The sequence below is a fragment of the Rhinopithecus roxellana genome, chromosome 11 (assembly GCF_007565055.1).
Source record: "Rhinopithecus roxellana isolate Shanxi Qingling chromosome 11, ASM756505v1, whole genome shotgun sequence".
Taxonomy (NCBI): Eukaryota; Metazoa; Chordata; class Mammalia; order Primates; family Cercopithecidae; genus Rhinopithecus; species Rhinopithecus roxellana.
In genome coordinates, this window is record NC_044559.1 from 79,897,614 (window position 1) to 79,958,561 (window position 60,948).

Here is a 60,948-nt window from a genome sequence, read left to right on the forward strand (position 1 = left end):
ATCAGTTCTCTGATTGTCATAGACTGTCTTGAGTGTATTTTCAAGGGCCCCTTGTATTGGTCATTTCTCACACTGCTGTAAAGAAAAACCTGACACTGGGTAATTTATAAAGAAAAGAGGTTAAATTAGCTCACAGTTCTGAAGGCTGTAGAGGAAGCATGGCAGCATCTGCTTCATGGGAGTCCTCATGGAGCTTTTACTCATGGCAGAAGGCAAAGCTTTTACTCATGGCAGGAACAGGACCAAGAAAGAGAAGGGGGAGGTGCTACATACTTTTAAACAACCAGATCTCATGATAACTCACGCACTCGCTATCACAAGAACAGGACTGAGGAGATGCTGCTAACTCATTCATGAGAACTCTGCCACTGTGATCCAATCACCTCCCATCAGGCACCACCTCCAACACTGGGGACTACAATACGACATGAGATTTGGTGGGGACACAGATCCAAACCATATCACTCCTATAACACTTTTAGCTTGTTCCTATCGTATAATTATTCCTTATTATGCAATAGGCCAGCCTGGGAGATGCTGCCCTAATGATTTGGAAGACTGTCTACTCCTATGTGCCATTGTAGCTCAGTAGGGCACCCTAGGGTCACCTGCCACTCTGCAGGACACAGAAGTGGTGGCAGTTGGTTCTAGTTCTCTGCACCAAGTCTAAAGTGTGGTAGAAAGGGGAACTTTCAAAGGCATTTTGGTCATGTTCTGAGGAAAGAATGACTGCCACTTTAAATCTTGACCCCTCTGTACACCATTTGGCCCTCAATATAAAATCCGTAAATAACCCTGCCTTTCTACATCTCCCAGCTCCCCGCCCTGCATGGATTCTGTGTCCAGACAAGTGAAGGTTTCTTGTGGCTGACCCTGAGTTTCCTGTTACTCTGTCTTTGGTCACACTGTTTGCTTTCCTAGTGTGCTCATCTCTTCCCCTTCCAAACCTCCTCAAACATTACCACCTTAAACTAAAGCTAAGGGTTTCTAGGTTCTCCATGGGAGAGTGCAGTCAAGAAAAGGGTTCTAGGAAAATTTTAGGGTGTGGACGCTGCATCTGTTGATCCAGCCACCCAGGCACCGTAGATGTCCCTTAGGGACAAAGTGGCTCTGTGTGTGTAAACTGGAAGTTCGGCACCCCACAGGTGCTGTAACATCAGAAGCTCAGACCTGATTAGTGCAGGTGTTCCAAGGGTGGGCACGGTCCCAGAGCAAGAGAGAAAAAGAGAGAGAGAGAGAGGGAGAGACAGAGAGAGACACACACAGAGAGAGACCATTTCTCACCTAAAAATCTCTAAGAATCTTTTAGGACTGTCAATAGTTATCTGTCTTGATACTGTAGTAATGTTAAAGCAAGTAGAGTCTCATTCTAGATAACTGAACTTTATGGTTTTTGCACTGATGTAAAGCAACACAAATAGCAGACAACAGAGCTCTTTGGTGGACTCACCAGACTTTCTGGTTTCTTCTATGAGGTAATATTAACTAATTAACAATGAATAAGTTAATCACTTTGGACTATCTGCTCCTGGTACTTCTACCAGGGTACTTCATGGGACAAGTACCCTGCAGGAGCAGGATGGACTCCCCTGATCAATAAGATGGACTTCAGTCATTATGGTTTGAGCACTGTATTAGTCCATTTTCATGCTGCTGATAAAGACATATCCGAGACTGGGTAATTTATAAAGAAAAGGCGGTTTAATGGGCTCATAGTTCCACATGGCTAGGGAGCCCTCACAATCATGGTGGAAGGCAAAAGGCATGTCTTACATGGTGGCAGGCAAGACACAGAATGAGAGCCAAGTGAAAGGGGTTTCTCCTTACAAAACCATCAGATTTGTGGGACTTATTCACTACCACAAGAACAGTATGGGGGAAATCGCCCCCATGATTTAATTATCTCCCACAGGGTCCCTCTCACAACACCTGGAAATTTTGGGGAGTTACAATTCAAGGTGAGATTTGGGTGGGGACACATCCAAACCATATCAAGCACTAAAACAAATGAGACCTCATGTTGCACCAAAGGTAGATGAAGCAGGACATGCCAATCAAATTGATGACATAAAGCACCTTTAATTTTATGTTTCATTTACTTCCTCATATTTCTGATGTACTGAAATGATTCAGTAAGTGCATATTAAGGGCTTGTCGTGTGCTGGGCACTCTTGCAAGTGCTGGGGTGTGGCAGGGAACTGCCATTCAGGGAACAGAATGGTCCCTAACCTCAAGGAGCTTCTGGTCTGTACCTAGAAGTTCTTGCTCTGTTTGCAGAATCTCTCTTTTGCTGGTATCTGGCTGTGATAGAGGGAATTCAAGAGCAGCTTTAAAATGTTTCCTGCAGAAGAACAGAGCAGTAGTTATCAGTATGAGAAGAGAATTGCTACTTTGACACCTACAAATTGAAGGATGGATGCCTTTGTTTCACATCTGTTTTCTCCCTGTGAGAAGCAGCCAGCTGCACCAATTGTGTACTTGTTGAGGGTGACCAATCCATTTTTCTCTCCTGGAAACATGTAATTTAATGTGAAGCATCTATTGATGAACTGCAAGTATGAAGAATTCTCAGGATAATGTACTTGATTTTCCCCTTGAAATGCAATTCACATTTATTAAGTATCTTTTCTATATGAGGCATGGAACAAGGTGCTCCACGCACATAATCTCATTTAAGCCTCACAGTCGCCTTTGAGGTAGGTGCATCATTAGCCAGCTTTTATAGACAGGATAAAAGGAAAAAGAGGAAATGGTAGCCCAGAGTTCCAAAAAGTGCAAATTCATTTCCAGTGGATGAATACGCTTATGATCTTTTTTCTCTTAGCTGGGTTATGATAAACATCTTTAATATTAATACCTGCCTTACATTTGCATAATTCTTTCAACTTTTCAAAGCACTTCCGTTATATCTCATTTGATGCTCTTGCTAAGCCCTATGTTGATAACAGTCTAGAACTCCTTGATGGTGTCTCTTTGAGAGCCTAAATCTCTGCAGAGGAACTGGCTTTTGTTGCATAGCTAAGGTTCAGGACTAAGCTAATAAAAATCTTGCTTCCAGAAATCTAATCTACATCTTCATTTGCAAGGTCTCCTTGGGATGGCATAACCTGCTGTTTAGTAAGAACATCAGTGCTCTCGTACCAGTGATTACTGTGGTTACATCTGCCTCAACATTCTCTAAAGCCTTAGATTTTAGAAATATTGGTGTCTTTACTACCTTGTCCTTGTCTGGATCTTCCTGTCATGGCTGAGTTAATGATAGCCAAAGGGAAAGGAATGAAATAAAAAGAAGGAAAAAGACAGCTCTGTGAGCTTGTACAATGAGGTGCATTCATTCTCAAAAAAAAAAAAAAAAAAAACAGAAACCAGCCTGAATGAAGAGGGAGGGGATGGTGGCAGATGAAGCATAAAGCAGGTGCTTACTTAATTGCTGCAGCTGGTGCCAAGTGTTTGGCATAATTTTTCTCCTTATTTTCAATTATTGGCACTGTTACTCATTTTACTTTTTAGCTGAAGCATCTGAGAACAGTCTAGGAAGCTTCTCTGCTCCTCTCACTTTTACAGGAAAAGCAAGCAGGCATTTTTTTCCCTGAAAATACTGTAAATAAACACAATCCTTGAAATTTTTTCTTGTGCCCCAAAACAGCTCATCGACTACAGAAGGAAGAGAAATTGGCTTAAATGCAACTTGACGTTTTCCCTCTGCCAAAATTACTATGGGTTGAATTTTTAATTTGTTTCAAAAGACGATTCAACGTTCAACCTCATCTATGTGATTTTGGTTTCAGAATAGCACGTGTGAGCCCAGAGCTTCCTAAGCTGTTTTCTTTTAAAACAGAGATTGTTCCATTCTCTAATTGACGTGCCATATTCATTTTGCTATTTGACTTTTTTCTTTTAAGTAGTGAAGGTAAAAGTTGTAAAAAATATTGGATGAAAGTCATTTCATGCCCTGTTATTCCACCAGTTTTTAAGAAGAGTAAGCACAGTGCCAAAACGTTGTACAGAACAATGTGCCGAGAACAATACAAGGACCCATGAGGAATGCAAAGACAAATGAGATGTGGTGTTTTTCTTTCAGCAGGTTTAGTCCTGAAAGGAGAATACAACGAGTACAAGGAATAACCTAACAGTTTTGAGGGAAGTAACAATGATATGCTAAAAGAAAAAAAAACAAAACACATGTGTTATCAATTACTTTTGATGGCAGCTCTAACATAAAGAAAATAAAAATGTTTCATCTTCCTCCCTTTTAAAGTGATTCTGCTTAGAGAATGCTATTTAGTCACCGTATTTAAGGTAACATTTGAATTCTGAAGCTTTCATCTCCTACTGACTCTATGAGAGAGAGAGAGAATGCACATGTGCACAGTTTTGAGCAGAACAAAAATATTTTTATTTTAGAATTTTGTTTCAGATTGCATTTCAGGAAGAGGAAAGGAGAAAAAGTGTGCTCCCAGAGGTCATTGGGAGATGCGTTCTCACCTTCAGCCATTTGTGTTTCTGGGTTCCCGAGTGCTTAGCCTGGGTAACCCCAAGGTTCCTTGCAGTCTTCATAGTCTGAGTGTGATGCCGCACACCTTGTCCTGAATCAATCCAGTGGCTTTCCCATAGGGAGAAAAGGAAACTGAAGGCTTGAGGGAGTATCCAAGGTGCCAGGAGGAGTAGGGAAGAAAGAATGGTACTGGGTGAGACACTCTTGGGCCTCTCGGTTTTCTTAACTTGCTATATAAATGCTTCATCATTTGTAGAAAGCCTTAAGTTCAGAGTCATTCACAATTTATACTGGGTCTGATTCCTTTTCATTCCCAGTGTAGCATTGGCTTTTAAGAATGTAGAAGCATGGCCTAGCCAAATATATATATATATATGAGATTTACAGGCTAGTTAGAGTTTGTGCTGAGCTGTGTTTGCAAATAAGCCTTTAAGGTAAATGAAGTAAGTACTAAGGAACCTCAAAAGGAAATTGGGGAGAGTGTGATGTGAGAGTGAGGAATGTCATTTCTCTCTGCGGTTCTCTCCTGTCTAATTTCACAGCCAGCAGCCTGGTTCAGGCCCTAATTAACCACATTTCCTAGGCTGCAGCTGATGCTCTAACTATCTCCAGTCTTCAGACTGTTCCTGTCCAGTTTACATATCATTGTTCTTCCTCAAACACTCCCTTCACCATGGTGCTTTCCTAGGCAGTGATTTATTATGAATCCTTGTTACCTGGTACAACTCATCTCTTTTGTTTATTTACTTATTTATTTATTATGATTACATGTATTTAAAGTATACAACATGGTGTTTTGATATCCATAGAGCTAGTGAAATGATTACTGCAGTCAAGCAAATTTACACATCCACCACGTCTTGCATGGTTACCTTTTTGTGTGTGTTTGTGGCAGAAGCTTCTAAAATCTACATTAACAAATTTTTAGCATACAAAACAATATTATTAAACTCTAGTCCTCATGCAGTCCATTAGATCTCTAGACTTATTCCTCCTACCTAACCACACGTTTGTACCCTTTGACCTACATCTCTCCATTTTCTCCCAATCTCTGCCCCTGGTAACCACCATTCTACTCTCTATTTCTATGTATTGGACTTTTTAAATATCCTACATACAAGTGAGATCATGCCATATTTTTCTTTCTGTGTCTGGCTTATTCCACCTAGCATAGTGTCTGTAGGTTTACACATGTCACAAATGGAGATATCTCCTTGTTTTTTAAGGTTGAATAATACTTCATTGTATTCACAAGAATTGCACCACACTTTCTTTATCCATTCATCCATTGATGGTCACTTAGATTGTTTCCATATCTTGGCTATTTTGTGAATAATGCTGCAGTGAACATGGGAGTGCAGATTTAGCACTATAAGGTGCTAATTTCATTTCCTTTGGGTATATACCCAAAAGAGGAATTGGTGGATCATATGGTAGTTCTATTTTTAAGTTTTTGAGGAATCTCCATACTGCTTTCCATAATGGTTATACAAATTTACATTCCCATCAGCAGTGTGTGAAGGTTCCCTTTTCTCTACACTTTGCTAACACTTGTTATCTCTTGTCTTTTTTATAATAACCATTTTAATATGTGTGAGGTGGTAACTTACTATGGTTTTGATTTGCTCGTCTCAAATCTTTAGCTCATGGTTCAAGGTCCTTCATCCAGGAAGCATGGTATTAAAAAATAGGAGACTGAGCTTTAGTTTTGGCCTTTGCAGCTTTAAAGCTGTATGATTTGGGGCAAGTTGTTGAACTTAAACTTCCCTTGCCTTCATTTTCCTCTTCTGTAAAATGACTTGGGATTGAGGTCTCCAGCTCTAAGTGATCTCCTGGAACTGCTGGTCAAACACGGCCATTTTGGTATCACGTTTCCCAGGAGTGCCCAGATTCAAATAGGCTAGTCTGTGGTCCTATTAGCACCTATGAGAAACTTGGCAGACCTTGGGTCCCAAGTTTTGGTTTTAAAAATGTAGTCCCCATAGCTTTCCAAGGCTACCTCCTGTTCTTCTCCAAGGCTCCTAGACAAGTCAATGGCCTCAAGGGCTCTGAACAAACCTAAGTGCTTCCATCCTATCTGTTCTGGCTGAGTTATTGCCCAGAAACCCCTGGTCCCTTACATTTATTTACCCCATGGCTATCAACTCCCATGGTGGTAACTTCAAAAGCCATATTGTTGGCCCCAGTGGCCTTTGCCAATGTATTGATTTATTTTAAAGCTCCAATTGTTCCCCCAAGAGTATTTTTTTTAATTTTATTTATTTATTTATTTTTATTTTTTGAGACAGGGTCTCACTCTGTCACCCAGGCTGGAGTTCATGGCTCACTGCAGCCTCAACCTCCTGGGCTCAGGTGATTCTGCCACCTCAGCATCCTGAGTTGCTGGGACTATAGGTGCTCACCACCATACCTAGCTAATTTTTGTATTTTTTCTAGAGATGAGGTTTCACCATGTTGCCCAGGCTGGTCTCAAACTCCTGGGCTTGGCTGAGCATGGTGGCTCACTCCTGTAATCCCAGCACTTTGAGAGGCTGAGGCAGGTGGATCACCTGTGGTCAGGAGTTCAAGGCCAGCCTGTCCAACATGGTGAAAGCCCATCTCTACTAAAAATACAAAAAAAAAAAAAAAAAAAAAAAAAAAAATTAGCTGGGTGTGGTGGTGGACGCCTGTAATCCCAGTTACTTGGGAGGCTGAGGCAGCACAATTGCTTGAACCTGGGTGGTGGAGGTTGCAGTGAGCCGAGACCGTGCCATTGCTTTCCAGCCTGGGCAACAAGAATGAAACTCTGTCTCAAAAACAAACAAACAAATGAAACAACTCCTGGGCTCAAGTGATCTGCCTTCTTTGGCCTCCCAAAGTGCTAGGATTACAGGTATGAGCCACTGTGCCTAGCTCCAAGAGTACTTTTTTTTTTTACAACATAATTTTCATCATATACATGCACTCTATTATAGGCTATTTTTTTCATTCAACATTATATCACGGATACTTTCTCTCATTGTCCCATGTCTGGACACTCTTGGGAAATGTGATATCAAGATGGCCATGTTTGACCAGCAGTTCTGGGAGATTACTTGGAGTTGAATTCTTGGTATTGTATTAACTTTTCACCTAATGTTGGACATTAAAGTGTTCAGTCTTTCGTTACTATAAATATCCCAATACATATAGCCTTTTGAATTATTTTTCTAGTTAAGACTCAGATGTGTTGTTATCGTGAGATATAACTTTCTTACTTTTTATGTCATGCTGTAGTTTGGCGATCCTCCTCATGTCCCTAGCTGATTCTTAGGCACTCCTCTACAGTCGGTGTCCCCGGCCTCAGGGTCCCCTGCTACCCTCACATTCAGCAGATGGCCTTGCCTAGGGCACTACATAACTTTGTCTCAAAGATCCTGCCTCTACAACTATTCCCTAATTTAGTAGTTCTCAAAGTTTAGGTGCATCAGAAACACCTGAAGGGCTTGTTAAAACACCGATTGCTGGGCCCTCCTCCAGAGTTTCTGACACAGTCCCAGGCAGGGACCAAACTTGGTGAACAACTGCTCTAATTCTTCCATCTGATCTTAGACGAAATGGTTTAGATTCTCTGACTCCAACCCATGACCGGTCCTCTGAACCTCTTTCCCATCTTCACTGGGACCAAGCTACCACTCCTAACCTGTTTCCTTTCAGTGGCTTCAATACCTGCACCTTGAAACCCTCCCTTACTCCATCCTTCAAGGACTCTCTTATTACTGCTATCTCAATTAACCTTTCCCTTTCCAACATTACCCAACTCTAACCACTAACCCAAAAATCTTTCCTCCTGCTGCAGGTTTTTCTTAACTTGAACTTGTGCTCTTTGCCTGCTGCTTCAGCGTCTTATCCACGTATTTCCTTTTTCATTTCCAGAAACTTCCCAAGGATGCTCTATTGAAATTATCTGGAAAGTTAAAAATGACTCCCTTCTTTCCAAAATCAATGGCCTTTCCTTATTATGTAATAATAGCAACCAATATTAATTGACTTCCAATTGTGTTCCAGGCATTGTGCTAAACATTATATAGACAGAAACAGAAGTAGCTCATGTGAAGATTATTCTTATATCAATCTTATGAGGTAGATATTATTTTAGAGATGGAAAAAACTAGGTTCAGAGAAGTGAAATAATTTGCCCAGCAGACCAAGTGAAGGAGCCGGGATTGGACTCAGCTCTGCTTCCACATCCCATGTGTTTAAACACTTTCAGAATAAGCACAGACTCCCTGAGCACCTATTAAACCGCCAATTCCAAGCTCCAGTGCCAGAGGCGCTGACCCAGGTGCACCCAGCACCTGGGAATCTGAGTTATTAATAGTCCCCCTAATGATTCTGATATGTGTGATTCCAGAACCACACACATTTTGAGCAATGGTCCCTCTGTATTCACATAAAATAATTGGCCACTTCCTCTCCTTAAAGACTTCGCTCGGTTGCTATGATACAGTTTTTTTTTTTGTTTTTTTTTTTTTTTTTGTCCCTTGGGCTCTCTGATTCTGTTGTTCTCCATCTCATTCTCTCTCTCCTGCCCATATCACTGCCCCCCAGAGTCTGTGCTCTGCCTGCTCCTCCCTCTGCTGTCTGTCCCCTGAAGCCCATCCTCTTGCTGTGCTCCAACTCAGGCAGATGGTCCCCAACCTAGTGCCAACCTCCTGGCAAACGCCATGGAGCAGCATGAAATAATTTTGGAACGGCAAAGAGCTACAGTCCAGGCCCTGGACAAAACTGTGAGACAGGTGACATTGATCCTGGTGCCCCATCACCCCACTGTGCCCTTGGTCTTTCCTCTTGCTCATAAGATCTCTGTGCCTTGCAGTTTTCTAATCAAATCAGTTCAGCCAAAGAGCTGATCATTTTACACTCTCATTCTAATGTGTTAACTCTCCAAGTCATTTGCATTTTGAAAGCCTTTTATCTCTCTTTGGGGGTTCAACTGTTGTTCATGTATTGACGACTTTTTAGGCTTCACTTAGCAGATAGTGGGAATTTAGAGGGAAACCGGGACTGAAGAGGAAGGAGGAAGGTGAGCAGGTTTGGAAGCAGACCCTTTCTTCCCCTTGAAATGTTTTGAAGTTTAGAGCCAAAAGCAGAGAATAACACTGCTGGGAGGGCAGAACTTGGCCTCTCTTGCCTCTTGCATATTCCAACGCCCTGAGCATGAGCAAGCCATAACTGGGTTGCTGCAGACCTGTCCCTAGAGGTGCAAAAGGTGAGGACAGACTGGAGAGCTGGCGGCTCTGCTGGCTTCCTGCCACCCTACACTCGGAGTGGCTGACCTCTTCCTCTTTCAAGTCTCAGCTTAAATGTTCTCTCTTCCAAGCAGTCAGTTCTGATCACGCTTATGGGGGCCCTTCTTGGTGATTCTCTGCGTTTGGTAGTTTTCCTTCATTTCATTGATCATTGTAATTATTTTATTTACTAGTTCTTCCTGTCTCCATTTGTAGAGTAAGGCTAAAGAGAGCAAAGACCATGTCTGTGTGTTCCCTCTGTGCTCATAGCACAATGCTAGTTCATAGTATAAACTGAGTATTTGTAGTAGGAATGGATGGGTAGTTACACCTCCACCACCAGGCACTCAAGAAATAGTTCTTGAGCTTAACTGAACCCTCCCCCAGTAGCTATCCTGGTGCTGAAAGACTTGAGGCAATCAGAGAGCATGGTGCTCACCCCACTGCTGTGATGAGGTGGGGAGTGCAGGGAGGTGGCATCAAGAAAAGTTAGGGAAGACTTTGAAGTAGGCAAAAAGATTACTGGGTGTCCTGTCTGGAACTCTGTTGAGTTTACATTTTTATGTCTTTGAGCTATTTTACAACTTTGTAAATTGTAGAAAACTGACAGTAATACAAATGATTCTTTTATTTATTTAGTTAGTTAGTTATTTTTATTACACTTTAAGTTCTAGGGTACATGTGCACAACGTGTAGGTTTGTTACATATGTATACATGTGCCACGTTGGTGTGCTGCACCCATTAATTCGTCTTGCCCATAGAGATGCAAATGAATTTTTTCTAGTGGAGGTGCAATTGAGAATTGCCCTGTGGATATTGACCAGCTTTGCATCTATTTGTAAATCCATTTTCACTTTCCCGATTGCCCATATACGTGTGTGCTTGAATTTTCCTTTGAACTGGTTGTAACATCATACTGGTTCCCTCATTAATTAGTAAGATAAAATTTCTGACCCAGGTTAATTTTATATTATACACCAGTCACAGTTTTAGCTTTTAAAAAATTATCTGTTTTTGGTTGGGTGTGGTGACTCACACCTGTAATTCCAGCACCCTGGGAGGCTAAAGTAGAAGGACTGCTTGAGCCCAGAAGTTCAAGGCCAGCCTGGACAAACTAGGAAGACCCCATCTCTACAGAAAATAAAAAATTAGCCATGTGCAGTGGCTCACGCCTGTAATCCCAGCTACTCAGGAGGTTGAGGTGGGAGGATCACTTGAGCCCAGGAGCTGGAGGCTCAATGAGCCATGATCATGCCACTGTACTATAGGCTGGGTGACAGAGTGAGACCTAGTCTCAGAAAAAATAAATTATCTTTTAAAATTGGACTTTATCAAAATCAAGAAGTTTTGTGCATCAAAGGATATTACCAAGAAAGTAAAAAAAAAAAACCTACAGAATGGGAGGAAATATCTGCAAATTACATCTAGAATATATATATCTACAATATATAAATGTTATGATTTAAATGTATGTGGCCCTCCAAAATTCATACATTGAATCCTAATCACCAAGGTAATGGTATCAGAAGATGGGTCTCTAACTGAGTACCCTCATTTTTCTAAGAGATAGTTTAATTATTGTTTTCTCTCTCTTCTTTTCTCTCTCTCCTTTTCCCCACTTCCTTCCCTCTGTCACCCAGGCTGGAGGGCAGTGGCACAATCTCAGTTCACTGGAACCTCTGCTTCCCTGGTTCAAGTGATTCTCCTGTTAACTCCTTTCTTCTTTCTTCTTTTTCTCTTTTGGAATGGGAATGTCCGTCCTATGCCTGTCCCACCATAATATTTTGAAAACAAATAACTTGTTTGCTGGAGGGGGATTTGCCTCAGGATGAATTGTACCTTGAGTCTCACCCATATCTGATTTAGATGATTTTTAGGTGAGACTTCTGACTTTTGAGGTGATGCTAGAATGAGTTAAGACTTTTGGGGCTATTGGGATGAAATGAATGTATTTTGTATGTGAAAAGGACATGCATTTTGGTGGGTTAGTGGTGGAATGCTGTAGTTTGAGTGTATGTGGGTCTTTCCAAAATTCCTGTGTTGAAACTTAGTGACCAAAGTTACGTCATTAAAAGGTGGGGCCTCTGGCAGATAACTACCTAAAGTTATGACATTAAAAGGTGGGGCCTCTGGCAGATCACTAGCTCCTGAGAGCCCTGCCCTCATGAACGGGATAACGCTCTATAAAGGAAGCTTCAGAGAGCTGCCAGCTGCTTCTGCTCTTCTGTCACTTGAGGATGCAGCAAGGTGTCACTTTGGAAGCAAAGAGCAAGTCCTTATCAGACACTGACTCTGCTGGCCCCTTGATCTTGAACTTCACAACCTTCAGAATTGTGAGAAATAAATGTCTATTACTTATAAATTACCTAGTCTGTGGTATCTTGTTATAGAAGGAAAGACTAAGACAATAAAGATCTAAAACTCAACAACAAAGCAAAGAACCCAATCCAAATATGGGCAAAGGACTTGAATACTCATTTCTCTGAAGAAGATATACAAATGGCCAATGAGCACATGAAAAGATTCTCATTAGTTGTTAGGGAAATGCAAATCAAAACTACAGTGAGACACCACTTCGCAACTACTGGGATAACTATGACAATAATTTTTAAAAGGAAAAAAATAGGTGTTAGTAAGGATGTAGAGAATGTGAGAATGTAAAATGGTGCAGCTGCTGTGAAAGGAGTCTGGTGGTTTCTCAAAAGGTTAAACTTAAAACTCCCACATGACCCAGCAATTCTACTCCTAGGTATCTATGCAAAAGAAAGCAGAGACTTGAAGAGATAAGTTGTACACCAATGTTTATAGCAGCATTATTCACAATAGCCAAAAGGTAGAAACAACCCAAGTGATATGGTTTGGATCTGTTTCCCGATCCAAATCTCATGTTGGAAATGTAACCCCCATTGCTGGAGGTGGGGCCTGGCGCGAAGTGATTGGCTCATGGGGGCAGTTTCTAATGGTTTAGTACCATCCCCCAGTGCTGTTGTCATGATATCTAATTGTTTAAAAATGTGTAGTGCCCCTCTACTTCCTCCTCCTCCCACCACGTGAGACACTTTGCTCCTACTTGCCTTTCACCACGATTGTAAGTTTCCTGAGGCCTCCCTAGAAGCCAAGCAGATGGTCGGCATCATGCTTCCTGTACAGCCTGTGAAACTGTGAGCCAATTAAACTTTTTTTCTTTATAAATTACTCAGTCTCAGGTATTTCTTTATAGCAATATGAGAACAGACTAATACACCAAGTGTTAGTCAATAGATAAATTGGATAAACAAAATGTGGTATATACAGGCCAGGCACTGTGGCTCATGCTGGTAATCCCAGCACTTTGGGAGGCTGAGGTGAGAGGATCGCTTGAGGCCAGGAGTTCAAGACCAGCCTGGGCAACACAGGGAGACCGTGTCTCCACGGAAAGAAAAAACCATTTTTTTTTTTTTTTAATTAACCAGGTGCAGTGGTATGTGTCTGTAGTCCCAGCTATTGGGAAGACTGAGGTGGGAGGATCGCTTGAGCCCAGGAGCTCAAGGCTGCAGTGAGCCGCGATCATGCCACTGCACTCCAGCCTGGGCAAAAGAGTGAGATTTTGTCTCAAAAAAAGAAATGTAGTATATACAGATAGTGGAATATATTCAGCCATTATAAGGAAGAAAGCATTGATATATATAGTGCAACATGGATGGACTTTGAAAACATATGCTTAGTGAAATAAGTTAGGCACTGAAGGACAAATATTGTATGATTCCACTTATGTGAAGTACCTAAAATAGGCAAATTCATTGAGACAGGAAGTAGAATAGAGGTTGCCAGGATTGGTTGAAGGTAGAATGAAGAGTTATAGTTTAATGGTTCCAAAGATTTTTGGGGGGATGATGAAAAAGCTTTGGATATAGATAGTGGTGATAGTAACACAGCATTGTGAAAATAATTAATGCCCCGAAATGTCCATTTACAAATTATTTAAATGATAAATTTTATGTTACATATATATTTTTTACCACAATTTTACAAATAATCTTTTAATGTGGAGAGAAACCATGGCCAGAATATGCTGTCGATGGCACCATGATTGAGGATCTGAAAGTCTTGTGGCCTAGTTCACATTTCAGCTCAATTACAAGCTGTGTGACGTGAATAAGGTAGAGTTGACTGAGTTGGGGCATCAGTGTCTGAAAGGGAGGAGACAAAGGGAATTCTAGGTTTCTGCCTTGAGCACCAGGATGGACTGTGATGAGGAGAGACTGGCAGAGGAAAGTGTTACCAAACCAAACTTGGGTCCACTTGGCCAGTGCAGCAAAGCAAAACACTGACACTGAGATTTGCAGCAAGAAACAGAAAGATATTTGTTGCAGTGTACCAAGCAAGGAGAATTGGACAGCTAATGGTTAAGACCTGAACTCCCAGATGACTTACAAGCAAGGGTTTTTACAGGCAAGGGAACATTTCAGGAAAGTAGAAGTCGTAGGCAAAATCATAAATACCTGGAGGTTATACATTCATTTGGACCAAAAAGTGTGATATCTTCAAGCAAGAGCTTACAGGTCATAGGTGGGTTCAGAGATTCCTTGATTTGCAATTGGTAAAGAAGCAAGGCTTTAGCTAAAAAACTTGGGGCCAGCAGAAAGGAATGTTAAGGTTTGGCCTGTAGGTGTGATGCTCTTCAGGCCCCTGAGGAAGAAAATTAGAACAAAGAATGGCAGTCAGAGTGTAGTTCTCAGCTTCCCCTTATCCAACACCTACAGGGGGGAAGTCAGCATTTTCTATCTGATGGGGCTCCAGGTTTCTGAAAAACAATTCAAGGTTCTATCTTTAGTTTCTATAGGGAACGAAACATTTTGTGACTCTGGCTTACTTGGATGGCTTTTTTTTTTTTTTTTTTGAGACAGGGTCTCACTTTGTCGCCAGGCTAGAGTACAGTGGCACAATCTCACGTCACTGCAACCTCCACCTCCCGGGTTCCAGTGATTCTCCTGCCTCAGCCTCCCAAGTAGCTGGGACTACAGGCCCCTGCCACCATGCCCAACTAATTTTTGTATTTTTAGTAGAGATGGGGTTTCACCATGTTGGCCAGGATAGTCTTGATCTCTTGACCTCGTGATCCACCTGCCTCGGCCTCCCAAATGCTGGGATTACAGACGTAAGCCACCATGCCTGGCCTAGATGACTATTGTTTAAGTTTTTATTACCTTCTTGCTTTGTGGATGATTTGTTTACTTCTCTAATTGCTGGTTGAAAGGTGCCTGGAATCTCCCTTGAATGGATTCAAAATTTTTCCTTTATCTCTGGGATTTGGGGCCTAATCTTGCAGCCTAGTTCACATTTCAGCTCAGTTACTAGCTGTGTGACTGTGGAAAAGGTAGAGATGACTGAGTTGAGGCATCAGTTCCAACTGATGACAGGCGCCTAGGAGAGGTCCCTGCTCTGTCTCGGAAGTGGGGTTAGTTTGGAGCAGAAACTCCAAAAACTCAGTTTTTGTCACATTAAGTTGGAGATAGCCATGAGGAGATGTTAAGCGAGGAGGTGACTATGGGAGTCTGGAGCTCAGTAAAGACGTCTGGGCTGGAGGTATTAATATAAACTGGGACATGTCGGCATGCAGATGGTCCTTTGAGCCATGGAAATGGCTGACAGCATAAGATAGAGAAGAACACCCAATCTCAGCCCCACAGAACAGCAGGGGCCTGAGAAGGCAGTCTCTGGAGAAGAGAACTGAGTGTGGGGTCATGGAGGCTGAGAGGGTCTAGTGGCCTTACTCTTGCCCTCTAACCACTCCCTGTCCAGTAACCTGGGGTCAATTCAGCTGCTACTTAATTTTTGTCATGTAAGAGGGCAGCACCCAATACGTAAGCGTTCTGGTCATACACAGAATGTTTTTAACAGCAACAGCATGACAGCATGCTTCTTCTTCTTCTTCTTCTTCTTCTTCTTCTTCTTATTATTATTATTATTATTATTATTATTATTTGAGAGGGAGTATCCATCTGTCACCCTGGCTGGAGTGCAATAGTGCGATCTCAACTCACTGTAACCTTTACCTCCCAGGTTCAAGTGATTCTCCTGCCTCAGCCTCCTGAGTAGCTGGGATTACAGGCGTGCGCCACCATGCCCGGCTACTTTTCGTATTTTTAGTAGAGAGGGGGTTTCACTATGTTGGTCAGGCTGGTCTCAAACTCCTGACCTTATGATCTGCCCACCTTGGCCTCCCAAAGTGCTGGGATTGCAGGTGTAAGCCACTGTGCTTGGCCGACAGCATGCTTATTGTCAGAAATTTTGCTAAATAGGATAGGATGCACAAGAACACTGCCAAGTAAAAAGCAAATATGCACTTAGTGAGGACAACCTTTTATTTAAAAAGATTACTACAGGAGAGAAAGGGACTATTGCAGTAGGGGAAGTGTACTATTGCAATGGGGAAAATACTGAGACTGTAAGAAAGGGACTCTCTCTTAAACAGAGAAAAGTAACCAAGGCTAAAAACAACAGGGTGTGAGGAAAGGGAATGAAAGGGTGGACTGATGGGATAGTAGGCCATACAACGTCTTACTCTGAGGCCAGCCTGTTCTCAGGATTGGCTGTGTGCTGGCTCAGGTTGGGTGGTGAGGGGGTGGGCCAAAGTGCAGGGACTTAGAGGAAAGAGAGAAATTGAACCGAAGTTTGGTTAACAAGCATTTTGTTCAATTGCTCAGTGGGGGCAACCAGTTCAGCTCATCATTTATTAGATAAGGAATGGGAATGTGTTGGTTCTGTATCTAATTTTGCTGTAGGTTAAACACAGGGCATCTGTGCATCTTATCTAAGTCATATGAGAAAGAGTTGTTCTGATGGAGAGCAGATGAGTCCCAAAATTGGGGCTTAGCAGGGGAGGGTTCTTGGCTTCATGCAGGAAAGAACTCAAGGGCAAGGTGGTGGTGTTAGACAGCAACTTTTACTGATGCAGCAGGCAGTGTACAGCAGCAGCAGAGGTACCAATGGCAGTGTGCCCAGAGTAGCAGCTCAAAGGCAAGTCTGCAGTCATATTTATACCCACTTTTAATTACATGCAAATTAAGGGGAAGATTATGCAGACATTTTTAGAAAAAGGGTGGTAGTTTCCAGGTCACTGAGTTGTAACTGAAAGGGGCTCAACTTCAGGGTGCTGCCACGGCAATGGTAAACTGACATGGCACACAGGTGGGCGTGTCTTATGGAGAGGTGCTTCCACTCTGTCCCTGTTTTAGCTAGTCCTCAATGTGGCCCAGTGTCCAAGCACCACCTCCAGAGTTGAGTCCCACCTCCTACCTCAATTCTTTGCAGTAAGCTGTTTTCTAGAACATGCAAAACAAAGTCGGTGTTGGGGGATGGGAGGGGTTTACTTTACCCTTCACTGTCTTCCAGGAGCAAAGGACTTCAGTGAAATTCAATATTGTCAACATGCTCTGGGATGTGAATTCCATCCCTCCAGTCTGGGTGACACCTTCATCTTCTCAACCAGCATTGACATTCCTGCCCAGGAACTTAAGAACTGCCCCTTGCTGTGGTCCAGGTCTCAAGGCTCTTCTCCTGGGAGTTTAAGACTTTTGTCTCTTCCCTTGAAGGCGTCCGCATGCCTCTGTGCCTGGCTTACCTGCAGCCTGTCTAACCCCCAGGAGATGCATCCGAGACAGTGGATAACCTCTGCTTCCAAACCACCAGCAGTAAAGGCACAGTCCTGAGGCAAACGAATCATCGCTTTGGAAATTTGCAACCTATGGACTGAATTCAGCTCACAGAAGTATTTTTTCCACAGGGTGTTTTGCTGTGATTTTTAAACTTGAATTAGATACCTATATAAAAAATCAGGATATTGAATCTAAAAATCCAAATTTTTAACTTCTCCTGAAAAGTAAATTGCTCCAGCAGTTCTGGCCTGTGTTTCTATTGTATGCTGCTACACTGTTTAACAAAAGTTCTGACAATAAAATTTGTTATTTAAAAAGTTCTATTTATGAATACAAGTGTTACTTTGAGTGCTGTTACTTTTATACAGCCTAAGTGAGGAGGAGTACAAATTGCATCTTCTAATCACCACTGTTCCCTGAATCTATTCAGTCATTTATATTTTCTGTGGGCGTTTAAGTATTTCTATTTCCTACCACCAGTTGTCACTTTCAGTACTAGGACAACTAGTCATAGAGATTTTACTTTCAGATAATTTGTTAATCAAGGCATCATTTAGAAAAATTACTTACTGTTTATTTTGAATTGTCTGACTACATAATAATGATGACATGTATCCTTAAACACATGACCTACTTCACTGGACATTTTACTTGATCATCCCAGCACACTCTCTGCATGGTCAACTTGGTGTTCATAAATTGTGAAATCATGTGATATGGTCAACTCCTACTTGGAGCTTGCTTATACCTTATATAGGGAGAGGGGTTGTGGGGCATCACTGGTGAGTGTAGGAGGCCTGAAAGGAAGTCCTATATCTCCCTCTCCTTTGGATGCAAAGGCAGCACAATTTGGAGCCCAGAGTTAAACTGTGTTTTCAGCATTGTGAACACAAGTGTAAAGTCCTCTGTCTCTGAAGCCTTCCCTTGCTCTCTCTTAGGATTAGGGGCTCCTCCCTTGTGCCCCCGTAGCTTTCTGGGCCTATTCCTATTACTGCCCACCCCATTGTATTGTAATTACTTGTTTCTGTGTCTGTGTCCTACCTAGAGGTGAGTCTTGAAGATGAGAATGATGTCTTTCCCATGATTATAGCCCCAGGCCCATTGAGGCCTTGAGGAATGATCCAGAGACACAGCACTCTTCAACCTTGATCATTACAGTAGGTCTCCTCACTTTTCATTTTCCTAAGTGAGGCATGAAACCTTCATACCTGCAGATATTATATGACAGAAAATAAGAGCATCAGTTTCCCAGTGATGTTTAGCGTTCCTGGTTTCTGCCTCTCGTCTCATCTGACCCGGTAAGTGTCTCCCTATCTCTTAATCACAAGCCTCCTTATCCACAACTGTCTCAGAGAGGGGTTTACCAGACATCCTGTCTCTGTTCTCATCTCCTGGGAGCAGGCCAAAAATGACAATCAATTCATTTAGCTAATTGGCATACTGCTGTCTCTCCACTTTTGCTTCCCAATGTCCATTCCAGGCACAGAATTTGTGCAGTGCAACCTCTCTGGCAGCCTGCTCCAGGCATTTCCACAAGCAAGGGCTTGACCTTTGGCCAGCTTGCAGATCACTATTGGGCTGTGTTGTCTCTACTCAAGGACAGAGCTTTACTATGCAGGTGTGGCGCTACCTCTTTCCAGATCTGAGCTTATAATTGTACAGAAAGTGCGGGCTGACCTTGCCAAGTGTTCAAGGCCCGGGCACTTTCAGTTCTTTGGATGCTGACTAGAGTCTTTCTCAGCATTTACAGAGCTCCCACGGGCCTCTGTCTCAATGCCTACAGGAAATTTGTCTTTGAGGATATAAGCACTTATGTGGCATAATGTCCAAGGCCCCAGAAAATTCCACCTATCCACTTCCTTTCATGCCTGAAGTTGCTTAAATCACCAAAACTTCCATTTACCAAAGTTTTGAAAACCTCTAGGAGGAAGTAAGTTAATGTAAACTTTTTATTGACTATCACACTCATACATAAAAGTGCACAAATTATGGTTGTGAATGAACCACTCATGTAACCAACACCAGGACCAGAAACAGAACTTTGCCATGTCCTCAGAAGCCACCCTTCTTCCTTGTATCCTTTGTAGTCCCTTCCCCTCCTCTCATCAGGGAAACCACTATTCTAACTTGGAAAAAGATAGATGTGTTTGTTTGTTTGAATTGACATATACAATTATAAGTATTTACCCCGTACAACATATTGCTTTGAAGTACATATACAATGTGGAATGACTAAATCTAGCTAACTAATATATACATTACCTCACATGGTTGTCATTTTGTTTATTTGGTTTTGTCTTTTATATAAATGGGATCTTGTTGTATGTACTCTTTTGCATATGCAATGCTTCTTTTGCTCAGCTCAATACTCATGAAATTCATCCATGCTGTTGCACGTAGTTGTAGTTTGTTGATTTTCATCACTGCATAGTATTCCACTGTGCAAATAAACCACCATTTACTTAACTATTCTAATGCTGATGGACATTTGGGTTGTTTCTGGATTTTTATATGCAAATAGAGCTCTTACGAACATTCTTGTTCTGGTCTTTCAGTGAATACATATACACTTCTCTGTTGGAAATACATTGAGGAGTGGAACTGTTGAAACCTAGGATAGGCACGATCAGCATTAGTAGGTACAAGGTACTATCAAACATCTTTTGCAAGGTACCAATTTACACTCCCATCACCAGCATATAAGAATCACAGTCATGCCACATCTTCTCCAACACCAGATCTGTATTTTCCATTCAGCCATTCTGATGGATGTGTAGTGGTAGTGGTGTGCTTACTTGATATTTATCTGATAACTAGCAGAGATGAGCACTTTGTTTTATGTGCATTGGCCATTTGACTATCTTTTGTGTGTGTATTTTCCGGTCAAGTCTTTTGAGAATTTTTCTATTAGGTTTCTGTCTTTTATGTAATAATTTTTTTTTTCTTTGAGACCGAGTCTCACTCTGTCACCCAGGCTGGAGTGCAGTGGTGCAATCTTGGTTCACTGCAACCTCCGCCTCCTATGTCAAGTGTTTCTCTGGCCTCAACCTCCTGGGTAGCTGGGATTACAGGTGTGTGCCACCATGCCCGGGTACTTTGTGTATTTTTAGTAGAGACAGGGTTTCACCATGTTGGCCAGGGTGGTCTCAAACTCCTGACCTCAAATGACCCACTCACCTTGGCCTCCCAAAGTGCTGGAATTACAGGCATGAGCAACCATGCCTCTTGGGCTGTCTTTTATGTAATGATTTTTAAAGATTTTTATATATTCTGATAATTTGTTGGATATACATATTATAGATATTTTCTCCCACCCTGTGTCTTAACTTTTCATTTTCTTAATAAAGTATTTTAAGTGAACAGAAGTTCTTTATTTTGTTTTCCTTATGATTAACTCCCTGTGTGTCCTATTTAAGAACATTTTTCTTACCCGAAGGAAGTTATCATATCATGAAGATATTTTCCTATATTTTCTTTGAAGTTGACTTTTGTATACAGTGTGAGGTAGAAATCCATTTTTTTACTGTATTATTCAGTTGACTTGGGTCTATTTATTGAAAAAACTATACTTAACCCTATACCATTAATCATAGGACTAAATTATGTATATAGGTCTGTTTCTGGACTGTATTTGAGAAGCAGTTAATTGTTAAACTTTTTCTAATTATTTTCTCAAGTAGCATTTATTATGTACTTCCTATGAACGAGGCATCACATTACGCCAAGCATTTCACCTGTGTCGTTTCATTTTAAATTTCATCAACCCTCTATGAGATAGGAACTGTTATTATCCCCGTTTATAGATGTGAACATCAAACGAGTTACCCAAGTTCTCCTAGCTAGTACATAGCAGAATGCAGGTCTAGCTGACTTTAAAGTACGGTTCTTTACTGTTTCCCAGAGCAACCTTTGAGGGGGAAAGAAACAATAACATTTCGGGGGTTGGTGGGGAGAAGTGATGGATAGGAGTGAGGACCTATAAAAAGATGAACAGGTGAAGAATGAAAAAGTAGAGTATGCTAAAAACAAAGTCTGCAAGCATCACACTTTTGCTTGGAAGAGGTATTTTAATTGTTTGTGTGTTTTGTTGTAGTGTCAAATCCCCATTTGAAGCCAACTTATCATTTCCCCAAGACAATGTCATTTTTTAGTCACCTCCTCCATTTTCATCAGAGGCACCTATGTTATTTCAGTGTCTTCAGTTTTGGAGGCACCTTTCACTTCTGTATCCTTTGTGCCCTATACCCAATGACTCATATCTTTTATCACTTATTTCTTCAACTCACTCTTAAATGAAATTTTCCTTTTCCATTCCCACCACTTCCTGCACTCTATCTATATTGCCTCCTCTTTAAAACAATAGTGAATATTTAAGTGAACATTTACTGAACATTTAAGTCTTACCATGTGCCAGGCACTAGCCTAAACACTTTAAATGCAACATCTAATTGATTCTCACAAGAATACTGTGAAGTAGTTACTGTCATTATTCCCATTTTACAGAAGACGATGAAAACTTGAAGAACATTAAGTGATGCTCAATGTCACATAGCTGGTAAATGGCAGAGCCAGGATTTATATATAAATTTGATTTCAGATATCTACCAGTCCAAACCACCACTGTATTCTTTACAATACTTCCCTAGCTCTAAACTAATCTCTGCACCCTAGCATTTAAGAATGCCCCAAATCTGGCTCTAATCTCTCTTTCTGATCTTTCTTTCACTAATCCTTTTCAAAAATTCTTCTCCAGCTCAAGTGATCTACTCAAATTCCCCTAAGGAACCTGTGGATATTTCCACCTCTAATCTTTTACCGAAACTCCCTTGCCTTGACTGCCCCCTCCTCTCATCTCCTCTCCTCTTAAGACCTACATTTAAGTCATAGCTAAAGTCCCACTTCCTCTACAAAGCCTTTCCTGCCTCTTACTAATCCCTCTGTCTCAATTTATCTGGTACCATTCCTTCATAAAAATAATTTCTAATTTTTTTAAGTATCACAAACTACCATGGGCCTTATTGAAAGGCAATATTTAGGGTGGTCAATAGTGTGAGCTTTGGGCTAAGCGCTGTGGCTCACACCTGTAATCCCAGCACTTTGGAAGGCCAAGGTGGGAGAATAGCTTGAGCTCAGTAGTGTGAGATCAGCCTGAGAAACATAGTGAGACCCTGTCTCTACAGAATTTTTTCAAATAGCCAGGTGTGCTGGCAACAGCCTATGGTCCAGCTACTCAGCAGGCTGAGGTGGGAGGATTGCTTGAGCCTTGGAGTTGAGGCTTCAGTGAGCCATGACTATGCCACTGCACTCTAGCCTGGGCAACAGAAAGATAATTCACTCTCCCTACCTATTTCTCTCTACATATACATATGTGTGTGTGTGTATATATGTACATATTTAGTATTAGTTCTCACATTGCTATAAAGAACTACCTGGGTCTAGGTAATTTGTTAAAAAAAAAAAAAAGAGGTTTAATTCACTCACAGTTCTACAGGCTGCACAAGAAGCATGGCTGGGGAGGCTTCAGGAAATTTACAATTGTGGTGGAAGGTGAAGAGGAAGCAGACATGTCTTACATGGCAGCAGTAGGAGAAAGAGAGCGAAGGGGGGGTGCTACACACTTTTAAACAACCAGATTTCTTAAGAATTCTATCACAAGATAGCACTAGGGAGATGGTGCTAAACCATTAGAAACTACCCCCCTGATCCAATCACCTCCCATCAGGTCCCACCTCCAACACTGCGAATTACAATTCAACATAAGATTTGGGTGGGGACACAGAACCAAACCATATCATATATATATGGTGTGAGCTTTGAAGTCAGTTATATTTGTGCCCCCATTTGCCTACTCATGACTCTGGAAGTGTTATATAATTTTTTAAAAATCTGTTTTCTTATTGCAGAATGGGGATAATAATAGTACCTACTTCATTTGTTCAATAAATATTCTGAGCACCTATTATGTGTCTGGCACTGTGCTGAGCACTGGGGATTCCACACTGAAAAAAAAGAGGTATGCTTCCTGCCATTGTGGAGCTTGCATCTCAGTGAGGGAAACAGGGCTAAATTATTACTGTGTATGTAGCTAAGTGCAATGGAAAGTAACGTGCATATTATCAGTAATCCTATCTAGTCTGTGGGAGAGGTTCTCATAAAAGGCCTTTCCTTCACCTAAGTTGAGTTTTGAAGGATAAAGAGGAGTTAGGGAGGCAAAGAGAAAGGGTTGAAGACCATGCCGGGTAGAGGAAATGGTAAATTTGAAGAGGCATGCATGTTGAAGAAACAAAAAAAGCCCAGCGTGGCTGAGGTCTCATCAAATGTTATGGAGGTTAAGTGTGAGAGCAGATGGTTCTGGATATTAATTGGTATATAACAAACAACCTCAAAGCTTAGTGGCTTGAAAAAATAATACTTACTCTGATTATTAATCTGCAATCTGGGTGAGACTCAGTGAAGTTACCTCATCTCTGCTCCACTCCATGTCAGCTAAAGAAGTAGAGTGACAAACCCAGGCAGAAGCTCTATCACCTTTTGCAACTTAGCCTCAGAAGTCTCTTAGCATTACTTCTACTGTAGTGACTGACATGCCCAGATTGAAAACTGTGCCCATAGGTATTAGCTTACCATAAAGAAGTGTTAGCATCATATTATAAAAAGAACATGTTTAATGGGATATATTGGTATATTTGGTATATAATGGTATATATTGGTATATTTTTGGAAAATGCAGTCTTCTCAAAGACATACAGTATTAGTAGAATGCACATTCAGCCGGTTGCCGTGGCTCATTCCTGTAATCCCAGCACTTTAGGAGGCCACGGCGGGATCACTTGAGGTCAGGAGTTCGAGACCAGCCTGGCCAACATGGTGAAACCCTGTCTCTACTAAAAATACATGGTGGCTCACACCTGTAGTCCCAGCTACTGGGAAGGCTGAAGCAGGAGAATGGCTTGAACCCAGGAGGTGGAGGTTGAGCTGAGATGGCACCACTATACTTCAGCCTGGGTGACGAAGTGAGACCCTGTCTCGAAGAAAAAAAAAAAGAAAAGAAAAGAAAAGAATGCACATTTGCTGGGCGTGGTGCCTCACGCCTGTAATTCCAGCACTTTGGGAAACCAAGGTGGGTGGATCACCTGAGGTCAGGAGTTCGAGACCAGCCTGACCAACATGGTGAAAGCCCCGTCTCTACTTAAAAAAAAACAAAACAAACAAACAAACAAAAAAATTAGCTGGGTGTGGTGTGTGCCTGTAGTCCCAGCTACTCGGGAGGCTGAGACAGGAGAATTGCTTGAACCCAGGAGGCAGGAGTTGGAGTGAGCCAAGATCACGCCACTACACTCCAACCTGGGCGACAGAGCGAGACTTGGTCTTGAATAAAAAAAAATGCACATTAATAGTTCATGTCAGAATTATTACTTGGTATTATCACCACCATTATCACCCAACTTCCCTCATCCTCACCACATACTTAATATAGTATTTTGTTGCTTTGAGTTACACACCATTAGTGCACATTTAAATTTTTCATATCTGTTGAAATAACATTTTATAAATTAGGAACAACAGGTTCATGCACTTACTAGACACTTGGCATATGATAGAATATATTGTTGTAGTTACTCCATATATTATTGTCTTTCTTACTAGTCAACCTTCAAGGTAAAGAGTTGCTGTTACATGCCTATAACTCTGATGTCTGGGACAGTATCCTGCCCAGAGTAGGCACTTAATAAATGTTTGTGTTTTTTATTGTTGTTGAGCTATAATTGTGAACTTGAGATTTCCTAAGCAGGTAGGTTTTCTATCCTGTATTATTTTTAGTTCAGATCATGCAATCTATGCCTAATATATATTTTCTATTTACTCTTTTTCAGTAACTGCTGTCTCAAAGTAAAAAATGGAAATCTTTGACTGAATGGACTGGTAGCAACAGATCTGAAATTCTTAGAAATGTTGGAACCAGAAGCTACTTCCCACACAATCCATGAAGTGGGGGAGAGAGAGAGAGAGAAGAGAGAGAAAGAAAAAGAGAGAGAGAGAAACTGGGTCTTGCAGAGAGACAGAGACAAATACTACCCAGTTCTTGACCCTCACCAGGTTTGTGGCTTTAAGTTCTGTGCCTCTCTTCCTCATGTGTAAAATGAGGCTAATAACACAGCAGCACAGGGTTGTTGGAAGAGTAAAATGAAGCAACAAACAAGAAGATGTTAGGGATGGTAGAAAAATGCTAATAAATGTCAAATATGGATAGAAAGGAAATTGGATATGAGGTACAGGTCTGTTTAGTTTTATTAATAATAAAATAATTATGTATTTACCAAAAAAGAAACTGCTTGACAAAATAATTCAATATACTATAACGTTAAATTGTAAGGCTTCCTGTTGCTTTAACTTTTTTTAGTAAATGTTTTTGTTGAAGTATAATCTGATTGCATTTTGGAATAATTTAATTTACAATAATTTAATTTATCTTATAGCCTTTTAAGATCACATTCACTGCAATGGGTAAAGCAGAATGTTTCCATAATTTATTGTTGGGGTTAGAGACTTGAACTGATAAGAATATCGTTATCTACTGTTTAGGGCAAAAGATGTAAAATGAGTGTGCATTAAGTGCCAAGGTTTTCTCTAAAAAGGGCCCACTGTAAAAGCCAGAGGCGTGCCAGTTCAATTCAACAAATACTTAATTAGCACTTGTGATTTCCAAGGCACCGTTTTGGGTACTGAGGAGGGAGCAAAAATGAATAGCTGCTAATGCCAGCGAAAGACAAGACATGAACCAAGCAACTAGACTGGAAAGAGTGGGGCGTCATGATGTAGAAAAGGCAAAGCATAGGAAGAACCTAGTGGCGCTTAAAATAATCCAACTTTTCCTGCCTTTCTTCTTCTTTTTAAGATTCTATTTTGGATCCCTTTTCGCATGTGCCAGGTCGCTTGTCGGCAGAGAATCCTCAACCCTGAGAAATCTCTCCTCCCTATTCTTTCTTTCTTCACAAATTCGATGAGCTCTTCTGCCATCAGCACTACTTTTGGAATGGTATCTATTGTGTGGGTGGTGAAACGATGGAAAGATATTTTTGTTCTAATTATGAGAACTGTTTTACTGGGGGAAGGAGGGAGAGGCTGATCTGAAGCGCTGATGAGATGCTCTGCGAGGATCCTCCGAGGAGGCGTTACTAAGGTTACTAGAGAGAGGACGGCAGGTGATAGGTAGGGTAAAACAAAATATATTTTCAAATGAGAGGCGTGGGCTGAGCAGCAAGCAGTGCCAGCGGTACTAGATGCCGGATTCCCTAGAGGGGAAAGGAAGGCGGTCCAGGGAAAAACTGGAAGCCGCCACTTGGCGAAAGCTGGAAGCCTCTTCGTCCCTTTCCGGGCTGTTTCTCCCGCTGCCCTTGTTTCCCGAAGCTGTTCTGGCTGTAGCACAAGATCGGCGCACACGGGGGACGGTGCCATTTAGATGTAACACGTGGTCGTGTAGGACCGGAAGTGGTGCCCAGTCGGGACCCGTAGGGAGAGGCGGGTAGCGGCCGACGGCGGCGGCCGTTGTGCGGAGGCTGCGCGGCCGGGCGCCTGGGACCTGTCCTGCAGCGGCTCTCTGAGGCTGTGGGTCGTCGCTGCAGCTGCCGTGAAAGAAGGAAACGACGACTCCGGGGGCGAACTTGGCACGCAGGGAGGAAGGGAAAGGGTGTGTGACGAGGGCTGTGGGTATGTTTGGCGTCAGGGAGAAGGACCTCAAAACTTGCTTTTCATGTAGTACTAGTTGATTGTCGGCTTTGGTTTGGTTTGGTTTTGGATGACAGATTCTGGAGACACCTGGCATCTCCGTTCTTGAGTTTCTGCCGGCTCTTGTCAGTTGATTCGTTGCCTGGAGTGATAGCTTTTTAGTTCAACCAGTGAGTTAAGAAAGGTATGGGTTGGATGGAGCGGCCAGCTAATAAATAAATGGGAGAGTGGGAGCAAGAGTAGGACGTTGTGTCCTGGGGCGAGGGACAAGATGATGATGATGATAGTTAACATTTACTGGGTTTCACTATAGAAGACAACGATAAAACCTTTTAGATGAGGTAACTCATTTAATCTCCGTTCCTATGAGGTCAGTCATCTTACTAGCCTCTTTTTATAAATGAGGACACTGAGGCTTGGAGAGGTTAAGGAACAGGCCCAAAGAAAGACAAATGGAAAGTGCAGAGCCAGGCTGTGAATTCTAGTAGGCTGATCTCAGAATATATCGCTAAACTCCACGCTACAGCTGTCCCCCATCAAGATGGAAAGAAAGTGAGGACGTAGGACAAAGAGTGAGAGGACAATATGGCTTGAACAGATGTGATAAGACAGCTGGAGTTGACCTTAAAAAGGGTGTAAAATCCAGGTGTGTAAGGCAATAACAGATGTAAGGGAGGGTAGAGTTGGAACTGTGGCTTTCTAACCTTCATCTCCAACCTTAACTAGCATCTTCCTCTCTAGGATTTTAGTGGGACAGAGAAGAGAGGTATATATCCACACACCTAAGTTTGAAAGTGGAGTTACAGACTTTAAAGGTTGTTAAAGATTTAAACAACTTAAAGATTATTTCTCGTAGCTACCTTGTTAAGTCCAGGGAGATGAAATGACTTATTCAAGGTAGCCAGGACTAGAAACATGTCGTTTATCCTGAATCCAATGCAATGAAGTTTAGGGAATTCTTTCCTCTTTTTCCTGCTGCACTTGCTGTCGTTATATTAGTTTTAATAATTTGATATATCATTTAACCTGGACTGTTTCTTCCAGCCATGTAAATTAGTTATTTATGACATCAAATAGTCAAATAATCCATCCATCCATCTTAGTGTGTGTTCCAAATTCAGTGTAAAGCTGGAACCAGGAACTTCTTCCAATACAATTGAGTGACAACTGACGTCTTCCAGCATTTCTAAGAGTTTCAATTCAAAAATGAAGTCCCAGCATTTTGGGAGGCTGAGGTGGATGGATTGCTCAAGCCCAGGAGTTCAAGACCAGCTTGGGCAACATGACAAAACCCCTTGTCTACCAAAAAAAATTTTTTTTAAGTTTGACAGGTGTGGTGGTGCATTCCTATAGTCTCAGCCTGGAGAGGCTGAGGTGGGAGGATCAGTTGAGCCCAGGAGGTTGAGGATGTTGTGAGCCATCAAGGTGCCACAGCACTGCAGCCAGGGCAACAGAGCAAGACTCTCCAAAAATAACTAGATAAATAAAATGAAACAAGAGAAAGCTGGCTAGTCCAAAGGGAAAGGTGGTTTACCTTAAAGAAACTCAAAAGAAAATGGAAATCTCTACATATGTTGAAAAAGATTACAGGAAAATTTTCATCAATTGATGATGTACTGTTCATAAGTGCTGTAATTCTCCTGGAATATAGTAAATCATATTCCAGAGAGGAAATTTGGAGTAGTTGAAATTGTGGGCACAAGAATCAAGTAGAGCAGACTAGCCACTTACTGGATTTGTAAAATAGATTTGCTTAACTTTGATTACTTCTTTCCTAAATGAAGATAACTTTCTAACTTGCAGAATTAGAAGCATTGTTTGTAAAGTACTTAACACAAATGTCTGGAACAAAGTTGGTAATAAACACACAGTGATAACTACTACTCTGAATCAAAAGTGAAGCATTGCTAAACCTTGTAAGCAGTCACTGCAGCTTCTAGGCCTGGTTTTCAGTGAAAAGATCAAAGAGTAGCCTTCTTTGTTCACCTAATGACAATTAAGGGTGAAAAATGTTGATGCATTTTCTGAAAGGTGTGTCCCTTATTTAAAAGTGAATGAAAGTTTTAGATGGCTAGTTGGCCTGTGAACAGGAATCTGCCCACAATGATCCTTTAAAACTGTAACTTATTTTTGAATTATTCTGTTTCCTGGACAATTGGCAACCTAGATTCTAAATAGCTGACTTTGTACTCCTTTACAGATGCATGGTCATGGAGGCTACGATTCTGATTTTAGTGATGATGAACACTGTGGAGAATCCAGCAAAAGGAAAACAAGGTAAGTAATTTTTTTTATTGATCTGTTTTTCACATCCTTTCTAGATTAATATGAAGTATAAATAAATAAGAGTGAAATTTTTGAATTGTGTTTACATGTGAAGACAATTGCTCTAGTGAATGAATTTTTCATTAAATTAATACATTGGTTAAAAATTGGAGAACAATTGTGGGAAAAATAAAACATTAATTCTGCGAAGGGGTTTATTGAAAGGGAAAGAAGAGTTTCAGATTTCTGGAATCTTTTCAGAAATCAGTGAAACCTTTTCATTGCATATATTTTTCATTCAACTGTCAAGGACTGTTTATTTGCAAATGTAGCTCAGAAGGGGCTTGAATGGTGGTCTCTTGCCAGTACTTGCCTTCAAAGTGAAGTTAATATGGAGGATGAAAGTATAATGCAGCACAGTTCTTACAGATACATGAATGAGCAAACTAAGAGGTCACGGGAAGAAACTCAAGAAAGGTTTTATTGAATTGCAAGAAATAAGAACTCTTAGCACATAAAGCCTGTGCATTATAAGCAGGATACGTCTTGGTGGAGCTGCTGTGCGTAGGAGCATTGTTCTTAGCTTTCAGTGCATAGAAACTCAGTTTTATACTTTGACTCAGGAGTGGTTGACTGATGTCTACTAACCAGACTTACACACCAGGCTGTTGACTAATTTTTGCTAAGCATACTTATAGAAATTGGCTTATTATTTCACACTGAGAGCAATATATTAGGCATACTCACAGGGTCTGAACATTTTTGTAGGATACTCAGTCTTTGCAATAACTCAAAGGATAGTACTAATTATTATAACATTTTTGATGCTTTACATTTTCTAGATTTTTCATTCAAAAATATTACTTTGTAAGAACAGAATTTGAGCAAATCTAGTTGGATACTGTGCTCCAGGATTATATTCATCACTATAACTAGGGCTGATTGTCTATGCCAGGGTGTCCAATCTTTTGGCTTCCCTGAGCCACATTGGAAGAAGAAGAATTGTCTTGGGCCACGCACTACAGTGGAGCACACACAATTGTGAATCTGTTGGCTCATACTGTTGGCCTGGAGCAGTGCTGGGCCTGCATAAAATACACTAATGGTAGCCAGTGAGATTAAAAAAATTGTGAACAAATCTGTTAATGTTTTAAGAAACTTTACAAATTTGTGTTGGGCCACATTCAAAACCATCCTGGGCCACATGAGGCCCACGGATTGGACGAGCTTGATCTATGGTTTGTTTTCTCTATAATCAGCCTTGCTTTTTGCTTATTATTAATTACCAGAAACTTCCTTATCACTATGTTACAGATAGAGAAATTAAGAAACAAAGAGATAAATAATCGAATCTTATTAAGATTAAAGTAGTAATTGACAGAATTAGGATTTGAATCAGGAACCTAGGTGATATGACACTAGAGTCCATGCTTTTGTTAGTTTCATCTTCCCCATGTTATGGGTATTAACGTTAAGGTATTAATTAAGCTATTTAAGGAAATGTAAAATACCTCATTAAAGATCAGTGAGTCTTCTTAAAGCTAAGACTTATATTCTTTAAAGTATATTCCAATTATGAAAATATAAAGAATTAGAAAATAACCTTTGGAAAAAATGAACTCTTATTTTCTTTTTAATATACCAGGACAGTTGAAGATGACTTACTGCTCCAAAAACCATTTCAGAAAGAAAAGCATGGAAAGGTGGCCCATAAACAAGTTGCAGCGGAATTGCTGGATAGGTATGGTATTTCAGTGTCAATTCTATTTCTTGGTTTAAGTTGCTTCATCAATTACGGACTAAGGGATTTGATTATGTTAATTTGAATATAGACATTTTGAATTTTCTTAAAACAATTTGTTTTAACAGGGAAGAAGCAAGAAATAGAAGGTTTCATCTCATAGCTATGGATGCTGTATCCTTTTTGTATTTCCAGATTTTTATAACTAGTAGAACATTTTAAAATCTGCTTTTTTGTTTTATAAAATCTTGTGAAATCAAATAGGTCTTTTTATATTTAAAGATAAGTATTTAGTGATGTAGGATTTTGCCGTTTGTACTTTTGGGTACAATTCTCTTTTACTAATATATGGGAAAGATTTAGAGACAAAAATAATGAAACATATTACTAGTACTCTATAAATAGGTTTATAAAGTACATGAATCTGCAAATATATTTTCCTAATTGTTTTTTCAAGCTTTCAGCATTTCCTTTTCCTATACTTATCTTTAGTCTCATTCTAATTTATGCTTTTCCTACCTGGTTCTTTGCTATTTAAGGTCTCTACAAAACTTGTATTTAAAATTAGGTCTATCCAGCCTGTCCCTGGATCTAAGGAAAAAGTAGAAATAAAATGAGGCCTGCCTGTGGACTGTCCTCAGACCTGCCATGGCTTTAATTTTTAGGCATGACTTAAAGCTATCTTTAAGATAAACCCTGCCTTCTGGTTATAGCCATTTCTCAACTCAGTTTTTTAATAAGACTGGCTCATGACGCTTAACTGCTACACTAGCCATCCATACTGCTGTTGAGAATATTGGAGAATTAAAGAGAGACCAAGCAAGAACTGAAGTATCTTTGGGTATTTATTGCTGTGATCAGAATAGGGAGAAGGAGACAGTGTCAATTTGATACGCCCCCTACCTGTAATCATCTGTTTCACTGTGTTATTCCAATATTTTTCTTTAAGTTATAGAAGTACCATTGTGTCACTAATTGATTTATTTCTCTTATCTCCTAACCCAGTAGCTTAGCTTTTCCATGGATCTCATCTGCCATTTGTTCCTTTAGCATTTAAACATTTGCTCTGCCTTCTCTGACACCCACTGCATTGGGGGCACCTAGTTATAGCCTGGTGAGAATGAAAGTATAGACACTCCTTTTCTGGCATAGGTGGAGATGGAGCCACAGTTTTTTTGTTTGTTTTTTGTTTTGTGTTTGAGGATTTATTTTATTTTTTTCTTTATTTTATTGTATTACTTTAAATTCTGGGATACATGTGCAGAACGTGCAGATTTGTTACATAGGGTATACATGTGCCATGGTGGTTTGCTGCACCTGTCAACCCGTCACCCTCGCCCTTCCCTGCCCACAGGCTCCAGTGTGTGATGTTCCCCTCCCTGTGTCATGTGTTCTCATTGTTCAGCTCCCATTTATGGGTGAGAACATGCGGTGTTTGGTTTTCTGTTCCTGTGTTGGTTTGCTGGGGATGGTGGCTTCCAGCTTCATCCATGTCCCTGCAAAGGACATGCTCTCATTCCTTTTTGTGGTTGCATAATATTCCGTGGTGTATATGTACCACATTTTCTTTATCTAGTCTATCATTGATGGACATTTGAATTGGTTCCATGTGTTTGCTATTGTGAATAGTGCTGCAATAAACACGCATGTGCATGTATCTTTATAATAAAATGATTTATATTCCTTTTGGTATATACCCTGTAATGGGATTGCTGGATCAAATGATATTTCTGGTTCTAGATCCTTGAGGAATTGCCACATTGTCTTCCATAATGGTTGAACCACTTTACATTCCCACCAACAGTGTAAAAGCATTCCTGTTTCTGTACAACCTTGCTAGCATCTGTTGTTTCCTGACTTTTTAATAATTGCGATTCTGACTGGGAGCCATAGTTTTCTCTGGGTTGTTTGACAAGCGTAGAGTAGTTATTGTCTAAAAGTTGTCTTGCTAAACTGACTCTTGGTCATTTGGTTAGAGAGAACAGGCTTTTGTTGAGGCTTTTTTAGTCCGTGCCTGTTGGTGTTTCCAGGTTGTCAGCTTCTTTACCTCCAAATCTAGGATATATGAGACAAAAAGAAAACCTAGCGAACTCGCTATCATGTCATACCATAGGTCTTCAGGAGGTCCCTAGTGGTGTGCCTTCTTCCCTCTACCTTTTAGAGTGTTTTTATGTTTGATATATAATGTACAAGGATTTTAGTTGTTGTTAGTATGAGGAATAGGGAGAAGTACATCTTTGCCTACTCCATCTTCCCGGAAGCAAAAGTTCCATCCACCACCTGTTCTTGTACATAAAATTATATTGGAATACAGCCATGCTTCATTTATATGTTGTCTTTAGCTGCTTTCATGCTAAAATGGCAGAACTGAGCATTTGCAACAGAGACCATATGGCTTGCAAAGCCTGAAATATTTACCATCTGGCCCTTTGCAGAAAATGTTTGCTGACCCCAGCTCTGATAGGTTACATGGCTTGCCATGGTCATGTGACCAGTTAGTGGTAGATCAAGAGCTAGAATCCAGATCTCCAGATATTTGGCTTTTCTTTCTTTCTCTCTCTCTCTTTTTTTCCCCCCTGAAATAGTAACTGGTTTGTTACAATATGAAAATATCACTTTCTGATTAAATTGTCTGTTAGTACACATTATGATCAATTAAATCACTATATATCTTTAATGTAATAGTCACAGAGTATTGTAGAAGGCGAGGTTAGCTATTATATGCATGTTTGGCTCTAGAGAGAGTGCTGTTGAGCTTTTTAAAACAGTAAAATGCTCATATATTTTGTTACACTGCTTTGAAAGTAAACATGGCATTTTATTCTTTGAATTTAAAAGACAATATAAAAACTGATTTTTTATATTTGCTTTTTTTGAAAGTGTAATGTTAGGATTTCATATTATAAAAGTTGCATCTTCTACTTAGAGGCTTTATCATTACTAAAATAGATAAATTATATTTTATGATAATGAAAGATAAATTCTACTCTACTTTTAGAAACTATAATTTTTAAATTTTTCATATTGTGATTATTAGAATGAGTGGTGGTAGGAGGCTATATGCAGTTCAGCAATAGAATAAGAAGCTGTCTTTCTCCCCAGATGGAGATATATTTTTATCACAAGAGTAGTATATGCTTGAAAAATATTCAAAAGAAAGCCTCTACTTTGCAATCTTCACTTTCAACAATTTAATATATACCCTTCTAGATTTTCTGAATGTATAAGCATGTATACTATGTGAATACTTTTATTTTTTATTTTTATTTATTTGTTTACTTTTTTGAGACAGAGTCTCGCTCTGTTGCCCAGGCTGGAGCGCAGTGGCCTGATCTCTGCTCACTGCAAGCTCCGCCTCCTGTTTTCACGCCATTCTCCTGCCTCAGCCTCCTGAGTAGCTGGGACCACAGGCACCCGCCACCACGCCCAGCTAATTTTTTATATTTTTAGTAGAAACGGGGTTTCACCATGTTAGCCAGGATGGTCTCAATCTCCTGACCTCGTGATCCACCCACCTCGGCCTCCCAAAGTGCTGGGATTACAGGCGTGAGCCACCACGCCCAGTGGTGCGTATTTTTAAAAAAACTAAATAGACTCATACTATGCTTTTTTTACCCCCAATCGACAATATATTATGACACCAAACAACTCCTGAGAGAATAAAATCCTTAATTTTTTGCATTTCAGTATCAAAGACATACAAAGTTTGTAAATGACTATATTTTATATTATGGTGGCAAAAAAGAAGATTTCAAGCGTTTGGGGTAAGTATCAGGAAGTTTACATAGAAGGGAATGTGGGTTATGGAGAACTTTAAAGACCCACAGCTACTGTGCCTTCTGATTCTGTCATTCTTCCCTGATTTCTATTCCAGTTTGCCTTTTTTTTTTGTTTTAAGATGGAGTCTCACTCTGTTGCTCAGGCTGGAGAGCAGTGGCTTGATCTCAGCTCACTGCAACCTCTGCTGCCGTGGTTCAAGCGATTCTCCTACCTCAGTCTCCCGAGTAGCTGGGATTACAAGCTCCTGCCACTGTGCCTGGCTAATTTTTGTATTTTTAGTAGAGACGGGGTTTCACCATCTTGGCCAGGCTGGTCTTGAACTCCTGACCTCGTAATCCATGCGCCTTGGCCTCCCAAAGTGCTGGGATTACAGGCGTGAGCCACCTCGCCTGGCCCCTGTTTCTTTTTTATCTTATAAGGTAGAGATACCATCCACAGGTCCTAACTGAGTAGCTCTTCATGAATCTAATTTCTTTGAACAGGCCTCAGGTAGACTCTATACATGCTGAGCCGGGCACAATCCTGGTGATAAAAGGATATGTGAGGTATACCATGTGTCTTCTTGGCAAAGATCTTTGAAATAAGGAAATTTTTGGACCTTAATGTTTGGGATTGCTTTTTAAAAGATAGGTAAACAAGAAATCTCACTCTAGCATTTCTTGCACATCAACGTCCTTCCCATGTTTAAGGCTCTTATATCAGAACTTCTTGTTTTGTTTTGTTTTATTTTTTTTTTTGTTTTTGTTTTATTTTTTTTTGAGAAGGAGTCTCGCCCTGTCGCCCAGGCTGGAGTGCAGTGGCGCCATCTCGGCTCACTGCAAGCTCCGCCTCCCTGGTTCACGCCATTCTCCTGCCTCAGCCTCCAGAGTAGCTGGGACTACAGGCGCCTGCCACCACGCCCGACTAATTTTTTTGTATTTTTAATAGAGACGGGGTTTCACCGTGTTAGCCGGGATGGTCTCGATCTCCTGACCTGGTGATCCGCCCACCTCGGCCTCCCAAAGTGTTGGGATTACAGGCTTGAGCCACCGCGCCCAACCTTGTTTTTGTTTTTTTAATTTTTATTTTTATTTCAATAGTTTTTGGGATACAGGTGGTTTTTAGTTGCCTGGAAAACTTCTTTAGTGGTGATTTCTGAGATTTTAGTGCACTCATCACCCGAGCACTGTATGCAATTCCTAAAATGTAGTCTTTTATCCCTCACCTCCCTCCCGGCCTTCCCCCACCTTAAGTCCCTAACGTCCATTATATGACTCTTTTGCCTTTGCGTCCTCATAGCTTAGCTCCCACGTGTAAATGAGAACATAGGATATTTGGTTTTCCATTCCTGAGTTACTTCACTTAGAATAATGGCCTCTGGCTCCATCCAAATTACTGCAAAAGACATCATTTCATTACTTTCTGTGGCTGAGTAATATTCCATGTTGTGTATATATATACACCACATTTTCTTTATCCACTCATTGGTTAATGGGCACTTTGGTCGGTTCCATAGCTTTGCAATTGTGAATTGTACTGCTATAGTGTCCACAGGTCTTAGAACTTCTTAGTTTTATGTGAGTTTTTTTTTTTTCCCCTCTAACAATTTTCTGAGTTGGCAGCGCTCTGAGAAACTTTAGTACCATCTCATTTACCCCCAATTTATCTCCCCTATCAATTTATCCTGTATCTCCCAACAATCACTCTTTTTTCTTTTTTTTTTTACCCCCAGACTGTTAGCATTTTATTTTAAAAGATCAATCCCTTTGACTGTCTTCCTCCTTTACTCAGTCTTCTACCTAGGAAACTGTAGTAAAATGAGATATGGAAAACTTTCCATATTTTTTAAAATTAAATCTCAGCAGAGTGGTGTTTTATAGACTTTTGGTTAGATTCTGAAACTTATTTTCATTCACTTTTCTTTATTCATTTAGTGTTTAGTCAGGTTTCTCATTCTAGCTTTGGTAACTTAGCACCATTTGTATAATTGAAACCAATGCTACAGACGGATTCCTTATCCATTTAACTTGCTTCTGTAGTACTTTTTTTTATAAGTACATTTTGAAAATACTGAAGTATTTTTATAAATATATGAACAAATATATATACTCACAAAAGAACTATATTCATGTATTATATTTTTAATAAAATTTTCCAAAACCTACAGAGCTATTTAACCTAAATTTGACTACTTTTGTTTTTGTATTAAATTAAAAAGTTCTGTTTTCCAGGGAAAATGACAAGACAGACTTGGATGTTATACGAGAAAATCATAGATTCCTATGGAATGAGGACGACGAAATGGACATGACTTGGTAATTAGCCATCAGAGGCATAATGCATCAAATGCTTTAGTCCTGTTTCTCCTGTTTTCTGAGTGGTTTTTTGTCGCTTCGTAGCCCCTTCATAGAACAGTTCAGAATCAAGGACATAAAATCATACCTAGGATTATTTGGTTCTTTTGGTAATTTTTGGCAGTTTTAACTGACTTCTCATTGTTTGACTTAGTCTTCAAAAAAAACATTTTTTTTTACAGTATTGTGTGTTATCTTGTAATATGCTATTATATGCTGCTGCTTTAATTTTTAAAATGTTTTGGAAAAAAGTCATACCTGAAAATGTTTTTTTAAATTCAAACATTACAAAGGGTAAACAGTGAAGAGTGATTCTCCTTCTCATTTGTGACTGTCATTCTCTAATTTCCCTCCCTGAGTGAACCACTTTTAATAGTTAGTATCCAGATATTCCATGCACACGTAAGTAATAGTTCTCTTAAAACTTTAATATTTATGTCATATGTATTCTTTGACATCACTTGAAAGTAGCAAACCATGGTTGAGTTTCTAAATGTATAATTATATTTTTATGGATCTAGGGAGAAGAGACTTGCTAAGAAATACTATGATAAATTATTTAAGGAATACTGCATAGCAGATCTCAGTAAATATAAAGAAAATAAGGTATGCTTTCCACGTATTTTTAGAAAGAGGTTCTTATTCAAGTAAAATATTAACTTTTATTATACTATCATGCCCTCCCCCCACATTATTCTTTTAAAGATGCTAATTCTAGACTCAGTTGTCCTGCATTTATGATGTGTCATTTGGACCATTTAACCTCTGCAGCTGTGGAGTTTACAAAAGGCCTATGGAAATTTAGAAGGAAATTTATGCTTTTTTTCTTTTGTGAGCTGAGGCATGAAAAGTCTAAAATTAAACACAAGTGGGTATTGGATCCTGTTTCATCCTGACTCTAGTCTAGAGCCTCTAGTGATTGTGATGGATGATTTAACTCTACAGAATAGTGTCTTATTTCACAGATGATGTTTGAAATTGATAGATTTTAAAAATTGATTACCATTTATAGAGATCCAGATGTACATCTTCTATTACGTAAATGTCTATTATAGTAAAATTAACATTTCAATCAGTGCTAATTAGTAATGGCAGATTTCCTTTCCCACTTTACATCTTACTTTAGTTAATATTTTTAGTTTTGGTTGGCTGTGATGGCTCATTCCTGTAATCTCAGCAGTTTGGGAGGCTGAGGCAGGAAGATTGCTTGAGGCCAGGAGTTCAAGACCAGCCTGGGCAATATAGTAAGACCTTGTCTCCACAAAAACTAAAAAAAATTAGCCAGGTGCATGCCTTTAGTTCTAGCTACTTGGGAGGCTGAGGTTAGAGGGTTGCTTGAGTCCAGGAGTTTGAGGCTACAGTGAGCTCTGATCATGCCACTGCATTTCAGTGTGGGTGACAGTGAGACTCTAAAAAAAAAAAGTTATTTTTATTTCTATCTCTAACACCAAATTATAGCTGGAAAAGGTGACCCAGGAGCAGATCTCAGTTAGAAATGTGAGAGGAGGGAATGTTGCATAAATATGTGTTGTAGATACTGTATATTTGTATTAAGACAAAAACCTGTTTAAAAAGCTATCTTATATTTATGTATCATGAAGATTTCTTTGTCATTTAAATCATTTGATCTCATTAGAACCAGGTTGATTTAATAATTTTTTCAGTAGTGCCTTTAGTAAGTGTGTTGCTTCACAGTTTCTTATAGAAAATAGTAATAATGTTCATTTTGTATACCCTATTTATAAACTCATGTACTTAATATATCCCCAAAACTTCTGTTTCTTATAAACTAGTTGTGGACTCTAGTTCACAGCTGTCTTCTCTGTACCACATCTGATTCAAAAAGCACCACAGTAATTGGAGTTACCTAAAGTTAACTATATTATAAATCAAGTGTGAAAATTATCTCTTTCTAGGAGCATGTAACAAAGGAGCTTTTTCAGCCCTGGCTTATTCATAGATTGTTCTTAAGTTGTTGTTTTTTTTTTCTTTTTTTCTTTTATTTTTCCCCACTTCCTAATACCATCGTAATTCTTCAGTATTTTGTTGTTGTTGTTCAGTATCTATTGAAACTGGACGAGGTACTGTGGATTAATAGTACTCTTCAGAAAAAACTAGTCTAGTTGAGGGGAGAAAATATACATAAATAAAAATTAAATAATTGAGTTCTCAGTTTTTTAAAAAGGAATACCACTAGAAATCGTACTTTAAAGAGAATAAGCTTGAAAAAAAGTGTATTTTCCTGCTAGAACATGATGAGTGATTGTATTTGAGGGTAAATGCAGCAAGAAATCAGATATGACTCACAGATTCTGAGCACGGATGCTGAGAAAAATACAGAATTTGGAGGGTGATTTTTTTTGCTGGGGGGCAAGAGTTTAGTTTTGGTATACCATGTTTGAGGTGTTGGAGAAAGAGTAATGCCTTTGGTTCCCTCACTAGGATGCATTTTCTCTTCCCTTTATTTATACAAAGACAGTGTATTATTCACTTAATTAAAAACAGCTCCTAATATATACAGTAGATTCTTTTAGAGCATTTTTAGTGAATTTCCATCTTTGCCTCTTACTCCTATTCCTTTCTTTATTGCATTTCCCCTTTTTAGTTGGATCAATGTATCATTGATAGGTCCAGCTACAGGGACAGAGAACACTCCCCGAAAAAAACCACTGGCTTGAATGAGCTGGAAAGTTTATTTTTCGTATACATAAAAGTTCAAGTCGATGGTGATAAAGTCAGAATCCTTGTTTACTGCTTGCATACGTGACCTCATTGTGATGAGTGCAGAGTGAGAAGAAAAGGAGGCTCGGCACCAAATCCTGAATAACTTCAACTTTAATCCAAACTAGGACATTTATGTCAGGAAACAATATACAGTCTTTAACTAGTAGGATATAATGTAATTTGTTTTGTTACATTTATTATTTCCTCATAAGATTATAACCTTCTTGTTGACACACTATTTTAATAATCACTTTTTATCCTCAGTGGAATGCCACGCCCAGTAGGTAGTTGCTTAATAAGTTATTTGGTGAATAGATTAATGAATGAAGAAGAAAGTTTGGAAACTGTTACTGTTACACTTGGCTGTGCTTCAGTAGACATCCTCACATATGTTGGATGCAAGCAATCTCCACATACATATATAGGCTAAAAAATAGAATTAAACAGAGTTATCCTGAAATTTTATTTTTTCCCCTAGATTTGGAGGATTTTATTTTTGTTGGGTTTTAATCAGAATATTTTGAAATATTTTGAGCCTTTATTTGCATTTAAAATACAAAATTGCCAAATTCAAGTAATAGATTGATGATTTTTTTAAAAAAATAATTGAAATTGCCAGGCACAGTGGCTGTTGCCTGTAATCCCAGTACTTTGGGAGACTGAGGTGGGAGGATAGCTTGAGGCCAGGAGTTCAAAACCAGCCTAGGCAATATAGTGAGACCTTATCTCTATAAAAAGTAAAATTAGCCAGGCGGGGTAGCACATGCCTGTAGTCCTAGCTATTTGGAAGGCTGAAAACAAACAAAACAAACAACCCACAACAAACTGAAGTTAGCCAGGCATTGAACACTTTATCTGAATCCTCTGTCTTACTATAGCAATCCTGTGAACTTAAGGTTGTTACTATTTCCATTTTTATACATGAAGAGGAAGTACAGAAGTTAAGTAACTTTCCGGCCGGGCGCCGTGGCTCAAGCCTGCAATCCCAGCACTTTGGGAGGCCGAGACGGGCGGAACACGAGGTCAGGAGGTCGAGACCATTCTGGCTAACACGGTGAAACCCCGTCTCTACTAAAAAAATACAAAAAATTAGCCGGGCGGGATGGCGGGCGCCTGTAGTCCCAGCTACTCGGGAGGCTGAGGCAGGAGAATGGCGTAAACCCGGGAGGCGGAGCTTGCAGTGAGCTGAGATCCGGCCACTGCACTCCAGCCTGGGCGACAGAGCGAGACTCCGTCTCAAAAAAAAAAAAAAAAAGAAGTTAAGTAACTTTCCCAAGGTTAAGACCTAATGAGTGACAAGAGCTTCTTGAGCTGGGTACAGGTATGCATGTTTCTAGCCTTGAGTGGTTTTTTGTTTGTTTTTGTTTGTTGTTGTTTTTGTTTGTTTTGAGACAGGATCTTGCTCAGTTGCCCAGGGTGGATGGAATGCAGTGGCATGATCATGGCTCACTGCAGCCTCCACCTCCCGGGTTCAAGTAATCTTCCCAAGTGTATTTTTTGTTTGTTTTTAATTTTTAGAGCATTTTTAGGTTTACAACAAAATTGAGCAGAAAGTACAGAGTTCCCATATACCCCCTGCCCTCATGCATGCATAGCATCCCCTACTGTCAGCATCCCACACCAGAGTGGTACATTTGTTACAATCAGTGAACCTACATTGATACATCATTATCATTTGAAGTCCATAGCTTACATTAGGGTTCACTCTTGATATTGTACATTCTACTGCTTTGACAAATGTGTGATGATGTGTGTCTACCATTATAGTATCATAGAGAATACTTGCACTGCCCTAAAAATCCTCTGTGCTCCACCTGTTCGTCCCACCTTCCTTCCTAATCCCTGGCAACTACTGATCTTTCTACTTCATCCATAGTTTTGCCTTTTCCGGAATATCATATAGTTGAAATCATATATATGTAGTCTTTTCAGATTGGGTTCTTTCACTTTGTAATATGCACTTAAGTTTCTCCATGTCTTCATGGTTTGATATTTCTTCTTACCACTGAATAATATTAATTGTCTGGATGTACCACAGTTGTTTATCCATTCACTTAATGAAGAACATCTTGGTTGCTTCCAAGTTTTGGCAGTTAGAAATAAAGTTGCTGTAAACACCTATATTTAGGCTTTTGTGTGGACATTAGTTTTCAGCTCATTTGGGTAAATACCAAGAAGCATGATTGTTAAGAGTCTACTAGTTACTATTCTGAGTGCTTCATATGTATTATCTCGTTTAAACCTCTTTAAACCTCTATGAGTACCAAGGAAGTAGGTACTCATATTTCTACTTTACATGTATGAGGAAGCTGAGGCAAAAAGAGATTAAATAATTTGCCCTGTACTATACAACTGTTAAGTAGTAGACCTAAAATGCAAACATAAATAATCTGACTCCAAAGGCTGTACTTTTTGTACTAGAATATACTACCTCTTTACTATACCATAACCTCTTTTAACATCTTATTGTTAACTTAGGTATCTTGTGGTCTGGCACCTATAACTTTTAAGCTATCTTAAAGTAGTTTGTTCTTAACAGATAAATTGCTAATTGTTCAGTGTATTTTCTTCAAATCCTGTAAGAAGAGAAAAATCTGTCATGGGAATTACATTTATTTTTTAGGTTGGTGAATGTGATTGTTGGCTCCATGTTTAGATTTCTGTATAATTTAAATTTAATTTAAATTTACATTGACATAAATGTAATTTTTTTTATTGTCAGTTTGGATTTAGGTGGCGAGTAGAAAAAGAAGTAATTTCAGGAAAAGGTAATACTTTAAAATTTTTGCTTTTTAATAGGATAAACTTATTTTGTTAAGCTTCTGAATTGGAGTCATTAAGATCATTCCTAACATATACAAGAAATTCTTATCTACAAAAGTAAAATTAGAGAAGGTGAATTCATGGTACATTATTAGCAAAGGTCAGAATATAATGCTTTAATGATTATTACCATTATAATTTTGCCTTTAGAACATTCAGTTGAATGTTCTATGAATTTCTAAATATGTAGAAAATATTTAACAAATTAAAGATTTCATAGCAAGACAACTTTCAACAAAAAGAAAGCGTTATTCTTTTCCATTCTTTATTAATTTTTGGAATAATGAATTGATACTTACTGTTTTCAGCCAAATCCACATTTTGAAAGTAGAAGTATCATTTTAAACCCAATAGAATTTTGGGTCAGGCTAGTACTCATTTTTGGAAGTCCCTGAGATTGAGCCCAAATACTTAGTCTAATAGCAAAAGACCAGATATTTGGTAGGCAATCAGTAAATGCTTTTTCTATGCATTATTGTAAATCTATTCATAACATTTTTCCTGGAAATTGTGTATCTCCATACTGTCTCTTGCTATAAAATTAGCTCCTTACTGAGTAATTGCATTTTAAGTGTTAAAGTACTGAAAACTATGTAGTAGCATTAAGGAAATAATTTAAAACTTACTTTAAAAAATATTTTAAATGGAAAGATTACATTTTTAAATGATTAAATATTTATGCTATCATTGTAGCTCATATATATCTTCCATAAATTGGATATGTTAGGTGTGAAATTGGATATGCCATGAAACAACATTAAGGAAAAAGAATAAATTTAAAGCTATTTTAACTTTTCCTAGGGTTATACTTTAGTGTATGTTTTTATCTAAAATAATGAGAAATCCTGAAATGTCTATCACAATTTTAAGATGTTGTACTTTTATTGAATGAGATTTTCAGGTGAGTTTATAATGTTACCTTTTAAAAAAAATTGATGGGTAGTCTCTAAATTCATATAACTGAATAAAGGACTAGTTAGGGAAGGAAAAGAAAGCTACTGTTGTGATTTCTTTTATAAAGTTATAATTTTGTTACTATTTTAACAACAAAGTCTTACCTACTAAAAATATAGATTTAATAAAATACTCATTTGGAATGAGTTTAAAAGGCTGATTTAGAAATCAGTCTTTTTAGGGTGTAATTTTCTAAATTCATTTTGATAATTTCTTAATTTTTGTGAAAAAAGATTTGCTGGTTACAGATTCGCTCCTGTTGGTGCAAATTATTATGATATAAATTAATAAAAGTTTGTCTTGTCTTTTTGCCAAAGTAAATTACTGTTGAGTCGTTTCTCTTTTTTTCTCTCAGGTTATCAGTCTTTTTTGGAGGTTTTAATATATTTTGGACATGGTGATGTGGGTGATGTTAATAATAGTGTCAAGTTATACTAAAATGTAGAGTATCTGGTTTGACTACATATTGTACTTCGCCTCAAAGTGCTAGAATTTTTAATTGTGTTTTCAAGGCCATCTGTGCTAGTATTTAAATGTCATTATGCTAATACTTAAAAATATTAATTTTATTATGACCATTAAATATTGAAAGGTTTCATCCAGCTATAAGTGCGTGTACTTTGGAAAGTGTGTTTTTTTCTTTTGGGGTATTTGTGAGTACATTTTTTGTTTGTTTGTTTGTTTCCTTAAACCACTTTCTGAGAAATATGTCCATTCTTTAATACTGTCTTTCCAAAGTATAAGATTCCCTAATAGGGAGTCCCTAAAATGTCTATCTAAATACAGTCTATCAAGCAAGAATTCTGTGACTGATTTTTTTGGTAACAGTACTTTGATTCGATACTTGTTTACAAGTTGGTTGAACGTATTACTCTGGTCAGTTTTTAAAGGCTGACTATGGCTAATTTACATATTTTAGAAGTGCATTTTAGGGATAATACTAGATCATATAGATAAATATTGTCACCAACTACCATAGCTAATATTCCTTTCCTTTCTGCAGGTCAGTTTTTCTGTGGAAATAAATATTGTGATAAAAAAGAAGGCTTAAAGAGTTGGGAAGTTAATTTTGGTTATATTGAGCATGGTGAAAAGAGAAATGCACTTGTTAAATTAAGTAAGTTGATTTTAGGGGGGATACGATTGATTCTTCCAAGTTTGTCTTTAATTTAAAATTAAAAATATATAGACTTTAAAATTCGAATACAGTTTTTAAAATATCTTTCTGGAAGTGCTCTTTTTTCTTGGAGCTTCCCAAAGTCTCAACTTTTGAGCCTCAAATTTTTACATTTTTAGCATTACAGTGGTGTTTCAGTAAAAAGAATTCTAATGTCAAATGTAAACTGGTAATTTGTAGAGTGAGGCTCTGTCCCCATTAACATGAGAATGCCACCACATTACATAGCTAAGAGGCACAATATCAGAAAAGGCAGTGTAGAAACTCACATTAGCTGATTACTCAGTGATATTGTTGTAGCACAGATAATAAATAAATTCACTCTGTTTGACAGTATTAATAAAGAAAACTTTAGGAAGGCGTCGTTATTCTTGACCTCAGTCTTAAAAACCATAGGGAATAAATACTGCAGAATACAGCAGTTTCCCTTAGGATGCATGTTTTAGAGTCTGTCATTCTTTTATTTATTTTTTAAGCTAGTCTTCATGTGTCAGCTGTTTCTCTCCCTCATCATATTATTGCCTTTAGCCTTCTCTGGGTTCTAAGTAAATGTGTCTTGAGAGTTTTCTGCTCACACCTAATAAAAGTCAAGAATGTCCCCACATGCTACTTATGCACGTCAATACAGACTGGTTTCTGAGTTCCTTCTGGAAGTGCTCAAGAGGAAAAGTCAGCCAGTGTGAACTGAGATTAAGGGGGGGAATAAAGGAACTATTTGAAAAGTTCCTTTGCGTTTGAAAGTTCTTAGAATACTTCAGAGGAAATGACTATACCCACATTATTATTAGATATCTTTGATGTGAGACACATGTTAACGTGCCTGTGGAACACAGTTTGTTTTTAGAACAAATTGACAACACATTTTTCTAAAATAATGTTAGAATATTTTCAATTCCTCAAGAAATCTAATATTTTTATTATATGTATGTGTGTATATATTTGCATTTTTGAGGTGATGAAGGTCGGATTGTTTCCCCTCTTATAGTAATGGAATATAAAGTATGAATTTATGATATTAAAACTAGATTAGCAGTGTGGTTATTCAAAATCAACCATTCATTGGTGTCTTTTCTTTTTAGGGTTATGCCAAGAATGTTCCATTAAATTAAATTTTCATCACAGGTAATGTCTTTTAAAATGCCATTCTTAATGTTTGGTAATCCAGGATATAGCCATTTACCTGCACTAAGTGTCTAAATGTAGACTTGGGTGGTTGATGGTTGAATTGGTTGATCATGTAGAAAATCTGGCATTGTCGTATGGCTACGTAAACTAGGGGTTTAGAAGTCCACCATGCCCTATTCTTGCCAAGCAGTTTTAAATGTAAAGGCCTATGTGGGGTGGTAGATGGATGTTAGAGTTTTTAGTTTGGAGCCAATGTCCTGACACTTTAATGTTAGAAATTACGTTGTAAAGCAGACTTCATAAAGCAGTTCTTGTGTCTCATTTAGACAGTGTTTTAGCTGGAGTTTGCTGTTCTTACAAAGGATTAGACACCTCTATGCTCATTTTAACGTTAATATCAAGGACAGGCGCTGTGGCTCATGCCTGTAATCCTAGCACAGGGTGGGAAGGCCAAGTTGGGTGGATCACTTGAGGTTAGAAGTTTGAGACCAGCCTGGCCAACATGGTAAAACCCTGTCTCTACTGAAAATACAGAAATTAACTGGGTGTGGTGGCAGGTGCCTGTAATCCCAGCTACTGGGGAGGCTGAGGCAGGAGAATTACTTGAACCTGGGAGGCGGAGGTTGCAGTGAGCCGAGATTGAGCCACTGCATTCCAGCCTAGCAACAGAGCGAAACTCTGTCTCAAAAAAAAAAAAAAAAAGAAAAGAAAAAAAAGTTAAAATCAGGCTTTTATTGAATGAGCTTTACTGTATCTGCCACATTGAATGTGTGGGAATACCAGTGACCTGCAGTCATGGGGTTTGAAATCAGACCTGGGTTTTTAATCTCAGCTTCTCCACTTACTAGGCTTCCTCTTGGACAAACTGCTTAACCTCTGTAAGACTTAATTTTATCACCTGTAAAAATGAGGCTACTCAGGCTATTGTGGGGAATAAATGAAAGTGCATGTAAATTGCTTGCCACAGTAAGTGGCATTAAAGATGTTCAGACTGATTCTTTGCAACTTGCCTTTGTGATGGTCAGGTTTTATGCCCTGAATAACAGTTAAATTAGTTCAACTTTTGCAACTTTATTAAATGTATACATAAGCATATTAATTTTAAAATAGCTTTCTTTTTTTTAATCACATGGGTTGTCAAAAAATAACAGCTTTGTCATAAATGTGCCTATATAGTACTTTAGCTATTAAAAATAAATGTTAAATAATATTTTTAATTCTCAAAATTAGCAGAATTATTTTTATTATTTTCATTATTCTTTATTTTTTTGAGACAAAGTCTCACTCTATTGGCTGGGCTGAAGCACAGTGGTGTGATCATGGCTCATTGCAGCCTCAGCCTCCTGAGCTCAAGTGATCCTTCCATCTCAGCCTCCAGAATTGCTGAGACTACAGGTGTACATCACCACATCTGGATAATTTTTTTTTTAAGTTTTTGTAGAGATGATGTTTCCCTATGTTGCCCATGCTGGTCTCAAACTCCTGGACTCAAGCAGTTCTGCCTCAGCCGCCCAAAGTGCTGGGATGATAGGCATAAGCCTCCACACCGAGCTGGAACTTTTTTAGATTACTGGAATAGCCTAAACCTTTATTTCCCCTTCCCATCAGTGATAGTGAAAGAAACCACAGATTTGTTTTGACCTTAACTTTTGAACTTCATTTCAAAATGGAAATGATTCTTAAAAAATAGGCAAAAGTGGTTACTGCATTAAATACTATTATAGCATTTGGTATATGTACTTTAACTTGGAAAATCTACTGAACAAGTTTTTTGAAAGTAATCTTTTCTTTGTCTCTATCCTCCTTGCCAGTCCCAATTTCAGCATTATCACCTTTTCCCATTTAGTATTTTTTTTTTAACCTATTAAAATTAAGTAATTGCTTGCCAACCTTGTAAACCTGGCCTAGAAGAGATAAAGCTGCAACAATAAGAGTATAAATTATAAGTGGCCTGATGTTGATATATGAATTAACAGTAAGCCCTTTCCATTTTCATTCCATTATGCTTTTACTATATTCCTTTATTCTTAAGAGAAGAAATTTCTATTTACTGGTGGCTTAGAGTTGTTCAGCAGTTTCACCTTATTTGTGCTTTTTTAACATGTAGGTGGATATGGATTATGTGAAGAGAAATGAGATTTGTTCTTGTAATTTTGTTTTAAAAGGCTAAGTGATAGAATATAGAAAGAAGGAAACATACAATTATAATTTGTATTTACTATGGTTGTATACAGAACTTATAGAAAATAATTATTTGTCTCAATGTTAAGACTTTATTGTCTTACAGAATAGTTTTAATTAATATACTAGCCTAAAATATTTCCAGACTCACTTAACATCCCTTATCACATTTAAAAAATAAGTATTTTAACTGGTTTTGGTTTTTTGTTCATATGATGGTTTTTATTTTTGAAAAGGTCAGTTGGAAAAGTTAACTTTAATTTTATATTGTTTAACATAAAGGAGAAAAGAAATCAAGTCAAAAAAAAGAAAAGATAAAACCAAAAAAGATTGTGGAGAGTCATCATGTAAAAAATCCAGATTATCTTCTGCAGAAGAGGCCTCCAAGAAAAAAGATAAAGGTAAAAGGAAATTAAGATAAAGCATCTACTCACATTTATGAGCATGAAATATAATCTGCCGTATTTCATTCATCTAATTGGTGAATGCAGTTGGAATTTCATTTTATGGTAATTGAGAGGAAACTGACTGAGAATTTAGATATGAACTTAAAGTGACTTACAGGAGTTTTAAGAACTCCTCTAAATTAATTAAGGGTTAATTTTAGTTCATTTTTGGCAGATAGTATAATATTGCCAACAGTTTTCTAATTCCTGGCTTTGTCACCTACAGACTTGTTACTTTGGATAAGTCACTGAACTGCTTTATTTCTCTTATGTGTATAGGGGTGAGGTGAATATCTGGCCTTCATGCTGGTCAAGCTTATTGTGGAAACTCAAATGAGAATGTGAAAGGCACTTTGATCAGTGCCTTTAAACAGTCTATAATGTATAAATCAATATAAAATTATAATACTGATTTTATTTATAATGGCCTGTGTGGTTTTTTCACTAGTTTATGAGTTTCTAGAAATGAGAAAAATTGTCATGTATATGTGTTCTCAGAACCTAGCATAGTGCTGTGCACATATACTTAGAACTGCCTGCTTTTTCCTCAGCAGTCCTTAAGCTCTCTAAGACTCAATTTCTTTATGTGTAAAATGGTCATGATTCCTTTTAGAATTGTTCAGAAGTTGAAATGAGATAATTCATTAAGCAGTTTGCATAGTACTTGGCACATATTAGCTATTACAAAGGTTACTTCTAGTTGCTTTTTTCGTCCATAATAGAGTCAATCGGCTGTAATATATAGTGAATCATACTTAATCTAGATAGGTAATTGAATTAGATTCAAGCCAATGTTAATACAATATTTGGACAGGAGAGGGCTCTCTCGCTCCAGCTATGAAGATCATTAGCTATGTTGCAGTCTTAGAAGCATTTACTTCTTCTTGCACATCATGATATATTCATTATGTAGCAGAGTTTAAATCTACATGCCCTTGTGATACTGTCTACTCCCATAGCTTCAAGTATATGGTGTCACCAAGCTTTAGTCTTCGTAAAATTGATAGATGGTGAGAGGAAGATATTGTCATTTTATTGCTTATTGAGAGATGGCATTTGTAGCAGAATGCCTTTTTGTCTCTATGTTGTTTTCCCCTCTAAGGTAAATTTTAACCAATAAATGTTAAACATATCTTTTGAGTCTTAGAAAGTTATTTATCCTTATATGCTAGTAAAATATTTAATGTGTCACTTAAGAAATTTGTTGCCCTCATTGTATTATATGTTTATTCTTATCACAACTGTGATACCATGTTAATCACTGCATATTCCAAATGAAAGAACTAGTCTCTACTTTATAAAATGTTACTCAGTACAATCAAAATAGATGAGGTAGATGAATACTGAGGTTCAGGGCTGGGATTGGACCCTTCATATTATGCATACATATGCATGTGATCTTCCTTATAGACGTTTTTCCTTTAGTGTTCCAGTCAGTAGATGACACCTGTGTTGACCTAAAAACTAATATCAGAAATCTGGGGATTATCCTTGATACTGTCTTTCACCTTATTATTTATGTTTGATTTGTCACCAAGTCCTGTGAATTTTACCCCCAGAGTATGTATTTCTGAAGTTCTCTCCACCCTACTACAAACCTCTATATTTTCTCTTATAGGCTACTGTTATATTCTCCTTACGGGTTCCGCCTCTGTCCTGCCATTCCACCTTCCCTCCTCTTAATCCATTCTCCATAAATCAATTATTTCCTGTTGTTTTTAGGCTGATAACCAAAATCCTGGACAAAGCTAAAAGGTTCTGTGGGATCCAGAACTTGTGTACCATACAAGGCTTGTTTCTCACCACTCCATACCTCACGTTCATACTCCCCCCATGTAACCTTTCAGTTTCTGCAAAATGTCAAGCCTCTTTCAGTTTTAGGGGTTACATGGATGCTGCATCTTCTCTTCCTAAAACCCTCAGTTCTATTCCAGCTCATCCTTCAGGTCTAAGCTTTTAAATGTCTTTTCTGATCCTTTCCTGATTTCATCCCCCACCTTGAATCTAAATTAGGACTCTCATTTGTAACGCTGTCATGGCTTCTGACATTTTCCATTATTACACATATGACGATATAAAAGCCAAAAGCCAAAAAGAGGCAGAGATTCTTCCTACTTTGTTCATTGCTATATCCCTGGCACCCCACTAGCTCATGTTCAGCATAAATAATAGTGAGAGAGTAAAAGACTTTGAAGATTCTTCAGGGATAGAAGACCAAAGCCAGGTGGAATTGAGATATCTCTTTCCTATGTATTCTCTATTTAGAGTGCCTTTGAAAGCAAAGTCTCTAGAAATACAGCTTTTTTACCCCCAACTTCTATGGTATATAACAGAAAATAACAAAATTTTAGCAAACTTTTAGGAAAACCATGTGGAACTCTTTTATACCTTATCTGGGATCATCTGGAATTAGCTTTATCATTGATTTGATTCTTTCTTGCCAGACCACCTTAATTTGGACCAGACTTGAAGAGTAATTAATACATGCTTAACATCTCAGCTGCGTTTGGACTGTTGGCATGCCTCAAAACAACTTCCTTTAATTTTATTTCTGTCTTTCTGGCCTCTCCTTAGCTGAAGCTTTTTTTTTTTTTTTTTTTGGTTGTTGTTGTAAGACAGGGTCTTGTTCTGTCATCCAGGCCCCAGGCTGGAGTGCTGGAATACAGTGGCATAATCTTGGCTTACTGCAGGCTTAACCTCAGAGGCCCAAGTGATCCTCCTTTCTCAGTCTCCCAAGTAACTGGGACTACAGGCCCACATTACCACACTCAGCTAATTTTTGTTTTTTGGTTTTGTTTTTGCATAGACAGGGTCTTGCTGTTTCCCAGACTGGTCTCAAACTCCTGACCTCAAGCAGTTCTCTCACCTTGGCCTCCCAAAGTGCTGGGATTACCAGCATGAGTCACCACACCCGACCTCCTTAGCTGCTTTTAACTGAAGTTCCTTCTCAGTCTTACATTTAGCTGTTAGAGTTCCTTGGTGCTCTTACCTAGATTTCTCTAGTTTCTCTCTGTACTCCCAGTGTAATCCCATCAACTCTCATAGCTTTAGGTTACTATCTTAGAAAATGTATAAGTAATAGATGGATGAACTAGATAGTTGAATGAATGGATAGAGAGAAAAAGTGAGAAAGATCAATAACTGACTTTAAGGACCAGTCCACTTTGGCAGGTATGGGGAGAACAAGATATTTAGGTAGACTGTCTTGGCAAAATGTTCAGAATCTTATCCGTCTCACCATCACCCCTTTCCCAAAAGCTACCTCATCCTTCAGGTTTCAGCTTAGCTCAGTTCCTTGGAAAGGCCCTTCCTGGCACCCTTTCACCTCACTTCTCCAAATAAGATGATGTTCCTCTTACATAATCCAATAATACCTCTCACTTCTCCTTTAGAAATACATAATATCCTTGGAATAATTTGTTTATTTTCTGTAAGGGAAGGGACTATGTGACATGTTTACTTTATCTCTAGTTCCTGATAATGCTTGCTCCCATAGTAGGCATTCAATAAATGTAAGTGAGTGAATCAGTGAATTCAACCACATTTTCTCAAAGTCAGAGGAACTTCAGAGATCAGTTCTGGAATCATGACTGAAAGGATATTCTTTAGTTTTGCTTTTCAAAGTATGGTCCTCTGGGCAGCATTTGGGAACTTGTTAGCAACTCACAATCTCAGACCCTTCCAGATCTACTAACAAGTTCCCAGGGCGAATCATATGCACTAAAGTTTGAGAGAGGCACTGCTGTGTATCATGTGATTGTTCTGCATTGGTTCAACATTTCCAGGGAAAAGGAACCCACTACTACCAAAAATAATGCTTTATATTTTCAGGTAGTTGTAATTGCTAGCATGTTTCTCTTAACATTCAGCCCAAATCTACAGCTTCCTCCCTTTGGTGCTAATTATGTCCTTGGGCCTCCAAATTAAGCCTAACGTCTTTTTTACCTGTAGAACTTTGGATATTGGGAAGCAGGTATCATGCTCCTCATTAGAGGATGACAGGAAAGAATACATTTCCTATTTCCTTACCCTGTAGTTCTTATACTCTTCACCTGGTCTAAAGGGGCCAAAAACTTTGGGTTATGAGGCCTCCTATCCGGGAACATTGGAGGAATTGTTACTGTCTATCTGTCACCTGCCCTTTTTTACTTTATCATCCTTCAGAAATATTTTCCCTGAGGTCTTATTGCAGGAAACTCTGTATCATAGTGATTTTTTAAAAAATTATACTGATAGATCTTCAGTGCCTTTCTCTCTCTGTTTCTGTCACTGGATGACCATTGTAGAGCCAAGAATTTTTGTTTTATGACATAATTTTTGTGTTCTTATCAATTACTGAGAACTAATGCTCATCTGCATATGACTTTAGAAAAGATACTGTAAAAAGCAAGTATTTGTAAACTGCTTTCAAATGTTGAACATCTCTATAGATAATAAATTATTGCTTATATTGAAGCTAATCTGTGAGGTGTTCTTTTTAGCAATATGAGATTTTTTTTGCAGGTATTCATTATTTTTTAAGTTTTGTGCTGGCTATTACAGACCAATGAGAACATAAGATATGATCCCTGCCTAAAAGAATGTAACATTTTAATTAGGGAGGTAAGACTAAGGAACATGAAAGATTAGAAAACAGTGTGCGGTGGCTCAAGCCTGTAATCCCAGCACTTTGGGAGGCCGAGACGGGCGGATCACGAGGCTAGGAGATCGAGACCATCCTGGCGAACACGGTGAAACCCCGACTCTACTAAAAAAACACAAAAAACTAGCCGGGCGAGGTGGCGGGCGCCTGTAGTCCCAGCTACTCGGGAGGCTGAGGCAGGAGAATGGCGTAAACCCGAGAGGCAGAGCTTGCAGTGAGCCGAGATCGCACCACTCCACTCCAGCCTGGGCGACAGAGCGAGACTCTGTCTCAAAAAAAAAAAAAAAGAAAACAGTGAAGTGCTTATCTGTAAGACTATAAGCAAACTAGAATATTGCTAAGAATTCTGGTTACAGCTACAATGATTGCACTACTATAGGATGATACTTAATAAATCAATGATGTTTCCTTTTCAGGGCATTCATCTTCAAAGAAATCAGAAGATTCTCTAAATAGTAAGTAACAAGTATTTATTTAATAAAAATATGCATTTGATGTATTTGCAATTTAGATTTCCCATGAATTGTATCTTACTCTGATGTGATTGTTGTTTTTGTTAATTATTTTTATACATGAGAAAAACTGTAGAAAAAAGGCCAAAAGTGTATAGGATTTATTCCTCAATTAAGGGCATTAAGAAGTTTCTTATTTTAAGTATAGAGAGCATTAAAAATTTTACCAGTTAATACAGTGGATATATCTTTCAATTTCATGTTACAAAATGTGAAGGAAGAAAGATAAAGGGATGAGGTTGAAATGGATTTAAATTAGTCCTATGGTTTTCCCTAGTTTGGATCAAAACCGATTGGATTTCGTTGAGTATTTGCTGCAAATTTTATTATTTTTTTCCCTGCAATATTCCAAAAAGTATTCACAATGACTTTTAAAAACATACACAATACTTTTTTTAAGGTTAAAAAAGTCAGAATAATGGAAAAATAAGATAGAATAGCAATGTAAAGCTACAGTTATACACACAATTGTATTCTAAAAAGTCCTGCATAATTGCAAAGATAGATCACAAATTTGTCAGTGTTCTTCCTAACAACCAAACCTAAGAGTGAAACCAGCAGTAGAAAGATTAATTGTACCCATAAGATAATAATGAGAACTCCTAGAGTGTTCAGCTTTTTCCTGGCAGTTTTGAGAGAAGAGTCTTCTATGGGTTTATAAAAGGGTACATCAATTTGTGTCATAACAAACAGTAGCTTTGAATCTAAACAGTAATACAGTGTTGAATTTTTTAAAGACTTGTATTAGGCTCAAGGCCTAATAATAAGGTGTAGTTCAATAGCGTATCTAATTCATTTTATACTCTCTGGACTTATTTCATAGAAATTTAGAAACTTGAGATTTCTAGGCTTACTTGATTATTTTATTTTATGTTTTTGGAGACAGAGTCTTGCTCTGTCACCCAGGCTAGAGTGCAGTGGCACGATCTCGGCTGACTGCAACCTCCGCTTCCCAGGTTCAAGTGATTCTTCTGCCTCAGCCTCCCGAGTAGCTGGGACTGCAGGCACCCGTCACCATGCCCAGCTAATTTTTGTATTTTTAGTAGAGACGGGGTTTCCTCATGTTGGCCAGGCTGGTCTCGAACTCCTGACCTTGTGATCTGCCTGCCTTGGCCTCCCAAAGTGCTGGGATTGCAGGCATGAACCACCACACCTGGTCACTTTGTTATTTATAAACCTAAGAATTAAGAAAAAAATTTTTTTATGACTTTAAGATTTATTGTGGCAAACTCAGGGAAAAAAGTTTGATAATTATTCCAAATTCCAAAACTCAAATATAAACATTATTTGCATTTAGTATAATTCTTAAGAAATCTTAAATATTCAATGATCAGAAATTTTGCACTGAGAAAAATAGAAATTTTAAGATATTTCTTGTTTAAAAATTTAGTGGAGAGGGAGATGATGGAGGTATTCCTCTAGCTTAGGAATATAGTATATTCCTTATAATTATTTTGCTTGTACCAACTTTGTTTTCAACATATTTGAAGTATCTTAAAGCACTGATACTTTCTCTGCATGTAAATTCTAATTTATCAGGAAGTCCTTTCCTAAATTAGATAAAATGTAGTGACAGTTTCGAAAGTACTGCCAAGTATAAGATCAGTGGACCAATGTTATCTCAGGATGAAATCATAGGTACATACTTCAACAAAGGTGTACACAGGCTAAAGTGGGAAAGTGTATTTTAGTTTTCATCTATTTCCAACAGTGAGAGGTGTGAATGTTTATGTAATATAGAAAAAATTCCCCTTTTTCAGTTCTAATTTTTTTTTATTAAAAAGTATTTTGGGGGAAATTCTTGAATCACTGATTTATATTATTCTTTTATTTCTTCTGCCTGCTTTCTCCCTCCCACTGTCTTTCACCCCTGCCCTCTGAATCCTTCCCTGCCTCCTAGAAGTAGCACTTAATGCTCTTTTACCTCTCCTCAGCTAAATCAAATTTTTACTAGTAGAAGCAGGGTGAATACTGTGAAGACTATATCCAATCTGAGAAACCTCTAGCTAGTTTGGCCTTATAAAAACAAATTATCCACTTCAAACTGACCTTCTGTTTGGCAGCCAGAAAGTTATTTACCATAGTAAGCAGGAAACATATACATTGTTATGGTATGCCAACCCCAGATATCCTCTCAGGCGGTCAGTCATCTGTATTACATGGTCTTGACAATTTCAGACCTCACATTTTGCTATTTATTTTATTTCCATTTGGACAATACTCAGTTACCTTCTTAACTCATTTGACTTCTGGATTATTAAAACCAAATCCATGGAGAAAAACTCAATTTCTGTTGGCACAGTAACAAGTGCTTTAGATATGTTACTTTATTTAATCTAATAATGTGCATTAATATCCTCATTTTGTAGATGAGAAAAATCAAGACCTAGAGAATGTCTTTAAATGAATGAAGAAACTCAATTTTTAAAAATTATATATTTAAAGTATACAACTTGATGATTTGCTGCCCTCTTAACAAATTTCAAGTATTGTTATCTGTGGTCACCTTGCACATGAGACCGCCCAAGAACCAGAGAATTGAAGCAAAGTGTCCAAGGTCAAATAGTTAGTGGCAAAGCTAGGATTAAACATAAGTTTATAATTCCAAAGTCTATGCCCTTTACCTGTATTATCAATCAATAACTGCTCATCAGTGAAATCAACTGTATGTCTATTCTTTATACCCCAGTTTTGGCGTATGCATTGTACAGATCCACATTAAATGAATTTCATCTGTCTATGTTTCACTTCTGTCTGTAAAATGGGTATAAAGAGACCTACTTTGTTGGATTATTATCAGAATCAAATGAGAAAACATACATGTAAAGTATGTGCCTGACACAAAATAAGTCCTTAATAACCTGTAGTTATCATTGTTATCGGAGAAAAGAAAAATACAGACATGTAAATCCTGTGTTTGTTCTCTAGAATTGATGAAATCAAAAGTTAAGTCTATAAAAATCTGACCTGTCCATTTGTTACCATGATTATTGGAGCCATTTGCCATTGCTTCAGTAGGGCAAGTTATTAGTTACCATATAATATCCACAAAAACCAAGATGATAGACCTACTTTCATTATTCAAAACATGTAGGGAAAATTGTGTACAATTTATTTAGGCACTACACTCTAAAGGGAACACTGAAAACTTGAAGCAGGTCAAGAAGAAAAAAACTGAGATATTGCGAGAACTTGAAATTATGTTGTAGGAAGAATGTTGGAGTAACTCCAGATGTTTACCTGGGAGAAGAGTGAAGGGATGGGAGGGAAGAGGTGAGGAAGTAGACATGGAAATTACTGCAAGGCTGCTACTATGTAGGAGACTTGTTTTTTATGACTCTGGGTTGGCAGAACTGCCCAAAGACAGATTTTTGCCTTAATTTAAGGAAAAACTTGTCCCTTAGAACTGCCTGACAAAAGAAATGGAGAAATGGGCTGCCTCTGGAGTAATGAGTGTTCCAGCATGGATTGAATTGGCACTTGTTACTGGAGGTGTTGCAGTGAGAGGTTCATTCATTGGATAAGTGTTGGATTAAATGACCTCCGGGTTCCCCTTTCAACTCAGAAAGTCAGTGACTTAAATTCCGATCCCTGCTTACCAATAATTACTGAATAGATTTGACAGTGATGCATTCTTTTGTGTTGCCAGTTCTTCCAATTGTTATGTCCTTAGTAACACCCCTCCCACCCCTGGCAGGTTGTAACAGTTATGATAGTAATGATTTGTAGTGACTGCCAGCCCTCAGGGAACCAGGATACTATAGATTCACAGGGTTATAAGGGACCGTAAAGGTCATTTAGTCCAGTCTTGTAGACTTGATTCTCTAGGGATATCTGGCCACTTTTTTAATGGGTATTTTTTAAGACAATTATTTTATAATGTTACTCTAAACTGACTTGATTTTTTAGTAAAATTGATTGACTGGTATCAGAAAACTGGTGTAAGAAAGCTGGCATGTGGAAAGTACTCTTGGAAGGGAACAAGATAACAGCTGTCCACTTCTAAAGGCCTTGTAGGTTTTGTTCTCTGGCATCATTAACATTAGCAGAGTAATATACTAGTAATAACCTTACTAGGCCTAATTAGTTTTTCTCTGCTTTCTTTATCTCATACTAGTGAGTTTTCATAAAAATAAGAGAAGATTTTAATTCTTTTTTTCCTCCACATTATCAATTTGGGACACTGGCCATTCCAGTGATGGCTGTCATTGAGCCAGGAATCTTGTTTTCAAGATTAAAATTTTATCATTTGTATGTAGATCATTAGAAAACAAAATACCCTCCCCCCTTTTGCCATTTTTGCTGGAATTGCTGCCAGAATAGATTCAGTTAGGAGCAAAGTTCAGACACACATGTTGATTCAAGGATCAGAGTCCAACAGGTAAAAGGCTAGATCCACCGTAACAAATCAATGCTCTTTTATTTTTGTTGTGTTTAACTAAAGGACATTCTGTATTGACAGGCCACATTTGTGCCACTTCTTTTTTAGACTAATAATCATTATTGGAGAGGAATTGTTTGCTAATGTAACTACTTTGTGGATTATAGTGTTATTGCGTGATAATTTTGCCATATTTTTAAAATTTTAGTTGACTAATAAAGGTGATTTATTTGAAACATGTCTATTTTGTCATATTTTTATATATAAATAAAGTATCTTTATTGTTTTTACTGATTTTGAAGGTAATTCATGCTCATTGTTTAAAATACAAACAATTTGAAAATGTTTAAAATAGAAAGTAAAATTATTCCAGGCCCACAGGTAATATAATCACTGCTAAATTTGGTTGGCTTTTGCAGACTTACAATACATATATAAAATTACATGTATGTATATAATGTGCATATGTTTTTAACATATATGTTATACTATGCATACTTTTTGTAACTTTTTAAAAATTTGATATCGAATGGGCATTTTTCTATTGCAGTACATACAGATATGCTAATGTTTTTAAACAGCTGTATAGTATTTATTTAACCAGTCATTAATCCCTAATTGGTGGGGAATTAGGTTGTTTTTTGTAGTTGTTCTTATACAGTGTGCATCTTTGTACATATGTATCAGAGGTGCTTATTTATCTGTGTAAGTAATCAAATTCCTAAAAGCAGCATTGCTGGTCACAGGGTATGTGTTTTAAACTGATCTATATTGCCAGATATTTTTCTCCAGAAGAAGGTTTACAAAATTTCATTCACAGCAATGTGTGAGAATGCCAGTTTCTTCACTGAAACAGGCTTCTTCTCATTATGTAATCAGCATTAGTTTTTTTAAATGTCTGACGATTTTTTAAAAATAATTTAACTAGCTGGTCTTACATACTAGCTCAGTTCTTAAGGTGCTAATCTTAATGTAAACATGTTCTCTACAGATGTAAATCTTAACTTGCATGTCTTCTGTTAACCAAGGAAAAGAAGAAACTAGATCAGAAACAACTGTATTGCAAGAGATAATTCACTTATAAGAGTTAATATTGGAATTGCTACTTTAACTCAGTGTAACTTAGAGAAGTTTCCATGAGACTTAAAATCCTTGGCCTTTTTGCTGTGACTCTTTGTATCCCTTGGCCTATTTATATATGTTTTAAAAGAATTTATTGTACATGTGAGAGTGAATTAAATTTTTAGAAAGCCGTAAAAGTTGAAGCTGAGTTAAATAAAAAGTTAATTATTGGCGAATAGTTCAAAATGTGTTTTAACTGTAATAGATTTTTAAAAATCATCTCTTTTAAATGAACAGGAAACTCTGATGAGGAAGAAAGTGCTTCAGAATCTGAACTTTGGAAGGGTCCACTACCAGAGACAGATGAAAAATCACAGTAAGTGCTGATATTAATAGATAATATGTACCTTTTCAATCAGTTTAGGAAGCTATAACCATGGCTTTATTAATGGAAAAATACAACATCATGGTGATCTATTTAATGCCAAAGACTGCCTAGCCTGGTAAGATTAGAGCTTATTCCCAGCCATTGTCGTAAGAGCCAACACGTCCAGCTTCCGCCTGGTAAATAAATCTTTAATCAGTTCACTTTAACAGATGACCCTCTAGTCCTTGATTGGATTTCTTCAGAGATGGCTGTTTCCTAAGCTTCCAGAGAAGCCTATTCCATCATACTGTGATTATCATAAACCTATGCAAGGGAGCCCCTTGCATGGGAAGTACACTTCTACACTGCTATACTGCTGTCACACTGGTCTTTTAAAAGTAAAATAATATTTACTGCTACAAATACATAATACATTTACTATGCTCAGTGTAGTATAAAAACTACAGCCTAAGGAGATTTACCCAGTTCCCCAGTATATCTTAGGCTTACATTTTTCCTTAAAAAGTTTCTTTTTTATTCACTTCTTGAGCAGACTATAATTTAAAATGAGAATGAACAGAGAAGTTATAAAGTAAGCCCAAAAAGTAAAGAGAAGCAATGACATTTTACAGGTATTTCAAAGCAAAATTTTAGGTAATATATTTAGGGAGAGGTGCCAACATATGAAATATTTTTATTTTAATCAATCTGGGTATAGTTATGATTATTCTAGAAACTAAGAATTATTTGATGGCTGAATCATGGGAATATATTGATATATAGCAGAAGCAGCCAATATGTTGACTTAAAGTATTTTATTTTTATTAATCTCATATAATGTATCATGTAGTAATTTTTTTACTCTATTTATCGATCTTAATATGTATGCTTTTTTTTTAAATAGGGAAGAAGAATTTGATGAGTATTTTCAGGATTTGTTTCTATAAGACGAGAGAAACTTAATGTGAAACTTCATGAAGTTTTAAACTTCATGCAATTTGAAATTTCATGTAAGTTTTTATCTGCGAGTTACAGCTTGTGTGGTTTGTCTTTGGAAATAAAAATCTAGGTTCTCTCAGAATGTCAGATGCTTTGGAAATTCATTAGTTCAATTAAAGACTTTCCTGTCCTTTAAATATCTTTTCAATTGCTTATCTACAATTCTGTTTTATCTAGCTCCTAGAGGATAGAGCTGGACAGATTCCATTGCTCCTACATTTTGTAGGTTTTTTTGCACTGCCTTCATTATTTATCTTCTCTTGCCTTTATTATTTTATTTTATTGTTTTTTCTTTTTCTGTTTTTTAGAGCCACCAATACTGGATTTG

At 38.2% G+C, this 60,948-nt stretch overlaps 1 protein-coding gene across 2 annotated transcripts; it reads left to right on the forward strand.

Moving 5' to 3' along the window:
- The first annotated feature begins 26,873 nt into the window (after positions 1 to 26,873).
- On the forward strand, positions 26,874 to 60,704 carry LOC104658026 (protein FRA10AC1). 2 transcript variants are annotated; one of them, XM_010357918.2, is made up of 14 exons: positions 26,874 to 27,070; positions 29,309 to 29,385; positions 31,019 to 31,114; positions 31,243 to 31,288; positions 34,802 to 34,878; positions 37,105 to 37,188; positions 37,749 to 37,833; positions 42,674 to 42,719; positions 44,732 to 44,845; positions 45,985 to 46,027; positions 48,494 to 48,612; positions 53,716 to 53,754; positions 59,552 to 59,630; positions 60,526 to 60,704. In XM_010357918.2, exons 2-14 carry the CDS (start codon positions 29,309 to 29,311, stop codon positions 60,566 to 60,568), a joined length of 948 nt encoding a protein of 315 aa, XP_010356220.1. In that variant the 5' UTR covers positions 26,874 to 27,070; the 3' UTR covers positions 60,569 to 60,704. The 2 variants fall into 2 exon arrangements, with proteins under 2 accessions (XP_010356220.1, XP_010356221.1); XM_010357919.2 differs by having other exon boundaries at positions 26,878 to 27,090; positions 60,526 to 60,702.
- Positions 60,705 to 60,948: the final 244 nt, after the last annotated feature.

Excerpts from the sequence above, each read along its gene's own strand:
- LOC104658026 (XM_010357918.2), top strand. The coding sequence starts at position 29,309 with ATGCATGGTCATGGAGGCTACGATTCTGATTTTAGTGATGATGAACAC. Across the intron at positions 34,879-37,104 it reads GAAGATTTCAAGCGTTTGGG|GGAAAATGACAAGACAGACT; the intron begins GTAAGTATCAGG and ends TCTGTTTTCCAG. Across the intron at positions 48,613-53,715 it reads CTCCAAGAAAAAAGATAAAG|GGCATTCATCTTCAAAGAAA; the intron begins GTAAAAGGAAAT and ends TTTCCTTTTCAG.